The sequence below is a fragment of the Corvus moneduloides genome, chromosome 7 (assembly GCF_009650955.1).
Source record: "Corvus moneduloides isolate bCorMon1 chromosome 7, bCorMon1.pri, whole genome shotgun sequence".
NCBI lineage: Eukaryota > Metazoa > Chordata > Aves > Passeriformes > Corvidae > Corvus > Corvus moneduloides.
The window spans coordinates 10812431-10883695 of record NC_045482.1 but is presented as its reverse complement, the minus strand read 5'-3'; the positions used below and the strand labels follow the sequence as shown (position 1 = coordinate 10883695).

Here is a 71265-nt window from a genome sequence, read left to right as displayed (position 1 = left end):
ATTATTTGAGGGCTATGTAGAACAAAACTTAAATCTCAAATGTGGTGTTTAGGACACCATATGTGATACATGCTTATGTTGTAAAAAAAGATTCATAGAAGGCAGAGGGGTGTTCACATGGCTTAGGTGAGCCTTTGCATTAGAAACTTACTTATTCCCTGCATACTTGGAAGGGGGCAGTTCCTTCCAAGGTCACTTAGAGCACTCTCCATTGAAATAACATTTTCTTACTTATGAGTGGGAGTTCCTATAGTGTGCCTGCATGTATTTGCAGACTCTCATGTTAAAACTACTTCAGAAAGAGGGATCATGTTGTATTCAATGGATTTGACCACTGAATCACTGTGGTTTAGGGGGATTTTTTTTCATTTATGTGGCCTGTGTATATCTTTTATGAAAACCTACATCCTCTGCTGTGTTGCAGTTGTAAGTATGGCAGTGATTTTTCATACTGTAAACTGCTCTAGCATGTAATTAACAAACTAGAATTCAGATCTAGTACACCTGCTTCAGTGATCTTGACTGTAAAAGGGCAGTTGTTACATAAATCTACTAATGAGAAGTTCTAATGGCTTTCTAGAATTATTGCTGAATAATTAATGCAGTAGTTAAATGGGCCCTGAGGCTCATACTTGCTTGTTCTTCTGTCTTCATATACAGGGTTATAATTAATTTGTAGCAAGCTTCATCCAAAGTATGTCCATTAATAGTCTTATGGTAAACATTGAACTAATTAATTGAATTAATTGACTAACTATGCAAACCAACTTTTTCCTTTTCCCCCCGCCCTTCTTCGTTTACTGTACTAGACTAATGAAAATGACCTGAAGAAGTTTTTTGCTCAGTATGGCAGTGTGACAGAAGTGAAGATAATAAATGACAGAGCTGGAGTGTCAAAGGGGTTGGTATAGTAGAATAAGTGTGTTGTGGAAATCAAAAATACCAGAAAGCTGACTATAGTAAATTTGATTGATTTTTATAGTTTGTAATATTTTATCATTGATATTTCAGTTATTCCATGTATGCAAAAATCTGGTTTTGCTCTTTAATATCTCTTTATAAATGTCTCAAATTTGCATAACTAAAACTCTGTTAGTCATCTTGTTATAAGATGAAGCTGTGTGCAACTAGGACAAAATAGTTTCCAGTTTTTCAAGTTTTCTTAATGACTTATTACTTAAGTAGATTATCCTAGCAAGGTTATTTAGTTATTAAATATATTTATTACTGAAAGCTGGTATGGAAAGGAGCCTAAAGTGGAGGAAGAGCTGAGATACACCTGATTGTGCTGGAATGCATGGCAGTAACAGATTTTTGTGTGAAGGTTTTTGGAACAGCAGCATAGGGGGCAAATCTGACACTAAATCATGATTACATAAAAGGGGGACTGAGACAGGAAGTCACCAGTAGGAGAAATGCTGAAGAGCAAATATGGAGAAAGATTAAGATTGCATAGTAAAATTATTGCTGTAACCCAAAGGATGGCGATGTAAATAAGATGAGGAAGTGCACTGCCAGAGAAGGGGGGAAAGAGGGCTGAAGCCGAAAGTAAATGTGCATGAGAGTTTGCACCTCTAATGTTCTCTCCTGAGCGTTAAGGACCGTTTTAATGCTGTCAGAGCTTAGCATGTATCAGCAAGTTACGTGCTGAGCTGCAGTTCTTAGCACAGTGTGCACTTGCATGACATCAGGAACTTTGGTCCCAGATCTGTCACCAACCTCTTGCTCTTTTACTAAATTCCAAGTACTTGAGAATTGCAGCGTGTGTCCATATAACCCATAATAATTACGCAGTTGTGATTGCCAACATGTGCCTCACAGCAGATATGTTGAAAATTAATTATTTTCCATGCTGTTAGGATTTGTGTTGAAATCTAAGCACAGGCTTCATTGCTTCTCTTTGACAAGTGATTTAAAAAACTTATGAATTTGTGATTGTCTATTAGTTTATTGTCCAGACAGTCCACAGAATGAAAAGTCTGTGTAGGTATGGTCCCAAGCAGGAAGATACTTTGTTGTCTTTGAAGACAAATATTTCCAGGTTTGTTTAGAGAAGCCAATACAAGGAAAGCCCACAAATTTGAAAGTACAGCTGGTCAGAGATTTACTGAGCCTCTGTATTTAAATTAGCATGCAAATGCTCACAAAGAATGATACCTTGTATTGCAAAATCTGATCTGCTAGTAGGAATGGCAGAGGCTCATAACTTCTGTAATCTGACCCTGAGAAATGAGATATGACCCTAACAAATCATGTAGAGAAATACTCAAAGTTTTCAAAAAGGTACGAAATTTAGGAAGTCAGATTTAATGGGGGGAGGGGTGAGGGAGGGTTTTTGAGTTTTCTTATGTATGTATTGTATACATTCAGATACTTCCTTTGTACTGGTAGTGCCACCAAGATTACTCTGGGAAAGAATTGAGGGGTTTTGGAAAAGCAGGAATTGTGTAGAAAGCCTGTTTGATTTACAGGAAAATTCATAGATAATGGCTATCTCTGCATCACTGCTTTTTCAGAACTCAGTTTAAAATAGTGGATTGTGCTTGTGGAAGTGTGGAGCATTCACAGTTGTTGCTGAAGTAGGTGGGAGCTGTACAATGAATTATAGTATAATATTAACTTTAAAAAAAAATCCCAAGTGTCTCATCTTTGATCACCACAACAAGTGAAAGGTTTAGATCAAAATCTTTGATTAATAGCAATGAAAGAATTTAAGACATAGGCTGAGTAACAAGAACAGCTGGTCATTCATGGTGATATACTGCCACATACTTGAATGTAATAAGGAATATGCTAAGAATAGTTCTTTACTTTTTTTTTGCTCATTAGTTTACCTTGTGATGTCACTTCTACTGTACATGAAGTAACAATAAGCTGTTTGTAAATACAAACTTTAGAGGCTTAGCTGCTGTCATTTTTATTTAGGTATGGCTTTGTTACATTTGAAACCCAAGAAGAGGCACAGAAGATTTTACAAGATGTAAGTGATAAGTCTCCGTGGTGTCTGTCTCTTAAATGGAATAATTCATTTCATACTAGGCCTGAGTAGTCTGGTCCTCTGTTTACCAAGTTACATTTGAAGACGAGCTTGGTCTGATAGTTAATAAAATGGTTTAAAGAGATCTAAGATAAGATTTATACTGAGATATTCTGGAACTAAGGATGGAGGTTCTAGTTCATAGTACTGTTCTTGACTTCGACATTGGTCTTTATTTTCTTAGTCTATATGTGGTCTATAGTATATGTAGAGCTAGAAAATTTTTCAGATTTCACTGCTGTCAAGATTTTTGTATGGAAATTAGGAAGATAACTGCTGTCTTTTATTCTGATGTGTTTGTCAGACCTGATGTAATTCTTTTTAATAACAGTTAGGTTCCCTTGAAGTCTTCAATGATGAAGCTTGAGTCATGTAATTTTTGTTTCTCTTAGCTATGTTACTGTCTTGATGCTCCTTGTAGAGCTTCCCTTGAGATATGGTTGGGTCTTCAGTTCATTTTGTTTTGTGAAATGTGTGCTCTTGTATTTTGATTGGAAGGTATTGGAGACAGCTGTCAGTCAGGATTTAGTCATTCATGTGAGGGTATCAAGGTGCAGGGAAAAAAAACTGAGAAGATGGCACCTGAGACATGCAAATTGCCTTCTCATAATTAGAAGGCTGGTTAAAATGTTGGAAATTCCAAACCTTTGCTTGAAGTTGGTGGCGCTAAAAAGGTATATAAGCAGGAACTTCTTGAGTCAGCTGGCTTTCTTGCCCTGGCTTTTTTTTTTTAATTGCTTTATTTCTGTAAACTAAACACCAGTGCTACTGAGTACCATTTTGAATATGGCTTAGGATTTTTGTTCCTTTTGGAAGTGGAAGGCTGCTTCATGTGAAGTCTTACTGATGTCTTACTTTGCCTGCCATAAGTCCTTTAATTTAGATGTCCTACAGCTCTATCACCATTTTCATCTCAGCATATTTCTACTATTTTGTATTAATCTTAATTTTGTGTAGCATCTGGGTCTTTCTCCATCTTAAGATGAGTTTCTAGGCTTCAATTTATGTATGAAATTAATGGGTTTTTGTTTTAAACTCTTGAATTTCTTTTTATATGAAACTCTGATAATCCTGATTTTTTTTTTGTCCTACTCTTCTATTATGAGTAATGTCTCCAGAATTTCCTTTTATGTTGCAGTCTTCTAAATATGTGTTAGTATTAAAAACAGACCTTGAGGCGTTTCGCCAGGTTCCAGACACATATCCTGGGGTCTGGTTTCAGCATAACTGCTCTCATGCGCAGTGTATCTAACCTACAAAGAACCTTGTCTACTTGTGATTTTTCCCTTCTCAGATGCCTAGATTTGTGTAGAAAATAATAATGTCGTCTTTCTTTAATTCTAGGCTAAAAAACTCAGCTATAAGGATAAGAAATTGAATATTGGCCCAGCAATAAGAAAACAAGTGCGGAGTCCTAATGCTCGTATGTATTTTTACTTGCGTTTGTGTATTGTCGATGTAAGTTTTTAACCAAGATGTGCCTGGTCTTGCACCGCACTAATGCTGCATGCGGAATGTGCTCTGAATGGTTTGCAGTGGAAGTAAATGCATGCCAGTGGAAATGTTGGAATAAATAGGTTTATGGTCTCTTGGTTCTTTAACCTCTCAATATGTTGTTTCTTTTACTGTATTGGAGAGAGTTACCTATCTAGGAACAAACTGAATGAAAACTCAAGTTGCCTGGCAGAACCTTAAATCTGAACATTTAGAGTGTCCTCACAGGTTCTACAGGATAAAGCAGGAGCTGTTGGTTAGTTGCATTGTTATTCATTGATTTATTTGTTACCAAAATCCATCAGGATTGTTGCATCTTTCTTTCTTCGAGAGAAACCATAAGGAATGGGTGGTTGCAGTCCCCACTCTCTTCTTGAGCTGTTTGTTCTAAGATCTTAAAAGTGAAAGTATAGGCTATAAATACCAGCTTTTAAGATGCAATCTGTGAGTTACCCCTCAGTAAAGGCTGTGTGTCAGATGTGAAATAGATTTCCTTTTTAAGTGCAACAGGCAGTGAAGTGTACTTTGGGACTTTGCTTCAGTATTTGTTGTATGGTACCTTTTGAGATAGTTAGAAAAAACCCATCCTTTTGCTCGTCTTCATTCTGAGGCCAGAATACAGAAGAATGTTGGTTTCATTCTGAAGCTTTCTTTAGTTTCTGTCATGCTGTCTGTTAGAAGTAGCTAATGTGTACGCTAAAGCTGTTGCTGAGACACACTTCCTGAAGACAGGAGGTTTGCCTCCTCCTTCCCCCACTTATGCCTAGCTATGCCCTTTTCCCTTGTGTAAGTGCATTATTTGTCTGGGGAAAGTGAAATACTTGCTCCAACTGTGTAGTTTCTTTGCTCTAGAAATTATTTAGTGTGATCTTTGCTCATTCATCATCAAGAGATTGCATGCCATTTTCTTTCTGTGCTTTGTTTCACTTTCCATCTTTGACTTCTTCTTTCTCAATTGTGTTTGCCTGACTTGTGGGGCTTCTTTCCTCTGACTCTTGTGATGAATGTGTATATTGATAGGAAAGGGGCATACCTCTGTGTTTTAGTTGAGACATGAGGCAACAGAGGGTTAAACCAAAAATCTTAAAAAAAGCTTTTTGAAGAAAGCTGCTGCATTCTTTTGAGATCTGTGGACCTGTTCTACTACCTGTCATGCCTAGGATAGATCTGTGATATAAGATGCTGTTGGCATCCAGACACATCCTAGGGCCTGGTTTTAGTGTGTCTGCTCTCATGTTCAGTGTGCCTAACCTCAGTCACCAGGATGCTTTGTCCTACTGCAGCTCACCAGGGGTTCATGAAGCCAGAACACCTAGACTTGCAGTATCACTGTAGAACTGTGATTCCATTATATTTAACAGAATTAAAGAGCTAGACAATATACTGTTGTCCTCTATAGCCTACATGTATAGTGCTTGTCTTTCATATTAAGCAAAATGATTTTTAGCTCTTCTGTCATCATAGGACCACTTGTGGTAAGAGCTTTGAACATACTGGAAGGGCCACCTGGTTTGCTTTTCCCCAGCATCAAAATGTATTTTGTCATCCCAGTGAGTTTTGTGTTTGATGGAGAAGATTTCATTTTTCTTTCCCAGAGACTTATTCAACACTGGTGGAAAGTTTGTGCAATGGACTTGGTAGTTAGTAAAGTGGACAGGATTGTTGGCTGTGGGGTTGTGTTGATCACCTCGTTTGAGATACCAGTAAGTGCTATTCTAGATTGCTTACTGGAGCTACAACAGCCTTTAGTTTTTCTGAGGTGTGCTTAACATTCTCCTAACAAACATCTTAGCCTGTCTATGGATAGTATTTCAGCTGTATTGTATCCAAGTGTCTTAAGGCTTTTCTAGGAATTAGTCAAATTCTTACTATCAATAAAAGCTCTTCCACTGAGTATTCTGGTGATCTCTGCAGTGTTCTGTCTATTCATAAAATGGAACTTAATGGTGGCTCTTACCTTTCAAGGCAAGATGAAAAACTAAACCTAACTTAGCACAGAAAAAAATCAGGAAGAACACAATGTAAACAATATCACTATTTTGTGAATTCAGTTTGAGTTACAGAATTAATTTTCCCTTTTTTTTCCTCTAGAGAAGTCTCCCCATATTATGTGTTCTGTTCAGTAATTTATATGGATGTCATCTTCTACAGCCCTTCCCATCTAGCTCTGGAGGCATCCTGTGGCCGTCTGCTTTCATGATCGTGTTTGAGGGGGAATTGCCACACCGCTCCATGTTCTTTTCTTTGAATGTTTTCTTTCTCTAAAGATCAGAAATCATCTTCTTTTTTTTCATGATGTACACATCTAAAAAAACTTATTTGTAAATAAGTTTTAAAATATTTATTCCAGGTTCTGCTGTAACACCCCAAGCTGGTACAATGTATGCAACTACTGCTGTGTCACCAGAAGCTGGTACAATGTACTTAACCACTTCGAGTGGATATCCATATGTTTACCATAATGGAATGGCTTATTTTCATACATCTGAAGTCTCTCCTATTCAGCAGCCATGGCCAGTAAGTACTTTATTTTGGTGTATATATGCTTTTCTGTGGAGCAGGATAACTGCAGTGTTTTCAAGTCCCTCCTGCTTCCAGTTTCTTCAGCTATGCCTCATACTAGATGTTTAAATGGCTTCCTTATATTAGACTGTTTATTTTGTGAATTGTTTTTTTTAAATATCACTTCAGTTTATTTTGCTTCTTCAGGGGACTTCTGCTTTGTTATGACCTATAGAATGGGATAGTTCATAATCAATCTGGGCCTTGGCCCAAGAGTAAGCTTTACTATCTCTAGATAGTGATGGCCTAGTGCTTTCTGAAAAGCTCTAAGTGAATATGCCAGAGATTTTTGTTTGATCTAACATAGGCCCTTAGAAACACTGGGTTTGAAGGAGCTTAAATGTAGGTTAAAACTCGGTAAATCATTCACAGAAGGGAGTGGAGGTGGTTCAGCATTACAGTGCTCCAGAGCTGTGTGTAATAGGAGTGACAGTTTATGAAATTGCTGCATTAAGATTTGTAACTTCTTTTCTTTTGAAGTCTCGCTCTGTTTCCAGTTCACCTGTGATGGTTGCTCCACCTGTTTATCAGTCTCCTACGTACCATTATCAGGTATCTGTTTTAAAATGATCTTCAGGCCATCACTAGTCCTCCAGCCATGCAGTACTATTTGCCGTTTATTCTTAGGAGATAAAAGGACTGTTCATAGTAGCAGTGTGAAACATTTTAACTTCATTGAAAACTGTATTCTAGTGAAGAGTCTGTTTTGCTTATGTAGCTGCATGAAAATATAATAAATTACATTTTCTTTCGAGTTGCAAGACATCTGGCTTGGTAGCATCCTTTTATCATCTAAGCCAAACTCCTGCTCAGAGTAGGGCTGGTTGGATCAGGTTCCTTAGGTACTTGTCCAGTTGGGTTTTAAGTAGCTCCAATGATACATTCCACACAACATTTCTGGATAGCATCTTCCTATACTTGACCCTTCTCATGGTAAAAGACTTTTCCCTTAATGCTACAACATTTTTTAGTGTTCCAGCTTGGGTCCGTTGATTCTTGTGCTCTGAGCACCTCTGTTGAGAATCTGACTTAAGTATTTTTGAAGTTTGTGAAATGGCCAAGTTGGAGGCTGAGTGGAAATAAACAAAACCATGTTCCTGAATAATCTGGGGCTTAATGAAAATCGTATTTCCTCTTTTTAGTTGAGAATTAATTACATGTTTGAGAATAACAGTGTTCTAAGGCTATTCACTTGTTCTTCACCATGTTAGTGACATCTTCTTGTTTGATTTTAGGCACCAACACAGTGTCTTTCAAGTCAGTGGCAGTGGTCTGTTCCACAGGTAAATACAGTTCATTACTGCAGCATTTTACCATTATTTTTCACCTAGTTTAAAGGTATGCTGTGCCTTATGTAAGAGTGATATTTCCCACTATTCACAACTTGGTTGAAATGAGTATTAATTGCTGTATTTTAGCAATATATTTACAATGTTTACTGCTACAACAAAAGGCATAAAATAGCATCTGTTGAAACATTAAATATAAATCTGACTTAAAGAAAACATCTTCCCCTGCCTTCCATTTAGCAAAATATTTGTATTAAATTACCTAATAAATTTCTTAGAAGCAGGTAAAAACTGCTAAATTTTGCCTGATTAAAGAAATGGGTATTAACTTGCCCGTTAACTGGTATTAACTGTGATGTTTCATAGGAGTATTGTTAGCAGAAGCATGTGGACACACACAGGGTGAAATTAGACCCAGACCCTTGAACCCAGAAGAAGAAATTGTTAACTTAGTCATTGTGAGGAGAGGGTTTATCTGTTCCATGAAAGAGCAGCTTATTATGGAAATACTGACATTTGAGGAACTTGAAGAGTTTGAACCTGAAAGGAGGACCAAGTTCCTTATACTTGAACTGTTACAATGCAGCCTTATTACTTCAGTAGCAGCCAGCCTTATTCAGTCTGTTCCACTCTAATAGATCAATCTGCTGCTTTGAAATCAGGGTGCTGAATTATGGAGATACTGAAATTATTTTAAAACAAGAAAAACTTGTTTTGTCAGTGTTGGAATGGAAAATTTAACTGTAGTATGTTTCTGTGATCTTGAGATTAACTGTGAATTTTAAAAGTTTTAGTATTTCACAAAGCTTTCCAAAATGTAAATAAATCTGAAAACTACATAAAATTAAAGGACTTTTTTTTTTCTCCTACCTGACCTTTCTATCCACTTCCCTCTCACTTAATTTCTTTAGGTTACCAAAGATTTTTTGACACTTTCTTTTAAAACTTTATTTTGTTTATATGTAGCAAAGATGACTGTAAAATAAGCTTTTCTTTTCATCCTGCTTAAATCATAAAATTTATTAGAATAATGTTTTATTTCAGTCTCCTACCTCTTCACCTCCACTCCTGTATCTGCAACCATCTGAAGTCTTTTATCAGCCAATAGGAATTAACCAGGAAGGTGGATGTATATCTCCACCTCTCCTAATGGAAGCTGCAGTTCCTGAGGTATTTTTAAAAATGTGAAAAATTGTACTGAGAATTGAAGTGCTTATTTACAAGTGAAAAATAAAATCTTTTATTTTAAGTACTGGCTGTTAGAGCAGTTAGGTTCCAGTACTTATGTTGCTGTTAAATAATTTCAGGTGTCCTCAAGTTAGAATTTCTCTTCCTGTCTAGGAGAATGCTTTGATTCTGAAATATTTTAGAGCGTCACAAATGGATTACAGACAGCCATATAAGGACTTGTCAATTGGTTTTGTTTGCAAGTAATGTTTAAGTAAAATGGGAGTTCATTCTTTGGCATGTTTGGTGTAGTATCCCTGAACCACAGTAGTTTCCTGAAGTAATTCTGTGAGTAGAAGCTTGTTTCTAAATATTCTGATGATCTGAATTAATTAAGAGTGCTTTATTGTACTTTAAAAATCTCCACAGCATTAGAAATGCTACTGATATAGAAGCAAAAAAACTAAACAATGAATATTTAATCATTCAATCTCTTCATAATTGGATATTAAAATGACAGTAAATGGCTACAGAAAAACTTAATCACCACACAATTTCAGTTTGGTATTAATTGGTACTTCTCAAGTATTCATTCCTCATGAACAGGGAGGCCGAAATAGATGTTAAATGAGGGCATCTAATTATTAATACCAGTAATCAAGTATTGTTACAAAAGTAAATGGGTATTTTATTCCTACAAGAGAAGTTCCAAAACTGGTATTTCAGACATCTCAAGTGGAAAATTCTGAAATACTGAAGTAATTTAATTTCCCTACAAAGATACTGAATAATACAAGGCTTGGGTTATGGGGCTTTTTCTTCCTTTTTGAAAATGCATGAATCTTGATATTTATTTTATAGTCATAATCTTATTAACAGTACTGTTTTACCTTTAGTATTTCATGAATCAGATATAAACTTGTACAGAGATCTGAAACCTGTGAGCACTAAGAAAATAGATGAAATTATTTAAGGAATATTTAAAGGGCTCTTGGTTTACAGGTAGGCAATTTGTTCATGTTAAAGGAAGCAGTGTGTCAGATTTTGGAAAAATGATGTAAAATTCCAAGAACAGTCTGTATTACTTGTATGTAAATATTTTACTAGTGTGATAGTGCTGAGAATTACATTTCAATGTGTTAATCTACACATTTAAACACTGTTCCCAATTAGAGCTGAGTGAAATGAATTTGTAATTGAGAAGCTGCTACTTCTCTAGCTGCTACTTTGAGGAAAGTGATTTGTGACACTGGTGAAGATAAACTAAGTTTACTAGACTTTACTGATCAGTGGGGAAAACATAGATTTAAATATTGAAATTGTGGTTTTTAAAAAGTCAGTAGTTCAGATAAACATAGCCCACAGTTTGAAGCTTTAAGGAATCTAAATTTAAATGAAAAGCTTAAAAACTAACATTGTGAAACAAGCTTTTGTGCTAATTTTTTGTATTTTTTTTGTACCAGCTGTATTCTGATCATGGAGTTCAAACACTTCATCACCAGCCCTATGTCCAGAGTCACATAGCCATGCCTGCAGCTGTGAGTATCAAACTGAGATAGTTAAAGCAAGCATGGCAGTATTGCTGTCATCTTTCTCGAAGCAGTGACAGTAAGACAAGAGGGGAATGGATGAAAAGGTCTTTTATTAATGAATTGATAAATAAGGAAATGGGAAGCCTTGCGGAGAAGCTGAGATTTTTCTTCACTTGAAGTTTTGTTACGGAGGGACAAACATGTTACTTATTTTGGAACTTTTTGGGGAAACTCAGAAGTCAAAACGTGAGTAGTTATTTTAAGACAGCTACAAAGTAAACTGCAAATAAGAAACATGTTGAGAGAAAATGGTGAACCTCATTCCGATCTTTGAAATGGTGGTTACAAATCCTAGTTTTTCTCTGGGTCTTGATATCATATTCATTACTTCAGCCTTAAAAAAGTGCCTCATGTTGTGAAGAGTTGAGATTTTGAAATACGGAGAATGCAAAACCATTCCAGTCAGTCACCTCTGGGTGTTTTTCTGTGCAGTTCTGATTTAGAAAGGCCATTTAAATATTATTCTATGTCACCTGATGGAAGTCGTTGGATTCTTTTGGTTCCCAGTTTAAGGTCCACGTATCTAAATTAATAAGGCTGTTCACACCATGCATGAAAAAATGTCAAAACTGATTGGCCCTGATGAGAGAGATCTAAAATTGTCAGTATTTATACTTGATATTATAGCACTTCCTCTTCTGTGAAAGGTGCTTACTCAGCTGCAAGTGAAAAACATGAGTGGATAAAAGCCATGTTATAAGCTATCTTTTCCACATATTTTTGATTAATTTTACTTTTCTTAGCATTTTTTCTGGACTATTGTGTAACGATAAGTACCAGATATTGCCAGCAGAGGGGGCTGTAACCTAAGCGTTGTCTTGGACTAAAGTGCCCTATATTTCCTGTTTTCTCAGAAGTCTTGTTACCTAGAATTGAAACCCTGCTTTGTTCAGGTCTCGAGTAGATTCACAGATAGTTAAACCCTTCCAAAGGCTTCCTGAATTCTGATAATTTTATTTGTTACAGCTTGATGCTAAATAGCCTTTGGGCTTTAAGTTTTATTTAGTTAGCTTCATTTACTACTAATTGGTAGTTCTGAAATATAACTCTCCCTTTTAAATATTCATGTTGCATTTTCACATACCCATTTGGAGTTTGAATGTGTTTCCCAGATAATGAATATGATCAGCTTATATTGTCTGTCAGTGTGGCTGAGCTCTCAACAATGATTGAAAAAGTCAAATGTTGTCAGCACAGTGCTATGTGTTAGGCAAGTGGCTGTGTCATTACCACCTGCTCCCCAGCTGCAGAAGACGGCTGCCTGGTGGCTGTAGTCTTCTTAAAATACCTCAACAAATATATCTCTGCTTGAAAACTGCCAAGTAGTGGCTGTGTAAGAGAAGCAGGTGCCTGAAGTAATGACTGTACCTTGAAGGTAATCTGCTAATTGCTTCTCCTGCATTCTGCATTCCCAGTGCAATTCCTGTGCTTTGTGCTAGGAGCTGTAAGTCAGGTGGTGAGATTAGGATGCTACAGCCAGTATCCAGATATTTTGGCAGTTGTAGACTTCTTACAGCTTTCAAATGCAGCTCACACCAGATCATTCTCTCTGTTCTACCATCAGTAGGCCCAGTAGTAACCATTGAGTTACATCAATAAAATGCTATTTTTAGTACAAAGTTTTTAATAGTGCTAAATGAAAATTAGAGGACAACATTCTCCAACTTGGAACTGTAAATAATTTGGGATCCTAATTTGGTATTTAAGATCAGGTTTGAATCAAAAATACTAATACCCTCCCTGTGATCATGTGTTTGCTAATGATATTGAATATTATTTACTTTAGGCTGAATTTTTTTGGCAGTTAATAGAATGTTCTGTTGGTGAGCATGTGGAAGTGACTTCATATATTCACATCTATACAAATGGATAGGGTTAACATAACTTTGTTTTTAGGAAGGGAGAGGATTTCTCTTCTCTACTGGATGTTTCAGATCCTATATCATAGTCTAATATGGAGATGAATGTTTGGATGCTTCCAGAGGGTATATGTGAAATAGTGTCTGGTAGTAAAAGTTACGTGGTCTGTAGTAACAGTGGAAACTTGGAGGATTGAAATTTGTGATCTTTGCTTTCAGGCCCAAGAGAAATATCTGTGAGTTAAGTTTTGGGTTTGCTGAGCAGTTATCTTTGAGTTCTGAGGCATTGGCCTGGTAAATGGTTGTATATTTTGTGTGTATATGAGGGAGACCCCTGAGGCATGAGGAACTGAGCACACAGTTGCAGTCTACAGAGTGAGCAAAGTGTAAGATGTTCTGGCACATGGAGGGGAGTGGGTGAGTAGGGTTTGTTTTGTTTCATGCTTTTAGCTTTTTTTTTCTTATCTACCTTTTTGAGCTGCAGTGCCTCCTTTGAGGGATAGGCATGGTTCTAGTCTGTCACAGTTACTGCTTTTCCCATAGTCTGTGTCAAACAGTATTTTTGGCTGGTATCAACAGTACCAGATAGATAGTAAAGTATCATTTGTGGTATAGTTCATGGATATTTGCATTCAGATCATAATAGTGCATGATGGTCTTGGGGTTGTGAGTGTTTTGTAAATTTAACTGAATGTAGCACACTGGTTTTCTCTGAAGTTAAGAGTAATAAGGGAAGACTTGTGTTTTGTGTGTATAACACGCATAAATGTGTGCTTATAAATGTTTGTGTAGATAGACATGCAATTAGATTTATGTAAATTGTCTTTCATAAGAGTTCTGGTGTAATCATTTGGGGAAAAGTTTCGTTATTTTATACTAGTACTGCATATTATTGCCTGATATTCAGTCTGAAACAATAAAAAATATTACAGCATGTTTCCTGTATAGGTAAGTGAAATTGAAAGAGGCTAAGCCTTTTGTTTAAAGATATGTTAGTCGAAGAAATTTGAAGCTAAACTTATAGTTGTATGATTGCCAAGAGACTTGTCACCAGCTGCAGCTAGGCCTGTTGCCTCTAAAATGGCTATTTTAAACTCCACTGAAACCATACTTGCTCATTTGATATTAACATGGGAAGGTGCAGGTGGTGCATGCTTTTTCTCATGCTGTTTCATTCTGTGTTCTCCTTACAAACTTCTTTTCTGTTAGTTTGCTCTTACTTCAGTTCAGTAGGTTTTTTTCTTTTGTTTTCTCTGAACTCTGTTCTTGCTTTTCTTGATGATCCTATGGAGCATTCACTATTAAAGCATTTGTGCCACTCCAGTCTATCTATACTGATTAATTTTTTTTTTGTGTCCAGTCCTTCCTGTGTGGCTGAGATCCATCATCAACATACCAGCTAGCAGCTGCCAGTTGTGGAATTTGGGGTCAGTTGTTTCATTGCAATGTTTGCTATTTAGGAATTGGTGAATAATAAAACATGCTCAGATCTAGCACAGCCTGCAGCATTAGTTAGCTGCTTCCTGCAGTTTGACACTTGCTAATAATTCTCTTCATAAAATGAACTCTATATAATCAGTGTCATTCATTCCTTGAATGATAATGTATATGTAAATTCCATCACCATTTTCTTTTTAGTTTAACTGCCTGAAATTTATATGGGTTTGGATTGTTTTCCTTCAACAAGGATGAAATTTTCAGTACTTCCAATGTATAATTTTTGTTTCTGAAAACTATTTTAATTCCTTTATTGACAGCTTCTTCCTTTTTTCTCCCTATTTTGTGCAATTTACAGTAGCTGGTGTTTATAGGGCTATACTCTGGCAGGCGCTCAAGCATGTTTTTACTGTGAAAATGCTGCCTCATTTAGTTGCTTACACTTTTAAAAAAAATTAGGACTTTGATGAAAGGAAGCTAGGGGAAAATGCATGTTTTGCACATCTTAAAATTAGAGTCAATTTCTTGCTTGATTGCCTTTAAACAGCTCACTGATTTGTAGCATATGTTGTATGTTAAGATGCGACTTCTTGTCTGCTTTATCTTAACCTGTATGATTTATCCCCCAGTGTGGCTTTTTAAACAAGCGTTAGAAGCCTACCAGTGTAAAACTGAGCATAACTTTCTTAGTAGACAATGTGTTTGTGTCTGACCTATGCTAATAGGAGTTAAACTAAAGAAAAAGGAAAATATGTTGGGGTTGAAATCCTGTCAAGTTGACATCATGAAAACTAAAGAGCATGGAACCTTCAAGTTTTGAAAAGCAATGCACAATGTGATGGGGAGTTAGTAGATGATGGAAAGAGACTGACATCTTGAGATTATAGTGGGTTGGATATCCTGATAGAGGTGTATGAACTGGAGCTGATTGTATGAGGAAACTCTCAGATCTAGAAGGGAGGGAAAAAGTTAAGTTTAACAAAACAAAAATAGTTAGTGCTGAAAAGGCCTGGGATAAGAAGTAAGGTTAGGAAAAAAAAGGGCAGTTTGAGTCATATGACAATAGTTAAGTAAAGACGAAATGAGATGGACATCGTGCATTTGGGATATAGAGCAGCTGAGATAGGGGAACTATAAGAGAATTTGATCTTTGGAAGAAGAAACAGAGTTGTACAAGTATCCTAAAATCCGTTTGTGCCAATACCTAAAGTGGTAGCTGTGTTTTCTGTAGCTTGCCATCCTTTTGTCAGCAGCTAGTGGCATCTACTGACAAATTATGTAAGCACAGTCCATTGCCTATTTCTCAGTTTACAAATAAAACAGCTTTCAGTTCTTTAGCTCAGGTAGTTACCAAAAACTTAATGTAAACATTATAAGTACCCATAGTAAAGCATTGCTCTACTCTACATTACAGAGAATGCTGAAGAAAAAAAATAGAGTTGCTTAAATAGTTTTTCACTGTACACTTTGTAAAAACAAATTTTCCCCATCCAATTATAAAGAGGATACAATTGCTTTAATAACTTGACATACTTTAGTAAGACTGTATGATCAATGAACAAAACTGGGTTATTTTGTTAGTAAAAGAATTCTGAACACATTCTAAGATTCCATGCTTGTAAATAAAGGAAGGTATTTCCTGCCACTGGGGGCTTCACCTAGGTGCATAATGAAAATCTGTTTTTCCTTTTTGAACCAAGTCTGTCCAGCTGATGCAATAAAGTGGACTGTAACTATTCATTGAAACATTATTAATGCAGTAAATGGGACACTTTGGAATGGAAGAAACAACACTGCATTTTTCCCTCTCTTTAGGAATTGAGGTTGCATTCTGTGAGAAGAAGTGTTCTGCATCATTCGTCTGTGACTCTGAAACCTCAGTATTCATGAAGTCATCAGTTTCATCCTAGAAAAGATTACAGAATGGAAGATAAAATTTTACACTACCTTCTACAGATACTGTAAAACCCTGGGTTTTTTAGCTATGTGCTTTGCTAACGTACCTATCACAGCGAGGGTATGTTCTCCCTGACTTCTGACATTTCCCTGCAGGTTTCCCAGTTAAAATACCACTACTTTTTGTCAAATAATAACATGAAATTTGGTAGTTTTGTCAGGTAAAAACATGTGAAACAATAATTTTATTCCTGCACTTCCTTTCTTAGTAGAAACCCTGTTACAGGACAAAAGGGTGATTTCTGAAACACAGCCTACTGTATGTATTCCAGTTACTAACCCAGATTGAAAGCCAGCATACTTCTGCTAAAGGGATAATGTCACCTTTAATTTCTGGGTTGCATAAACTTTGAAGATACGTTAATTACAAAGTTGAAGCCATTTTGCCACATACTGACAGCATTTCTGTGCTGTGGATAAAATCTGGTTATTTAAGTCTATGTGAATTTCATTTCTGTTCCAAAACAATTTGTCTAGTTTAATTTTTTTTGCTATCAGTATTTTCTCCTTTTATAAGGTATTTTACTTGTGTGTCATTTTAGTGTTTGCAGTAATAACTTTTTAAAATAAAGTTTGGAACCCTAGTTTAATAATTATTTGTTCTCAACCTAATGTTTTTCTTGCATATACATTTGGTTTTATAGTATGTTTTTAGCTATAGAAAAAGGCAGAAATTGACTACTTCTATTAGAAAAACCATTGAAAACTTCTCTTTGCTTCTCTGGCATTTTCTGTTGCCTGTATGAAAATAAGGAACTCCCTGGTAGGATCACAGATTGAGATGAAATACTATTTTTTTTCCTCAATTTCAGGATGTTAATTTTCTTTTTTGTTGATGGTGAGGTTTTTTTTTTTTTTTTGGTTGGTTGGATTTTGTTTTTGTGTCTCCTCTTACTTCCCAAGTTTAAAAAATACAGTGTCTGTAGTTACAGGAGTACAAGCTATGGCTTATTGCTTCTGCAGTAATGAAGTCTTTATTTTATGTATGTATAATATCCTTGAACTGTTCAATTCTGTTTTGTAGTAATTTGGGGGTTTTCTTTTTGTGTGGATTTGTTTTGTTGGTACTTTTTTCCTTTTAATCATTTAGATCTTGCCAAATGGACACTGTAGTCAGTGAATAATCCATGTATTATATGTAAATCTCTTTAAAGATTATTCCAGTGTTCAATGGTGCTTTATGGTGTTGTCCAGGAATAGAGTTGGAGTCTGGTTCTGGTTTTATGCTCTTTTGAAATTGTTATGAAAGGAGATGCAATGTACTAGGTCTTGGTTGCAAGTTTCCTCAAGGGACTTTGCACCTTCTGCTAGGTAGAAAAATCTGCACCAATATAATTTTAATAGTTTCTCTTTTTAACAAATTATTGCTGTAGCAGCTGTGGTGGATTGTCTTACCACTAAGTATCAAAAAAAATACTATTTTTTTTGATACAAGTAGAGCTCAGCCTGTTTTTTGAAGGGGGAAGTTCTCATCTGTTGTAAGTTCTCATGGTTCTGAGTAAGTCTCTACCACTAAACACATCTGTCCAGTTCTGTTTAATTTTCACATTTTAGAACTCATCAATACAAATGTATCACAAAAATCTTGGCTCATCAAAGCCATAATTCATTTCCATGGAAGAATTTTTACATAGTAAATATTTTTTAATGAAGTTTTGTCTCGGAAGATACCAAAGAAAGATTGTGTTCTGGTAAACCTTTTGTGTGTCATGAAACGCACATTTTACCCAGGGTTCTGGAGATTTAGTCCCAAGCCTTTATTTTTTGAACCTGCACTTTGTTTACCAAATGTGACTTGCCTGTTTTTAATAATGCATCAGAGATTCAAGAAATAAATTTTGCAGTGAGTACTAACTTAAAAGAAGAGTGCTTAGAGGGAAGTCTCTTGAACTAATTGCTTGAAAGTGTACAAATACTGTGCAGTCACATGTCATCAGATTGTGGCTCTATCCCAGACACTCACAAAATGTAGTTTATTTTCTCTTAATTGGTGCAGATGTTATGTTGTTGATAATGAGTTGATCCCATGGCCTTTGCTTCAAAGATCCCTCACTTTCTTTTTACTTGCATGTGAACTTGATTTTGTGAGGATATTCAGTGTCAGGCACTTCACTATCCCTGCAGTGTTCCACTGTGGGGTGTGTAATGCCAGTCTGGAGGTCGTTTTAGTTAGGATTGTATCTTTAGGTCTTAAAGTTTTGTTTTGATGTGAGAGACTGAGAAGAAACCAAGTAGCTCTGAATATTGGTTTTCCTCCAGAAACTGGCAGTCACTGTTGAAATTGAGGCCTTTTCATTTACATTGTAGCTCATCTTTCTTCAGAATGCTTGCCGAGAGTGATGGCGTGACGTCAGACAGCAGTGACAGAACCAACCTTTCAGGAGTTGAATCTCTGTAGACACAGTTGAGGTGTAACTGACTGACCTTTGTGAATCCCTGTAGATGAATTATATATATGCTGAGGAAGAACTACATTTCCTCAGTGCCTGCAGTTGTGCTATTTTGATGTTCTAGCATCCATGACTTCTTGTTCCTTTACACTGCACAGTACTATTCTGCTAGTTTGGATTTCCAGAATGTGGAGATTCCCATGCTGTCAACAGAAGTAATTTAGTTAGCTGCAGATCTTCAGATGAGGATTTTGGGGATTGGAGAAGGGGTCACATTGTCCTTGGCCTTTTGCAGTTCCCATTGATAATTGTAAGGCTTTGCACGTGTGTAGCAAATCATCCTTATGTATTGGCTGTCACATTCACATATGAGCAAAATAAGTTAATTTTCTGGCTTCTGCCCCTTAGAATTTAAGAGAACTGGTTGGTATTTTCTGTTTTCTACTGAGCTAACTGTTACAGTATTTCTAGTGACTGCTGTCTGCTTAATATTACATTTCCATTGCAGAAGGTTAGTTCTAGCATTCTCTATTTGATTAACACTGCATAAAATCCTGTGGACAGGCAGAAAGTTCTGAAGTTACCGAAGTTCTGTTTCTCCTATATTTTTATATATTTTTTTTTAATAAAGCAGAATTCTCTAGTTCACTAGCATTTTTGGTTCCTGCTACTTCAGATCTTATGCGTCAGAAGTCTATTCATTATCCTTGAAAAACCACTTACCGTTTTCATTTTAAATTGGCAATTCTTTGTATTCTGAAACTGATTTTCCAAAATAGGTAATAAGTCATTGAATAAACTGCATTCCAGTAGTAACTGAGCAGAAACTAGCAGAACACATGGCTCTCTTGAAATGGTTTTCTCTGTTTAACATAGTTACAAAATGTGAAAAGTTGTATGGCTGCAAAATAGCTTTTTTTTTTTTTTGTAAAATAGGTTTGTGGCTTTGTAATGTTGAAGTACGACAGTAGGTTCGATTCACCTTCGATATATAACGTCTTCCGAAGTTTCCTATTGAAATAAAAAATATTCAGCTTAAATCCTTATTTTAAGGATCCAGAATACAGTGCCATGTGTGCATTCCTGCACACTAATCCTTACATAGCTGTTATATAGAAAATCCAGATCTAGACCATCCAGTTTCATTCTAGAATATGTGGGTTTAATTGGTGGCTAACATATGGCTGTAGTGTTTGATACTGTATTGGAGATGCAGATAGTACACTTACTGCTGCCTTGATAAGTGAGACACTGTGGATGCACAGAGAGAAAAGTTTAATAAATTTGCAGATCTCATTTTAGAGAACTGTTAACAATTTTAGAAATTAAAAGTTTTTCCTATTGAAACTGCTCGTAATACAGCAATCATAAACAAGCTTCTTTAGCTTTGGATTTCTAGTAAAGTTCTGAGTTGGTAGCTACAAGTTTAATTCCAACTGGTCTGTGTTTACTGTTTGGATTGTAACTTTTGTTTATTGTAGTATCAGAGTTTAAATATGGGTTTAGAAGAACATGAAAAAATGGAATTAAATTTTTATCATTAAACTATGTTTTAATGACTGCAAAAGCAAACTATTGTTGTCATCTCTGTTCATTATTTTTAGAACATTAAGTTAAAACTTACAGCAGAAAAGCTGGCTTTTCTGTTCTAGTTACCATGTTTAATAAGACTGTTCCTGTCACATTCATGAAACTCTTCCTTCAAAGGAAAAAAAAATTGGGCTGAAGAAAAAAACATAAATTTCCAATCCCAAAGCCTTCAGAATTGAACCCTGCTGCTTTGTTAGTATCTTTAAACCAAATCATTCTAGAGAAAAAAGAAAGAAATGTCAGTGTTTTAGTTAAAGTAATGGCTCTTGGGAATGGGGTTGTGGAAAAAAAATATTTGACAACTGACTTGCCAAATTCTTCTGATGGAAGCTTTTTTGCATTTTCTGTCATTATCGTTTCTCAAACAAAAACTTTACATTTGCTTTGAGTCATAAAACAAAGGAAGTAAGCCTGATAAAAAGTTCAAAGAGGAACTGAAGTTCAAAAATGTTGCTTTTTGAGGTTATTAATACTTAGGGATTTTAAATGTCTTATTTTTGAGTCCTGTAGCTGTTCAAATACCCTCAGGTTCTGAAGAAATCTGATCAATTTAGTATCTTTGTAATCTGCTGCCTTGTTTCTTATTAATGTCAGTGTCCTCTGTTTAAAAACATTGTGTCAGTGATAACTGATCTATAGCCAATAATACTGCTGGGGGGGTTTTTAAACTTTTTTTTCAATATATCCTTTATAAGCATGCAAACATTCCAACCTGGGTAGGAAATGTGCTTGGTCCAAATATTTTGCATTTTGACTTTGTTAGAGGAAGTTATCCCTTCTATTTTGCAGTGAGTCGTTTTGGTCCTAGTGAAATCATTATTAATAATGATAATAATATATTCTTTGGGTAATTGGTAGAAGTTTAAGGTATTTGCATTTCTGCTGCTCACTACATCAACCTTGAGAATAAGAGTGGATCTTTACTGGTGGTATGTTTGTGAGCAGGTTATTCACTCAAAATTTTTCACTGATGAGCTTACCTGGAATAAATTCACTGATAGAAGCTGCCCAGACTAATGGTTTTTTTTCCACTGGTGGCCTAACAGGCTGGAAGATGGGACATGTTCTCCTCTTGGAATCTTTATCCAGTTCTAAATCATGAGATTGAGCAGGAGTTGTGTCCTGGTTGTGATGGACCTTTAATTCTATAGCCCTTTCACAAAGTCCATGATTTATGTTTTCAAATTTAAAGTTATAACACTGCTGCTTTTGATTATTTTTGAAGTTAATGTAGTATTAAAGCAATATGATTCCTGTTGCTTTTAACTCACTAGCCAGTATCTTAATCAGAAAGAGACAGGGTTCTCTTTAATAAAGATAACATTTGGTGCGGATGCTGGTATAGTGACTGAACTGTAGATTCAGTAATTTAGGATCTTCCTTGAGTTTTGGTTTAGATATTGTACATACAGACAAGGAACATCTTTGGTGTACTTTCCTTATTTTCGTAATTTTCCGTGCACTTCATGATGTTAGCCAGGAGGAAACTTGGATGATGAGGTACTGTCTCCCATTCTTGATCCCCTAAGGTAATGGGGGAGAAAATCTTTAAACTGCATTATTAAATTGCTTATGCAGATCATATTGGGTTTTGGAGAAGGGAAGGTGTTCTTTTAAATAGGCTTTGTGTTCAGATGGGTTTGTCACAGATAGTCCAAACCCCAAGAAGTGTTGTCTTTACAATTCCAGCAAGGGAGATTTCATCAAAAAGAGGTGCCAGTACCACTTGTGTTTGGCACCAAGGCCATAGACAGAGAGCCTGTCCTGGCTGTCAGTCATGTTGATTGCAGCTTAGCACGGAGTCAGGAACCAGGGGGACATCTATTTCCAAACTGCAGTTTCAAGCATGGGATGGTGTCCTTTGGTTCAGTAAGCCTGGTAGTGTAACAAGGGAAACAGAAATGCCTCCCACACAAAAGTTTTCAAACCTCCCTCAGACAAGAGGGAACAAAGCAGATCATGAGCAAGAGGAGGAGCAACCCTGAGGTGTGGGTAGATAGCAAGGCTTGTTTGTCTCACAGTCTGGTCAAAGCTGCTGTGCAGAGCTGCTGCTGCTTCTCATCCTGTGTTGCCAACAGGCAGTCAGTAGTTCAGCACGGGACGCACGTTCCTGTTGGTGTGCTACTCTTGCTGTCTTTGTATCATTTTTCTGTTTAGTCGGAATAAAAACTTTTGGGGAATCCTGAAAGCCTTCTGTGGAGGCAAAGTTCCTTTGGGCTCATTGGTCCTTTGTCTGGCTATCTTTGCCTACTTTAAAGTCTAAAAATTTTACCAAGTTTCAGTGAAGGAGTCACATGCCCTTTCAGAGGGGGTGCTGTAAATACAACATGCCAGTGAATCACAGTGTAGTTTTAGGGATTTGCTCTTCTCTGATGCCAGTTCCCAGAGCCTTTGCATTTTGGGTCACTGAAGATTGTTTTGTAGTTTGTATCCACTTTGCAACAGGAAATTGCAGGTCTTGAATCTTAAGAATCTTGTGATGCTGTGTCTCTTCTGAGTCATTCAAGTGTTGTGATGCAGTTTTGAACTCCTGTGGGGTATGCTGCTTGTTCTTGCTGGTTTTGTTTTGTTTTGTTTTCTCTATTTTGGTCTGTGGGACCTTTGGTTTCATTGGCTGAGGTTAGCAGCTTGAGTCAAGTCTGCAATGACAACTGTTGACTGACTTCCAACTTGGAATCTTATAACTACTTATACTAATCTAGGATTGCACAAAATACGGACCGTTGCTTCTGTCTGTGATTCTTCATGGTGTTGTAAGAGTTTGTTTATATTATGGAAAGTCCTGTCTTGGTGAGAGGGTTGTAATATTGTGTAAGCCTTGTCATGAAGAGTTCAAAATGGCCTCACTAAAAATGTAGCTATTTTAAGTTAAAGGTAAAAAAGCAGCCTGCTGGCAACTGGAGTAGTGCTGCAAAAAGCTGGTTTAGTTGCAGCTATCTTAGTCATGCCATGGCTTTATACAAGCAGTTACAATGAATCTTAAGGGATGTGTAGAATGAAGCAGCAGGATTCTCAGTGTTGAGTGGGCAGTTTATATGTATGGCTGATACGGCAACAGTTCAGGGATAACCTTTAATGAAAAAAAAAGTAGTGTTTGGGAGCAATTTCTGTGTAAGAGGACATGCAGCAAGATGAAGAATTCTGCGTATTTGATACGTCTTCCTAGGTTTTAATCAAGAAGACAACACTTCAGGACTTCCTTTGTTTTAGCACTCAGGAGCTTGTTTTAAATAATAACAGCAATTATAATTACAGCTTCAGTTCTAGTCTCTGCACTAAGTGACTTCTAAATTTTTTTCCAGAATTTAGTGACTTCAATCTATAATACATATTTCAAAGGGTTGTAGTTTCTAGACTTATCATTCCTGGTAAGTTGCTTAAATAAAGTTTGATCAGTTTGCTTGCAGTAGAACAGAAATCCACAAATAGTTAATGCCTAACTTGGTGCTATTTATTATAGAAAATATTAGCATTTTTAATAAGGTATATTTATTTCAGTGAGAAAAAAGCAGAAAAGCCTTTTGAATTTAAATGTGCAGTTCATATAATCTAAAATGGTGTTATGAATCTTTGGTTTTCTCTGGATGACTCTTTAATTTCTTTAGATGTAGTCTCAAAAGAAAAGGCAAATTTCTAACAGTTTGTCCTGGGAGTAGCAGAGCTTTAGAAAATAACTGTGTTCCTTTTTTTTTTTGCCATGCATTATTGTGGCCTGCATCAGGTATAATACAGTTACAAGTGACTTGCAATAGTTAATAGAAGAGTATTGAGAGCTCTTAAAATTATACTGAATTTTTAGGACCTAAAGAAAAGTTTACATAGAAAGCAGTGTTGAAAGTCTGTGGCTGTACCAACTTAGGTCAGTTTAACAGAGGAGAAAAATATTTTGTTTGTTCAATATCCAGGAGTAATGGAAAACGAAGTTTTGTAACTTTATTCTTATATAGTGTTGAAAAAGTCTTTCCCATTTGAAATGAGGAATATTTCAGTGTAATTTTTTTGGTTTTTTTCCAAAACCAGTTACATAAGTTAATTTTCATGATGAAGATTCTTACTGATTTTTCTGGATGAGAAATTACTACATATTTTTATGCTATTACACTGTGTTCGTGTTGGTGGTTTTTTCCTCTGCAATAAAGTCCCTGTAGAAAGGAAATAGGAGCCAACTCTGAAATCTAAAATAAGGACCAAACAGCTTTTCATTTGCCTTTCTACCCTTTGAGATGCCAGAAGCAATTTCCTCTTGAAGCTGACTTCCTTTCTGGAAGTGATTTTTTGTCTCCAACCATGTTGAGGCTCTTTTCTCATTCTTTCATTCTGACTAACTTGCTTTTTTTCTCTCTGACTTTCTACTGCCGTTGGGAACTTCTGGAGGTAAGTAATGACAGACAAGTTTCTTGCTAACTTTCTTTTTCAGTTCTTCTTCCCCCCTTGCCCCCCCTCACCCGGTCAGTCTAGAAGGACAAACAAAGCACTATTGGTGTCCTCTGCAAGAGAGCACTGATAGGGGCTGGCTGTAAATTGACGTGGCATGGAAAATCTCTGCTAGTTTGGAGCAGCTCTAATGTTGCTGCAAAATCAAGCCTACTCTTAACCAAGTTTGTAGCTTGAAATCATCACGAGCTTACTGCTTCTACATTAAAAATGAATGGAAAGTACCTTTGCTTTTTGGTTTGGGAACTGGACTTTTTCTCTGTTTGGATTTACAGATAATAGAAAAAATCAAGGGGAATTATTTTGGTTCCTTTTTTTTCCTGTAGTAAGAGCGACAGATCTTGCTGCTCCCCCCACCTTTTCCTGCGACTTAATCATTTGCAGATCTTGCCATGGGGTGCGGACTGAGAAAGCTGGAAGACCCAGATGATAGCAGCCCTGGAAAAATCTTTTCTACACTGAAGAGACCACAAGTTGAAACAAAGACGGATTCTGCTTATGAATATGTATTGCTGGATTTTACTGTAGAAGGTATTTTTTTTATGCTGTATCTTTACTATTTTGAAATGAGAAGGAACAGGATTTAACTTAGTTTTGTCTTGTTTGACTTACAGTAAATCTTAGGCACTTTTATCAAAGCTAGCCAAAATGTAAGACTTTTATTTTGAAACACAAATCATGACGAAGGTTCTTACTTGTATAAAATTACAATGGAAACTGCTGAAGTATTTTTAACAACCAAACCCTCCAAATTATACAACTGTCCTCTTTAAGGAAGCTGGCTAAAAGCTGTTAGAGAGTTTTCCTAGTTTCCTGGGAGTCAGATACTGCCATCCGTACTCACTTTGAATAATGGTTGTCTGAATTCAGTGTGACGGTTCAGAAAATACACTGTGCCTGAGCCTTAATTGAATAACAATCTTTTAAATGCACTCAACTTCTGAAAACAGGCTGTCATTGTCCTTGTTACTTTATGCAGAAGTAAGCCTGTTCCTTAGTTGTATATCAGGAGTAACTTCCCCTCTTACGCCCACCACAGTCTCTTGGTAGATGTTTCTGTAAGAGTCTGAGTTTCGGCTTACTATTTTTTCCAAATGCTTTACTTGTAGTTGTTGAATAGTCTTTTGAAATTGTGACTGAAATGAAACAGAATCTGTATGCATAGCTAGAGGCAGACAGTGCTCTGTGGGATACTTCCTTCCCGAGGGTGTCCCATCTCTAACAGAGCAACTCCCTGTTCCACAAAGTTGAAAACATAAACAAGCCCAGATGGCTGCCCTCAGAGAACAGACAGCTCAGTTTTACAGTCACTTTATAGTAACTTGCATTTTGTAACAACCCAATCTACTGGAAATGCTTAATAACAGGGATTTGAAGTAAACGCTGTTACTAGAAGGGTTGGATAAAGGGAGACAGTGTAAGTGCAGATCTTACTGCAACTACAGGAACTTTTTCATAAACAAAACTTGGCTTCTGATTACTTTTAACTCTTATAATACTTTTATCTAAAATACAGGAGTCTTTTTTTAAAAAAACTGCAAGATACTAATAGAAGATAGATCTCCAGTACTATAATGTAGCAGAATGTAACTGTGTTCTGTTTATTTACACAAAAAGTTTCTTACTGGCTTGTTCCTTTTGAGGAAACAAAACTAACGAGTAAGTAATAGTGGTAAGACGTTGGAAATAGAGCTAGGCTGCCTAAGGCGTACGTGGATTGCCTATTAATCCACTGATAGAAAGGATAAATTTTTTGGAAGCTGAAGAGCGTTTAGTGTTCTTAAATAGCCTCTCTTCTGGATAGTTTTGCTGTGTTTTCAAGTTAGTTTCTAGAAGTGCTGTATAAATTATTTGTTGTAAAGGAGGTTGTGACTTTTTAAGTAAAAGCCCATTAAAAAAGTGCAAATAAAGGTGTATCTCTGTTTTAATAACCTAGCAGTACAGCAGTAAAGATCAATTTTCTCCTGTTTTATCTGATATTCAGAATTGCTTCACTTCAGTGGAATTATGAACGTTAAATAACAGTTCCAGATAACAGCCTAACTCTTCTTTAGGTTTCTCACTGGAAGTAAGAGGATTTGTAAACACAGGTATCTTTCTGTTGACTGGTTCTAGCTATGCCTATATATGACCTTAAAATATTTTTTCTTTGAAGTCTCTCTTTTTTAGAGCTAAGATGAATACAGAAATAAAACATGGTGTGTATATATACTGTCGTGGAGGCATTTTTAAATTCTGATTGTTTCTGAAATGTGGGAATTGGCTAAAGCAGTGTAGACAATATATTGAGCTTTTGTCTTTTTTTCTTCTATTTCAGTCAACTCGCTCATGTACTTGTTGCTATTTGAATATCCTTTGGCTAAATGAAAGTGAGACCCCTTTATCACTGCAGACCAAAGTTTTTGCTCTGCTGTCAAGTTGTGCCATATCTTTATGGCACTCATTCTGCTGTGCCACTTTCCAGAGCAAGGTCTTCCCCTACATAGATTTGTGTGCCCAAGTGATTTCTTGCCACTGGATCTTGCATCAAGTAAAACAGAAAATCTGCACTTAATAATATTTTAAGATCTTACGGTAAACTATGTCCTGCATCAAGATAAAAGTATAGCAAGCATAAATGTGTTACTTCAATTCAATATGCCTTATTCTGTGCTTTATCAGGTATATGCAATGTGAAGTTGAAATGAGCCTGCTGGGGAAACTTTCAGCAGTCTGTGATCTTCTCCCAAGCCATGATGGAGATTAGGTCAACCGTGCTGCAGTCTAAATTTGCTGGCTGCAGTCCCTGTGCATCTTAACTAGTTATTAGCTGTGCACTGAACCTTGGCTTCTCTCCTCCTGGTCCCCAAAATGCTCCCATCCCTACTGTAAAAATTAGCTTTGAGTTCCATGGAGGGTGATCTCCATCAGGAGAATCCCAAACAAGAAAATTGCAGCCAATCTTTTATTTTGGTAGAACTGAATAGTACAAAGAAAAGGGAGCAGTGGACTCTGAAGTATAGTTTTAAATGCCTGTCAGTGACTGTAAATTCCAAGGTCTCAGGCATGAGGCATATCCCAATAACAAAAAACAGCTGCTATTCTTTTAAGTCAGTTTACCCAAAAAGTAGTGATAGTTTATATATTTCTACTAAGCAGAATGCTTATGCTTTATCCATAACCCTCATATTAGGGAGAAAAATAAATACTGATGCAGCCTACTAAGGTGACATGCTGTCAAGTTCTTGTCACTCTGAGTACCAATATGAATAAGTATGAAATAGCTGTTTTGTCATCATCTTCAGTATCCTGCATCTGAGGCTTACTATGCAGCTAGAAAGTTGGCTGGAGTTGCTATTGCTACAGTATTTTGGCTACCTGTTGAGAGCACATCAGAAAGGAATTTTTTTTTAATGAAAAAGGGTTAAAGAAATTTGTAAAATCAGTGAAGTCATGATCCTATTGCATCATTCCTGCTTTTTTGGCTTGTGGGCTATGGAGCAGTTATTTCTCAATACATGTATCTCCTGGATTTTCAATGAGTGGAATCATGGGATGGAGGTATTACTAAGGGCAAGACATCTGTTTACAGAAGGGGAGCTGTGATATACTGTCTACTTAAAAAGAAAAAGTGCAACAGCCCTGTTCTTATGACTGAGAATTACTGACAGTTTAGTTTAATATGTTGAATTTTCTGGTTAACAGCAATAAACCATCAGTATGTATGTTGGTGATAATTTTTGGTAGTGTGCATTTCCTACAGTATAAATTATTCTGGTTCCTCTTGCTGGCTTTTCTTTTGAGGCTCTTACAGTGACAAGCAAAGTAGATCTCTGTTCCTTTGTCCCTTTTGTAGAAATTGGTATTAAAAAGCATTTGAGTGTTGTAAAATATTAGTTTCTGATGGTTTGTGGGGTTTTTGTGGTCTTTTTTTTAAAGCCCTCCATAAGTGTATGTATGTCAATATCCTCATTTTATAGTGGGAAAGCAGTATAGAGAGGTTTTACAGAACACCACTCATGAACCAGAGGAGTTCTAATTCAGTTTATTAGAATAAAACATCTGAGCAAACTAAAGAGTCATATCTCCAGTTGATGATCGTTTAAAACAGTAGGATAGACAAACTTTGTGACTTGCTATGTCTTAGGTCCTGAAATTCTTTGCTGATTGCCAACCTGCACTATATGTAGACAAGAGAAGGTAGGAACATGAAATTAACTCAGCAAAGTTATGAGAGATTTATGTAATTGCACTTATTATTTTTATATACTTTTTAAATTACAGAATCAAAGGAGAATTAGTGTATTTCATTATTTTCAGTTGTATGGTTGGAAAGGGAATGTTCAGGGCAGCACGTTAAGGTTGTATGTATCTTGGAAAAAGTGTCATGAGGTCACTTAAATTTGATTGAGGCATCCTTTAATGCAGATAAGCACTGGTCTTAATGCATGGGAAGTCCTGCAAAGAGGGACCCATCAGAATACAGACAAGTAGGCTGCTTGGAGCAGAGGTCACCAGTAGACCAGCAGATTTCAAGCCAAGCTGTTTTGTTATCAGAGCTCATAACTGCAAAGGATTAAAGCTTTGGCAAATCTGTGCTGGCATAATTACTCTTCTGCTACTGTTTGTGTATGAGTATTGATTTCCTGCTTTCTGAGAGCATTTACAGTTCCAGTTGTACTTGAGAGGAACAGGAATTACTGACCCATCAGACTGACTCTAGCAGAATATATCATCTCTTACCAATGCGGAATCTTCCTTTCCTCTCTGGAAAAGCTGTGGGCCATTCAAAAAAAGGTTGTCCAAGAAGTTTTCCCTTTATCTCTGTAGTTTTCCCTAACAGCAGTGTATTGTCCAGGTGCTGCCTATTGATGCAAAATGCCTGCACATGCTGAGAGAGACCCTCCTTAGAAATCGGTGACACCACAAGCTTACTTAGGTGATATATCCTTATGTCTGTTGGAAAAAGGAACTGGGACTGTCAATATGTCAACTCCACAGATCACTTCTAAGGGGGGAAAAAAATTAATGGAAACAAATAATTGTCGTATGCTTAAATCTGTTACATGGGAATTTACCTCACAACTGGGGTTGAGAGATACTGCTTCAGTATGTTGAAGGCTTTGGGTAGACAAAATAGTTGCTTTGTTAAGTTCAGCCCTATTGTGTGTTTAGATGTTAACATAGCTTTTAAATCAGCTTGGCAGACCTAGATTGAGCAGAAAATGTTGCCAAGTATGTTAAAAATAGATCACACTAAGTTGTAAAAATAGGTACTTGAAGTAGTTGAATAGTGTTGAATCATCTGTGAATCTGCTTTTTCTTGTATAAATACTACTGTAGTTTGTAAATAAATGCCTGGGGATAGGTTGTGTGGTTTACTTAAAAGGAGCTCACCCAAAATGTTTATGGATATACACAGTATCATGTGCTTCTCTTCTGCTTTCAATGCTTTTTAGCTTCCTCTAATCCAGAAGTTATCAAGATCAGTTCTGTGCTGGATATAGCATCTCGGGTGGAAGACTATTACAGCAAAGGATATGTTGTAGGAGCTGTTCATCCCATTATGCTGCCAATTGGACGGAGAAGGAGTTTCCCTGCAAGTCACATGTATCGAGTGGTACTTTCACGATTAAAACTAAGGTAACAGTGAAATAATTTGAATACACTGATTCTTTACTTAAGCCATTTGTAAGTGGATTGCTCAACCTGCATAGCTTATTATCAATTTGAAATGAGCACCTCAGATTAGCAAGTTAGTAATGTTTTTAAAGGATTCTAAGCACACAACAGGCTAATAATTTTTGCTTTGCCTTAGTAAATGTCCTAACAAAAATCCAAAATGTAATATCATCTGTCTTAGAACTTGCAGCAAATAAAAGATTAATCAAAATACTAGGAGAGTAATAAGCTGTTTTAAACTAACTCATGTCTGCTTTTTCTTGGTTTTCAAAACTTTTGTCTCTTCCCAGGGGAAAATTACATAGTTTGTGAATTAATTTGTCAGGGATAGTTTGGGGTTTTTTCTTAAGAAGGAAATAATCATTCTGGATCAGAGATCATACAAAAGCTTAGTTTTGACACTGAGGGAGAGGCAAGAGCTCATTTTTTGTTCCAGATCCATGGTCTTGTTTATTATTCCTGTTTTAATGCATTGTAATCACTGTGTGACCCTAAAGAAGATGTACAAAACAATGTTACCATTAGTTCCTTGGAATGCCAAGAAGATAACCTTTTGTTCTTATTTTGAGTAACTAGAAAAGTGGATTTCTTACTGCATTAAAAGCTGTCAGGCTTCCCCTTCTCTCCTGAGTCCTTATGTGATGCACAAAGGTTGTTGCCTTTATTTGAGGACTGGAAGGGTGTGAATTGGAAGCTGCCTCGCTGCCACTCCCATAATGCTTTCCTAAAACATTCATTTGAGAGAAATTCTTAAACCTTTTGATTGAACAAGCCTGGTCCAGAGTATTTACTGTTCATACAACTTAACCTTTGTAAGTTCATCTGCAAACAAGGTGAATGCTGTTCATATGGGCAAAAGGTTGAGTAAGAGAGCAAAATGCTTGCTCCGGATCTGAGGCTTCCAAGAGCTGACACTGCCAGCATGCAGCTCCCACAATTTGCCTTGTCCCTGTAGATGTGGCATCCTTTGGATGTTGTTGTTTGAATCTTTAGGCCCTTGAATGGGTGAAGGATGAGTCTCTGTAGCCTACATGTGAAACTGGTGTAGGTTCCAGTTTCCTTCCCAGGCACTATATGTACCAAGTTTGGTTTTGCTGTGGGGAAATATACCTTCTCCAACTACTGTTTGGAAAGTAACCTTTTCTATTTGAATGTATCTCATTGACATTCTTTTCTAAATGAAATGATTGTATGAAGGAAGCATCAAATTAAATCCTGTTATATTATTGGCATACACTAAATATTGTCTGACTAATAGCACAACTGGCTTTAGATAAAACATGAGCACAGTTCTATAACTTTGAGTTTGTCAGCTTAAATATGAGAGATTTAAACATTATTTAGCCCCCAGTGTTTTTGCATTGTATTTCTAGTATTTGCCTGTACTGTTTCATTTAACAGCTGCAGCTCTGCTTTAGTTACAAAAACTAAGCAGCAGGATGTTAACAGTGTAAAAGCACCATTTTTATTCATAGTGTGTTTTCTACAAAACTGAACCTACTTTGTGCTTACTAAATTTATAGTTTAAATTGGTGCATTTTGCATCATCAGAGATCTTTGCATTTATTTCTTACAAAGACAGAGCTGTTTGTCAGTAAAGCTCAGTTTCCAAAGTATCTCTCTGCATGGTCTTCAAATGAAACTCCAGTTAAATATTAGTATTCTTATCCTAGCATTGAAACACACAGTACCTGCCACTTTGTGGAAGTAGAACAAAACACCAAAACCCACTGAGTTCTAAAAAGTATGAAGAAGAATTGTCAGTATTTCATTCATAACTATTCCAAAAGAAAAGAATTCTATATGCAAGCATTTGCTCAAGTTTGCAGCAAACTCCTGACAAAGAGTGCTTTCTTTCTGTGTTCTAGCCAGAAGCATGCAGCACCCAGAGGACAAAGGCACCCCAGGCTGGTGATTGAAGAATGTCCTTTAACATATGAAACACTGACAAATGAAGTAGTGAAAGAACTGCTAGAGAAGGTAATGGGAGTTTTTTTCCAACTTTTCTTCAGATATTTATTTCTTTCATACATGTAAGTTACATTTAGTGGTTGTGGTTTTAATTTTGTGTTTATTTTATAGAAGCTACAGAACTGTTCTCAAAGTGAGAAAAGTTACTTTTTGTAATGTAGGACTGAGTATCCCTGTAAAGCTTTGGGAGTCTGGCTGCTTACACCACTGAAAGCAGAATCAGGCCCAAGTTCAGTCACTCTTTATAAAATGCTTGTATGATATGTGAAGTTTTATGCTTTTCTGAGTTAAGTACCTGAGAAAAATGGCTTTTTCATTCTTTAACAAAAAGTACAGCATTTATAGGAACTATACTAGATATTTATTTGGCACAGCTTTTGAAAACATTGTATACTTAAAGTAAACTTCTACTGGAATGCAAGTTATAGTTCTGGTTCTTTTTGTGTTTAACTTCCTCTGCAAAATTGAAGACTTACTGAAACAGGAAGCTATTGTTATTACAAGAGTTAGTGATGTCTTTTACATTAGTTGCCAAGGAGGGTAGTAGGAGAAAAAGCATATTGGAGATCTTTAATGATCTTTGAAATTTCAAGAGTTGTTTGTTTTCTAAATGGCTTGTTTTGACTTTGTCAGGTGTTTCAAATTTAAAATGAAATTACATTATGCATGTATAATATAGATACCTATTTCCAGGTTGGTGTAGTGTACCAGACAAGGATTAGAAGGAAAAACACACTTGAAATGAGCAGTGATGGAGTCTTGGAAGCATATCTGTTACAGAAGTAGTATGTGAGAATAATTTGATTTTAAAATGCTCTGTTTTAAAAAGACAGAGCAATTAATCCAGTTAAATCTTAGTACTTTTTTTTAAAGGTATGAAACAATAAGTCTTTGTGGTGTTTCAGCAAAAACATTATCATATTGCCTGTTTTTCTCTGTTGCTTGTTAAATTTAAAACTGTCTTGGTTGTCCTTGAAGCAGCAGCTCTGTATATATAATCACAGTGATTGGCATATTGTATCACTGCTGTACATAAATAATGGCAGTAGATAGACTGAAGTGTGACTATCATGATACTAAAAAGGGATTCAGTACCATCAGTTGTTTGATTTTTACTCACTCTGCTGATTAGTAGTTTAGGTGAGTAAACTGAATAAAGATCCTTCCCTCTCTGTCCTCACTTAATCCAGTACTTCCCAAGTGATGTCTTCTTTCTGAGCTGAGGCTTCTCTATTTACCTGGGAAGACTTTACTTCACAGGGGAGCTTGTAGCACAAGGTGTCAGTGGGGTCACCTTCCTAAATGGTAGCACTCCTTAACCCAGGAAGAAAAAATGCCTTCAAGAGCAGACACATCTCACAGGTAGCATAGATGTTACAGTTGTATGTTGAGACTTCAGTGCAGAGAAAAAGACATCACTGGCTGAAAGAGTTGAGAGGATTTTAATTTGCTTCTAGCTCCCTCCTTTCTCTGCTCATGCACTCTACTTGTCCTCAGTAATAATGAAGCTGAGTAGCCCCCAAGGGAACCAGGGGGTAATGACTCGCAGCACAAGACAGAGATATTTCTATAATTTTGGAGGTCGTTATTTTTAGTATGACTAGCATCACCTATTTAGAGAAATACTATTTATTGCTCTACTATACTGCTTACCAATACAACACAGTAAATAAAATACTTTGGGTTTGTTCTAAATGAAGGACTTTGTATACTCTGAAGTCATTCCCAGTGTTGGCCACCTTTCCTGGCCTGACTCCAAAGACATGCTGGAAAACTTCCATTTACTTTGAAGCAGGGGCAGCATCAAAGGAGAGTCACCCTTCTGTAATACAATGTTATGCCTTCTATGTTCTCAGCAGTTTAGTTAAGCAGTTCATGTATGTACAGGTTTTAAAGAAGAAAAAGGTCCATGCAATTCTGAAATGATTCTGCAGCTAAGTTTGTTGTATTGCAGGTTAATGAAGCTGCTAAAAGAGGAAAGAAGTTTGTGGGATTTGTAACACAACATTTTCCTGAGCCTAAAGCCTGTAATGGAACAAGCGCAGATGGAGGTGCAGAGCTGGAATCAACACTGGGCAGAAGAAATAGGGAACACAGAAGAGAAAACTTTGATGAAAACTATAAAAACTGGAATGAAGGGACGTTGAGTGGTCACTCATCTGAGAGTGGGGTAGAGGAGGAAATGCATGGAGAAAGCAGACTGTTAGAGGATTCAGATTTCCAGTTTGGAAAAGAAGTCAGCCCTTCTAAACCACGAAAAGGACATGGTAATAAACGCTGCTTGTTTGTTGCAGAAATAAGGTATTTTATTGAGTTGTTGAGGTGTTGGAAAAAATAGAAGAACAGCATTTTCTGTTGTATCAAATACTGCTTTTGGAAGATGCCTCTACATATGCACATGCGCACATATATCTGAAAGAGCTGTCAGTAAAAGAAGCAGAAGGAGAGCTTACCTTTTGCTTTATGTATGTGAGCTGTGGTAATATATTAAAATATTTCACTTTTCATACGGAGTATTATAGATCTACTGTCAGAATTCTAGTTTGCAATTTAAAGAAAGAGAACTACAAACAAACCCCCCCAGAATTGCCCACGGTGTAATTGTGACTTGAAACGTGGTGCAAACAGAAAGGGTTTTTGCTTGATATGTGTATAACAAACATGTGGCACTAAAAATCCTTCCTTTTAGAAGGATGCAATTGTTATAAAATATTTTCTGCAGTGCACATGTAGTTTTACTTAGTATTGTGTTATAAACATGTAATGATTTCCAAGTATGTTGTGTGATTCCAGTTGTGCCTGTTTCAGAGCTGACAACAAAGAGTCCCCTCCAGCTAGAGCCAAAATTCTGCATGCTTCCAGGCAATTCACATAATGTACAGCAAATAAATCCGTTCATAATGGATTCTTTCTGGTTAATGTGCCTTCAAGAAGTGTCCTGAAAGAGATCACTTAAATTAATGCATTGACCATGAAATCAAAGACAATAATTGTTACAAAATGAATTTATTAGAGAGAAGTAAGCATTAGAAGTATGGGAATGAAAAGCATAATTGAAAAAATGCTGGTGCTGTGATAGACAGCTTAGTTGTAGAAGAATGAGATGCTTGGTGTAGTCTGTGTAAAAAATGGCCTGAAACATTGGCTTCTGGTACTGAAACTCTAAGGCCTCCTGGCTGCTAAAAGAGGAGAAGGTAAAAAGGAAGATGTAATCTAAGTGTGAGAACTAATGCAAGACAGTATTGTGTGGAAAGCAGGCAGCATGAAACTTCCATGTCAGGCTGCATTTTGACATAATGGGCTCTTCCCTGATGAGCCAGACATGTTTTTAATTGCTCTCAAAAGCAACCTTTTCACTCTCCTGTTAAAGCAGCCTCTCCAGTTTGTAGACTGTGAGAATGACTCTAAGCACTGAGATAATCAATGTTCCTCTTATTTTTAACTCTTGATTAAAAGCAGTTCTCCTACAAGAGAGCCTTTATATCATAATCAGTTAAAGCTTAATTCTTTCCTTACAGCTTGAAATAGTGGGTTTGCTATATATAGCAGAATAGAAGTCCTGCAAGGAAGAAGTGGAAAACTCTTGTTCTGTTCAGGAGCACTGTTTGTGCAGACTGGTGTAACCAGAAAGATAAGCAGCCAGTGCATCCTCTACGTGCAGTGTTCTCAGCAAACTCTTGAAAAAGCTTTGGCAAGGATATGCCAGGCTTCTCTACACTAGTCAGATAGAAAATCACTGGAGTTCATAAGATGAAACTTAACCACCTTTCTTGGTCTATGTTTTATGTAACCATCATTTTGAAAAATCCTGATGTGAATTTTCCAAGGCAGTCTTACATACGTGTAGATATGTACTGCTATGCCAGTGTGCCACTTCCGTTTACCTCTGCTCAAAAGAGGCAAAACTGTGTCCAAGTTACAGATTGGGGTTCATGGTGTATGAATTTTGACTATTATGTTGCTTTTTGAACTATTCTCTTGAATTTTCACTATAATGCATTGCTTGCAGAGGTAAATTTCTGGTAGACATGAGGAATTGAGTAGTTGTATTGGGAAACAATTTTCTTTTTTTCTGAAGAATAAGTGATCTCACTTCAATATGTGGGAAAAGAAATTAAGTTTTGTCAGGATAAACACATCTAATATAAGCACCTGTGAAGGTGATAAAACTGTATGGAAAAGAGTCATCTCTTACTGAAAGTTCAACATTTTGTTCCTAATTTACCTTATTCTGGGCACCTGATGTTACCTGCAGTGGCTGTAGTAACACTTCTCAAAACAGAGAGGGATTCTTCCAGATACTGATTCAGACTACTTGGAGTACAAGTCCTTCTTTGGAATTAATCTCTGTTTCTAGAGCCTAGAAAGTGGGGTCATCTAAGCAAATTCCTTTGTTTTGACAGTGTGAAAACTTCCATGTTTAGAGGTTGGTTTGCATTGATTTAGGCTGCCCAGCAGTATTAGGCAATCTGAGAATATTTCTGGGCAACTGTTTTGTGTTACTTCTCCAAACCAGTGACACACAAGTGTTTGTAGAACACACATAGTAAGAATTTCATAACTTGCACCAGTGATTTCCTAAAATGCTGTGGATCTATTAACTTTTAATGAGTGCTTGTTTGTGACTGGTTTTGTTACAGTACTGTATTAATACCAAGATAAAAACAAATTGAGGATATGTTGGTTTTGTATCCTTAATTTCCACTGATCATCAGTTACTATGGGAAAATCCCAGTAGGCAACTAATTACACTGGTACTTAGCTTCAGAAAATAATGGGTAAAAATCAGTACAAGGCATTCCTTGTATTTGCAAACTTAGAAAATTGTCTTTAATTTTTATATTTGCAAATATCTGTAGCCAGCAGTTCCTTGAGTGGCAGAAATGAAGCCTGTTTCCGCTGGGTTTTCCTTAGTCCTTGTATGTTTTCTTTATGCAAACCCCAACTATCTGAAGAGTCCAGTGACAGCCCAACTGTAATACCTTCACATTTTCCTCATATCCCAAAGTGTACCTCCCCTCACACCTTGTCCTGAGTGTGTTTAGTTCTTGATCAAAGCCACATCAAGAATCAATTATTAAAACTGTTGTGTAGAATTAGAAAATTATGTTAAAATAAGAGATTAGTAATATTACTAAGTTTGGAGCACTGTCTTTGAGGTTCATTCTTCCTTTTTCTCTCCTTAGACAAGCTGTATACAGTCTTCAATGTTTTTGATGATGATTCTACCTGCTGGACCTACCATGAAGGTGTTTTGTCTATGAAAGTAACAAGAAAGGGGCCAGTTGTTAGTACATTGGAAGCAGACTGGCTAGAATTAACTACATTTTATTATAAACAAGGATTGTCCTTAGTTGATTCTTTTGTACACTGGGACACTTCTAAAGGTGAGTACTGTCCCAGGACATCATGAAGCTTTTGCTTGTTTACACAGAACTGTGTGACTTGAAAAAAATTATCATATTTTGCTTCTTGATGTGAGAGTCAATATGTAAACATGTTCAGATAGATCTGTAACTGCCCAGAAAATAAATTACTCCTGTTTTAGGTATCAGATTCTACAAATTCATAATAGACTAAGTAATTGAAATTTCTGCTTTGTTTTATCAAACTGACAATTTCCAAAGCAGCAAACTAGTGTAGCTTTATAACAAAATAAACCTTTTGTGCTGGTTCATTTGGTTTGGTTTGGTTTTTCAAGAAAACAATGGGATGAAAAGCATTTAGAACTCTCAAACTCTGTTGCTGATAAAATGTGTAATTGAGAGATTAATTTCCATTTGAACTGAATTTGTCTGAAAGCCAGAAGTTAAAAGTGTGCAAAAAATAGTAGGTAGCTACTGTTGTACAATTACTTGCAAAAAAGTGAAGAAAATGGTAGTACCTAGCATTAGGGGTATGGACCAAGACAAGCTGACATGTTTAGTAAATTCCAAAACAATTAACTATTTTAACTAATAATTAGTAATAATAACTAATAGCAAGCCTAGACTTTATACTTCACTAAGGTGATACTTTGGTTGGATTTGTACCTGTCTTGCTTGTACTAAGTTGCAAGTTGTTTGTGTTCCTTTAGAATTAATTATTTTAGTCCAGTGTAAGCAAGCAAAATACAGGGTTGCAGTGGAGAAAAGTCGTGTCAAATGTTTGTTGAAAATGTCCTGGGGACCTTAAACAGTCTTTGCAATGCTTAGGCTGATTATCAAGTGCAATAGGCAATTAATAATGTATTACAGTGGCTCTCATAAGTCATTTTTTCTGCTTCTTACATGAATTATATGAGGAGGGTAAAATTACTGTCAGTGTGAGTAGTTGTTGTATTTACTATGTCTTATGCTTTTTTCTGATAATTCTGATTTAAAACAATATGCACTCATTGTCCCCTTTACAAGGCTTGGATTATTGAAGGCCTTAAATGAAGTTTTAAAAAATGTAAAACATAAGATCTTTGCAAGTTAAATTACGATTTTTCAAAAACAAAAACCTGACACTAATGACAGCTCTTCAGTTTTCATTGTTCTCCATGGTTTTGAGTGTGAATCACTGTGTTTCTGTAGCTCTGCAGTAAATTTAGTGACTCAGAGGCACATAAGCTCATCAACATAGATTTACTTCTGATGGAATTTGGCAGCTAGTCCCTCTCAAACTGCATATTTTGTGTGCGTGAACAGTCTAATGTCACAGTTTGTGGTAGTCATCTTTTTTGCTCTGAAGCTGTTACTCCTATTTATTTAACTCAGTGGAAGAACCAAATTTCCTTTGGGGGAGGAGAGGTGAGAATTCAGACTTGTAGTTTTCAATACAGAGTTTTTTTAGAGCTGGAAGAGAACTCTCTGGAGATCTGTTACAGTTCACTGAGGGGTGGTTTTGGCAGCTGTTGAAATTAATCTTTGCAGCTGTTGTCCAACAACAGTTTTACAGTTTTCCCATTCCCCACAGAGAGAGCTGTCTGCTCTTCTGTGCATGAATAACTTCCCCGTCTTTAATATGCAGGTAATAACATACCTCATCCAGCATTCAAGGAGACTTAAAGCTGTTATTTTGAGGATTACATAATTTTACTGTACAAAATTAGTTTTAGTCAGCTGTCAAGATAAATCTCCACAAAAGGCTTCCCAGAGGCTGCTAGGAGAAGCAAAACCAGAAAATGAACCAATATTTGATGCACAGTGTTAGTTTGGGCCAAACGGATGCTACCAGGCTTTGACATGTGAGTCAGGGAGTTGTGCTCTGAAACTTCCTTCCCGTCAGGAATCCTCCTACAATTACTTGTTTCAGGCTCTTCCTGTGGCCATTTACATATGTAGTTGAGCTTTGCACTTCATGGTTCACTCATTTTTATGCTCTTTCCCACCACACCAAAAGCCACGCTTCTTGTCAGGAAGACAATATCGAAGCTGAAGAAAAAGGGTCATGCCCATCCTCTGCAATGGATGTGTTGAATACAGGAAACTGGAATTCAGATTGGAGTATGGAAGGGGTTAATGCTTTTGAGAAAATAGCTCATAGTTCAATTTGTATAGAAAAAAGGGATTTTAATAATAAGTTGATTTGCACACTCCAAGCTGTAACTAGATGGATAAAGAACCACAATTTTGAGTTTGCTGAGTCATTTATTTTAGAGGATTGTTCAGTGAGAAAGAAACATCTTGTGTATGTCTTGGTAATCTGTTAACCTAAAACTTAATGTTTATGTTCACAGGGGACTATTTGCCCAAATCTTTAGAAGGATTCTTTATCTACGAAGAAGAAGGTGCTGGGGTTCCAGGTTCTAATAGGAAAGGAAATGATGCAATAGTTGTTGAACAATGGACAGTCATTGAGGTAAATAGGTGACTACTTAGCAATGCTATTTCCTACTTGTTTTTTTCTTTGTTTTTTCCTTTAGGATGCTGGTACCCGTGTCCCATAAACATTAAGGATGGCTTCCTGAAGTCACCTGCATAGGCTTAACTAAAGCCACAAATCATAAAAATGAAATCAGATTTGTGAGCGTTGGTGAATATGCATAAAAGAAATATGCTGGAGGAATTCTGGCCTGACATTTGTAAATGTTCATACCAACAAATACAACCACCAAAGAAAATGTTGGGGGGGGGCTTTGTGTGTGTTTCAGACCAATTTAGGTGTAGTTTCAGCAAGTGCAGATCACATTGATAGTGTGAGGTATACTTTAAAAAGGAGGAGAAAGTAGAACTGGAAACAGAACAAGAGAAAATTGATAGTGAATTAATTCAGTATGGTATTCAGATATTTATTTTTATGAAAATTTTCTGCTAAATATGAAAGACTTGGGTTTCCTAATAAACTTACATGTACTGCTGTAGTAGGTTACAGCAATAAAATTACTTAAATTACTGTTTAGAAATATTCTACTCTTTTAGGGTTATTGGTATCAATGACATCTGAAAGCAGTTGTTGTTGGATTTAGGTCTTACTTTTTGAAATATCCAATGATAAATACATTTACCAATGTGAAAAAATCAACATCAAACTAAACTTTTCTATTAAAAAAAAAAAACCCGCAGAAAAACCTACCAAAACCTTAACTATGTATCTAAGTGAGATGCTTATTCTTCACATGTGGAGTAAAAAGTATAAAGATGCCAATTGACACATGTAATTATGGTGCTTAAAAAGTTTTAGACACTAATTTAGCAAAGTGACAAGTTTAATGAGTGAGATGTGCTTTGAATTGTCTTGATGAGTCAGGGCCCATACCTAATGTTAATAAATTCTGTTTTCCATGGATTTTGTAGTCTTGAACTTTTCAAGTTGTTTTCAGTTTGAAATAATGAATCTCCATCAAACAAGCTTGATGTCATCTCAGAGGATTATCTCATTTAAAGTGGGAGGGGAGGTGTTGTAATTGTGTAGAAATGCAAACAAAACCTGTACAGAGTCTCTTTACTACTTTTTATAATTATTAATGTAGGGGTGTGAAATTAAAACAGATTATGGACCTTTATTGCACACGCTGGCTGAGTTTGGATGGCTCCTGACCTGTGTCCTGCCTACACCAATTGTACGACATGACAGGTACCCAAACAATTGATTACAGCATTTTTGGTGTGTATGTCTGAGAATTGGCAAATACTTGCATACTTAAATGTAAAAGGAAGAAAAATGCTGATGTTAAATGTATGTAGAGCTTGAGATGTAAGTAGCACTTTCGTGGAGTGTTTTTACCATATCTGCTTAGGATTACTGATTTCAGTGAGTCTTATTCTAAATTTAAAATATATTGTGTAAATCTGAACATGAAAAATTTTATTTAGGAAACTTTTTATCACATACCCAGTCCACAGCAATGGGGTTACTCATGCTTCAACCGGAAACAAGTGTGGGAATGTTTCACTAGTTTAGGACCTTGGTGAATGACTGATTTAGACTATGGAAAAAGTCATGTTGTCACAAGACAGTCATGGAGTATTTATTTCAAGTTAGGGCAGAGAATGTGCTAATCCAGCAAGTTATTGGGCTGTTTCTCTTCTTTAATATAGACATTATGGTTTACCTCAAATATAGTACCAGACTACTGGATTTCAGTCTCTAGCTGTATTGCTTATTTAGATCATTGATGGGCCTCTTTTCTACATAAGAAGAAAGCTAAATTGCAGACCTGGATTTTCCATAACATTCCAGGCTTTTTTTTCTTAAATAACCCCCTGAAAAGGTACTCTGGCTTTCATCACAGTATCAAGCTAAAAAATGGCCAATGAAACACTAGACCAAGCACACTTAATGCCTCTCTTCTCTCATCGTTTTTTTTTAAGGTTCTCCACCCATAAGATTGCCAAACTTCAAAAACAAACAGATGTACTGAGGCAGGACTTAGGGCTCATTAGCAGCTGTGGGAAGAGTGGGTGACTTGAGTAATCTTTGGATCCCAGACCTCACTGTGTTAAATCAAGACAGCATGAAAAAGATGTGAATGAAAGATTAAGAAAACTGCTGCAAGAAAGTGGAGTTCTGGTCAAGTGATTTGACATAAATAAGTCAACTCACCCCGCATAAGGAGGCTTTTGTGATAAGGCAATAGGTGTTGGGTTTTTTTGGCAGTGGTTTTTCTAATAGTTGATTTCAACCAACTGGTTAAATGCAAAGACAAAAGAAGTTGTAGTAAAATATGGCATGTTCTGTTGCTTTTTTTTTTAAGGGTCTATGTTTTGTTTTCCTCTGGAAGAAGCAGTTTCCAGAATATGAAACAAATGGTTATCCTTTAATTTCTGCAATAATTTTGTAGTCTAAGTGTATTAGCTTTGAACATGGTGACTTAAGGGCTATGTGAACTACTTGGCCTGGTTTTCATAAACAGCTGAAATTTTGGCCAAATCTTAGAGCTTGAGAGTAAGTGTTCAGAATCTGGGTTTAATCTGTGAAGAATGCCAGAGAAGAATGAGAGAGAGATTTTAGTAGTCATGGTGTGTTCTGAGTCATAGGATGAGAGAATTTTTAACTGCCAACCAACCTTTTGTGTCCCCCAAGCAATGTAACTGAACCAGCCCCATAGGGTTTGGATAAGCAGGGTCAGGAATGTCCTGAGCAGCTGCTGAATGACACTCTGGGAGTGTCAGTCTGTGCTTGCAGCACATCACATGGTGTTGGTTTGTACCTCATAGATCACAGAGCAAAGGCAGGGCCAATTAAAAGAGGCAAAGTGCTGTAAGAAAAAAAGTTAGGACCCAGTGCTGTAGGAAGCATCAACGGACTGATTAGGCTGGAGCTGTTCCTTGAATTAGAGAGAACATACCAGGAAGATATTTAGGTCTCAAATAGTGCTGTATCCCAGATGTGAAGCAACCAGAGCATTAAATAGCAGTGCTCATGCTAAAGGGGGTTGTATCCTGGCCAACTCTGAAACTGGATTCATTTTGTATCCATACTAGAGTAACTCAGATTAATAAAAACCATTTATTTTCTGGTCTGAATGGTTGAGTAGGAGTCTGTATGAATTGTCTAATGCTTGTTATCCCAAGCTGAGTTACTCTTGGAAGAAGTAGGATGAATCATGTTTTGTGTGCCTGCAGTACATCTCATATACAGCAATTCAATTTTCTTAAAAAAAGTAAAAAAGCTTATGGACAAGAATTTCTAATTAGGAATTGAGAATTCATAAGAGTCAGAAAATGAATGCCTTCCTGTTCTGATAGGCTAAGTAGTGATTGATAACAACTATTTTTAGGCATTGATGTTGGTATTTAAAGAGGAGAAGAAATTCTTGGAAGGTCACTGTGTGTCTGCTGTGAAAGATGCCATTACTGTGGTGGTAGGTTATCCTAGGAATGCAAAAGTCTTAATAAAGAGGGACACACTTTATGCTGATCAACAGCTGGTTTTTTTCCCAGACTTGAAACTCTGACCTCAAAACCCAGCCTGAATATTAAGGAGCTTCAGAAACACTGAAAAAACAAAAAAAACCAACATTTTGGGATGATCTGAAAAATGATGTTTTCATAATTTTTAATATAGAATTTGTGCATAGTGTATAAAGAAAATTTTCTATTTTCCCCGTTTTTACTCACTGTAGTACTTTCCTCTATTTTGTCTTCCTTTTCTCCTAATTTATTGCAAAACTTTCCCTTGTCTCAGATCTTTTGTGATCTGTTCTTAGACATTGTGCCCACTGCTTGTCTGCAGATGAATAGTGTAACCAACAGGCCAGTACGGGTTCTAGGTGTGTGATGGAATTGTCGTGCCCTGGTGTGTTCCTTTTCAGGTTTTTGCATGGTTAGGATCTGAAACAGTTTAAAAAACACCAGGCTGTCATACATGTTCCTATGTGGGTTTGTAGTTTTTAATGTTTTTACAGATCTTAATAAAATCAGATGTCCTGATGCCTGGAGTGTTCTGAGAGCTGAATGTCATGGGTCACTGTCTCATTCATGCAGGGACGGTAGTCTGGAGATCTGTTTAGTCCTTTACCTCCTACGTCAACAGTTAAATTATGTTGGATGCGGGAAACATTTCCCTGAGAAAAGTTAACTTTCTTGAAACATGCACAGTGATGATTTTGTGCAGTGTTGTTTGAAAAATAAACACTGTGGGTCTTGGTTTTTTTTGGCCTGCACACTATAGATTGCATAGAAGCCCTCTTCTGACAGTGATTCTGTTTTTGCTAGAAATATGAGGAAATAGAACATGAAAAAAATGAATATGATGCAATGCTTGTTGTATCCATCCATGTTGGGTATTTAAACTGTGTCAGGGGTCAATAAAGAAATTTTTAGATGAAAGAAAGCAGACCATAAAAGAATACCAGACAGATCCACAAAAATGTTATTGACCTAAAGAACCCCCTGCACTATATACAAGTCTTATTTAATTGGTGAATTCCTTCAAGACAAGAATTTGATAGTAATGATGCCAAGCTCAGAAGATAAAGAGCAAGAAAAAAATTAATAGTCCTTTTAGGAGTTAAGTCTAATGAGTATCTAGAAAATACTTTCCTTGTAAATTAGTGCTGCTGCAGTTTTTAGTATGGTATTATTATGAGTTTGTGGAAGTCCATACATGTTTGTGGTTGAAAATTAGAAGTATTTCTAAGGCTTTTAAATTTTTCATTTAATAGATCCTTTAAGCCAGGACACTTGGTATCCCAGGCTGGTGTCTGTCTCAAAACTGAAAGTCTAGGTAATCCACAGTTCCAAAGGAGTGCAAAGTTTTATTTTGAGAAATGAAAAAAAAAAACTACCCCTGAATAGATGAAAATAATCTATCTTATTTCCTGTGTTCATTTTTCAGAAAATTGTCTAACATCTATTCTAAGTGCTTTGTATATCAAATGTTCATGCATAAAAAAAATGGAACTGGAAAAACCAGAACCATTGGCAGTACTACTGAGCTTGTAGCTTCATGGTTGTTTTGGACGACTTAAATATAGACGTGTAAGAGGACACAGTTTTTGCCCATACAGCATAAGCAGACAAACAAATTGCTGGTGTTTCAACAAAAGAGTCTCTGTTGCTCTTCATCACTCTTAAAAGAAGAGACAGGAAAAAGGCTTCAGCAGCCTTACTCTGCAGTGACCTTTATTTCCCTTCACTGATTACTGTAGTCCCTGAAAATGGGCAAGGCAGACTACGGGCAATGCAGTGCAAAAACACTGACTTTGTGGTTATTAATTTATCATGGCTCACTACTTAATCTATGGTTTCAAAATGCCCTGATTTATGAGGCAAAGAGGGAGTATAGAAATGTGAGGTAAACTATGGAGCTTCCCTTGCTCTAAGCACTTTTTCTCATTTAAATTCTGTGGAAATCCCACTGTCATTGAGTTCTTTGTGAATTAAGCTCATAGCAGCTTTGTCGTGTGCGGCATTTTAATAAGGTCAGACTTAGAAAATTGTTAATTTACTTCTTGTCTGCTCACCATCGTGTCCTTTTTCTGTTCTAGTAGAATTTGTACAAGCTGTAGCTTAATGTTTGGGTTTTTTTCCTCTTCTCTGAAGGAATGCAGACACTGTTACAAAATAAGCCCTAGGCTCTTCCCCATGCCAGGGACTGTGCTCAGCCCTGTTGCTTAGAAGAGACATTTTTCAATTGATCAAAAGAGACATAACTGAGGCACAGAGAAATACCTAGCCAAGTGGAATAAGGTTGTAGGATTGCAGATTTCCTTGTAATGACATAAAATCTAAACACTTTCTTTTAATGAATGCAAATAGTGAGGTAGGGACTCTTTGAACAGGAAACCTTGTAAGGCTTAAGGAAATGAATGAATTTGTTCTCCTGCATTCTTGTTTTTCCCACAAGCTGGAATTTTAGTTCTCTGTTTTCATCCAAGGAAGACATGCAAAGATATGCCATGACCTGAGTTCAGCTAGACTGAAAGGAAGATTGTGAGGGGCCAAACACAATCACAAACCCATCATCACTATTGATCTGAGTCACTGTCTATGCAGGGAATAGCACTGGTTTGTGTACTTTCTCAGACCTTATGTCCAGAAGCTTTAGTGTAGGGCAGGCTGTTAACAAGCTCTTCTGAGCTCATAGGAAGAGTTTTAATCCCTGGTTTTTCTTGGAGCAAGTCCCTGATGTTAAATACAAAATAATTTTCAGTCTTGATGCATCAGTTACTTTAACTTCATGTGTGTGGTGGTTAACCTTGTTACAAACCCATGCTGAAGTAAAAGCTTACATTATTGTAGTAGTTCTTTCTGTAATGTTATGCATAATAACAGTTTTGATTGGTAGAATAGGTAGAATCATAAATACTTCAAATGAAGTCCCATCTCTTTGGTGTTTCTATTTTGCTACTTACATTTAGTGCACTCTTAAATCTGTAGTCACCCTTTTGCCAAAGTATCTCAGTGTTTTGCCTTGGTATGCTTCAGCATCTTACTGAATACTGCCCAGAAGCAGATGGAGAAAGAAGAGCCTATAAAAATGTAGTATCTGATATTTAGAAGGACACAGGAATTTTTAAAATCTCTCATTCTAGAGTTCTCATCTTGAAATTGTTTCACTTTCAGTGACATGGAGTTGGGCTTTGTATTATATATCCTGTCAATGTGGTGACATGTATTTCTGGTGCAAAGGTGATGAAAATAGATTAAAACTTAAAGGATGTATTTATCATCACTACTAAGGCTGTAATACTTATGAAACATCGTATCAGTAATATCTGATTTGGTCTTGGGAGCAACTTCACTTGTCATGTTTATTTTTCTACAAGTATTCCCTTTTGGGGAAAAAAACCCAACACCTGTGCTTTGTCTACCACAACAGTATTAGTATCTGCAAAAGTTCCAGGACTGAAGTTGCTCTTTCTTTTTTTTTTCCCCTGTTCTTCTGAAACATTTCTCTTGTCCTGCCTATGCTGGTACCTCCCTCATACAAAACAGCCAGTGTCATTTATCTCATTCTTGATGTAGAGCTTATTAAAACTGAGTCCCTTTATCCATAGGTGGTCAGGCAGCAAGCTTATCCTCCTGTGTCAGATGACATTTTACAGCAACTTTTATTTAGCAGTAAAGAATGTTAATTCCCAAGTTTCATACCACAAAGTATTGAGAGATTTGTTGAAGCTATGGATTTGTTAAGATTGGGCCTTGTTGTTGTGATGTTAATATGTTGCTGTATATTTAACAGTGAAGATTAAGTTAAATAAAGACTTGAAGGTTTGCTTCAGACATAAATGTGCAGACTTGGATTAAAAGTATTAAAAGTAGGAGCTCTAATATTTAAACTTTCAAGAGCACATATGTTAAATAACTCCAATTGTGGTAGTACAAATTACTGGTCTGTCCATATTTCCATGTGCATCACCTTAACCCAGTTCTATGCTTCTGGTTTTTTAAAAATATCATTATAGAACTGTTGAGGAATTAATAAACTGGCTAATGCTCTGTAGTCTGTCCTCACTCATGGACTTAGACCCACTTTAAAGTTGACTTTGAATGTTAGTGACAATTATTGCCGTTAAAACATAGAAATTATTTTCTTTAAATTTTAGTGAAGGAAATCTGGCCACAAAGCAAGTAATTTTTCTTCAGAGACCTGTTATGTGGAGTTCTTCTGTCCAGACACCAGAGGTGAGTAACATATTTGTGCTATTAATATAAAAAAATTAGTACTGCACATAATGGTAAGATACAGGAACAAACTAAACTTCAGAATTAATGGGGGGGGGGGGGGAAGTGGCAGAACAGGGTTTCCTCTCAAGTTCAAGTTTGTGGATATTTTTTATAGCTGGATCACATGTTATTTTTTTTCCTTAACTTACCTCTTAAGCCATGGAGAAAAGCATAAGCATGCTAAAAACCTGTTTTATGCTAAGGAATTACTGTGTCTCAGGTGAATGAGGTTGGCTATGCTATATTTCCTTGGAAGTCTTTAGGGAGTCTTAAAAGTTCTGATCAAAATCCTGCATCTCTTGCACATGAAATGGAAAACTGTCTTGGCCTTCAAAACATCTACTTTCACATTTTTAGAAGAAAGAATTGTTAAGCTGTGCTGTGAGGGATACTGTAATCTGCAGGTTATCAGGGTGAAGGGTTGTTGTTGCATGAAAATGTGTGACAGAGATAGAGGGTTTAAAGTTCCTGCAGCTGAACCTCAAAAACTCCTTGTCCCTTTTGAGTGAAGCTCCCATAGCAGTGGTTCTATCAAGTGCTTTGAGGATTAAGTAACTCCGTCTCCACGTTCTGCTCAGAGTCAGTGTCACAGCAGTTACTGCACCTGCACAGTACTGCAGTAAATCCTGCTGTGGCCAGAGAAGGGTGAACTACTGGTGGGCTTTTCTTTACCAAGTCTTTTGACATACTGTGATGGGTTTCCATTTTTGGTTCTTTCTGGTTTTCAGTGGCTGGTTGACCTTTCTCTATTCTACATGTCTTTCCTGTGATAGTCTTAAGCAGTTAGGACAGCTATGAATGTTTTCACTCATGTCCAGCACTGGAGTAGTAACTTTACAAACTCATTCATGGCATTATATATTGTATGGCAGTGATACCTAACTGCTTCTTTCTATACCTGTATAAATACTTCCATGAGTCTCTAAATTTCTTGCATTTGTATTTGATCTTTCTCTGTGTTTTTTACTGTCTGTTCAGTGTGGTCATCATCTGTGTTTTCCTTTGTTTAGTGTTTCTAAAATATACTCTTCCTTTTTTTGTTCTTCTCCAGGCTTCTGCTTATCTCCAGACTAACTTCCTTCTCACTGTGTCCCCTGATAATTAGTACTTCCATGCCTGGAAGAACTGCCTTCAGCATACATAGTTCAAGTTCTGTTTTATTGTTTTTGTCTCTGCCACTGTCTCAATTCCCAGCTAGTTCTCTATAATATAAACGCTATAATTTATTTCTTCATTTACAGAATTGGAGCTTTTGCTTTTTTTTTCTCTTCAGTGTTCTGTGGTCTCCTTTGCCGGTGTCTTAATCTCTCTCCATTCATACCCTCTTCTAAATTCTGTCAGTGGAATTTTTTCCCTAACCGCCTTGCGTGTAGACAGCATCACCAGCTTTTATCTTTAAAACCTTCTGACTTTGTAGTCTTTACTTTCTTTCCTAATACGTTTCTGAAAGTATGTTTTGGACCACAATTTTTGATAGCAGTATTGTAAATATATAAAACAGTATCATGTCAGTCATAATGCTTTTCCTGATGCTTTCATACTTCATTAATACTCTGTATATAATAAGGGCATGAACTCCTGACACAAGTATTTTTCTCTTGCTAAGGCATAATGTTACTTCTAACTATGTGTCTCTTCAAAGGCAGCATAACTGTATGTCACAAGTTGGATTCTTGTAATAGATGTAATACAAACCAGTTCTGTAAAAACATTCAGTCTGAGGAACTGATGAATCTTTGAGACATGGCTTAAATTAAAAATAGGAAGCATTATGCTCACTGTTCAAATTCTTTTACCCTGTTGTGGGGTGATGAGCAGCCTTGGTGTATACAAATAAAATGTGTTTTGTAGTTGTTTTATTTTGTTGTAATGGGACACTAATGACTAAAGCATTAAATATACTCGAAGTAAACAAGAAATAGCTGATTTGTAGCCATTTATGTCAGGATTTCTGTGTTTAAAATCTGAACAAAATGTGCTTTTTTCAGTACCAGTGAATGTTTTACTTCTCTACCAGGAAATTTCACTATGCTGAGGTCATTTAGCATGGGATGAATAGGTAACTGGGGCTGAAGCTGAAACATTTAGCAGAGTTACATTTTCCTTCTGTTTTGGCAGTTACATTGGTTTTCCCCTGAATCTTAATCTTTTTACTTCACTGCTTTTTTTTTTTTTTTTTACCAAAATATTTGCTAGTTTTGCATTGAGTAGCTAGACTTCAGCTGTAAAACAAGCTACTGAAATTTGAAAGCATTCCCTTCTGCTCTAGGAACTTTAATGTTTAGGGAGGGTTTTGTTGAGCTTTTTATTTTGGTCGGGGTTTGTTCGTTTGGGGGTTTTTGTTGGCTTTTGGGGGGGTGTTTTGTTTTTGTGGGATTTTTTGGTATTGTGTAACCTTTATTTAAAATGTCCCCTGGACAGTGATGACACAGCTGTACAACTTCATCAAACTGTTGCAAACATTTTTGTAAAAACATTTAATTCCTGTGATTGTATATTGTTGGTCATGACATCTTCCTCTTCATTTGTGCTGTGTATCTGTTCACTGATGTTCATATGACATTAAAGCTGCTGTTAAAAAAAATTTTATGTCCACAACTTAGGATGTTTTTGGAACACAGAAATATTACAGATACCTAAAGTTTAAGTTAAAAGAAAATTGCATCACAACTTATGATTATTTAAGCATACACTTAGCATGTTTGCAACTCCAGGTACCTTAAGAAGAATGCTGCTAACAAGGCTCTTTCATTACTGAACTAAGAAAGCAGCCTCATCCAGCCTTCTCATCACTTAACTATCAAGCCCTGGTAACATCACTTCCCAGTTCCTCTCAGTGCAGCAGGGTCTGGCCATGGAAGGAGCTCTGCTCCTTAGGCATGTTCAGCTGTTGGATCTCCATGACTTCTGTTCTGGAAAATGGCAACACGGGGTATGGGGTGCTTTCTCTATTCAGATTTTTTTTTTGATTGTTGGATTGAATTAAGAATTGCCATTTCTAAAGGAAGTTTTGATTCAGTAAGAATTGAGGGGAACCCCTCTATTACCTGGTCTCTTAATCTCACAGGGTCTCTTTTCTGAGGATGGAGTATGTTATGCCTTCACAGCTCATCTCCCTGCCTTCTTGTATATTCGTGGGGGTAGTGTGTTATGGCCTGGATTATGATTTATGTAATAGTACAAAAGCTTCTTGGGTTACAAGGGCTGTACTGTTTCAATGGACTTTTTGTTTGTCACATACCATTTGCTTTTCTAAGAAAGAGTTCAGAGGATGAGATGCAAGATTGAACCATGCAGTGTTTGAGGGGATTGGGTTTTTTTCTTTATTTCCCTTAAGCAGACTTTTCTATCCTCTTACTGTGGCATCCAGGCAAAACTTATTTCCTTCTGTTTCTCCTGAGGCAATGCTATTTCCTCTTAGTCTAATTTCCCAGTGTCCCCTGTAACAGCTTTCCTAAATATGTTTCCTTTAGCCACACGGGCCATTGTTTTTACTGTTTAAAAAGGATTTGAGAAAAGACAATGTACAGACAGGGGACACAAACTTGCCAAAGCATAGTAAAAGTCTTTGGAGTGGTTTTGTTTCTGAAGTGTTTGCACTGTGTCCTTCAGGCACTGAAATGCAGCTCTGTGCTGAGGCTGGATTCCCTCTTTGCTTCATGTGTTCCTTGTGTGGGCAGGGCCGTCTCCCCTGGCAAACATCTCCTGCTGTAGTAGTGCTTGTGCTGAGAGCAGGGCTCCAGGCAGGTGGCTCAGGGCACTTCTGCCTTCCTGACCCTGCTCCTCTGTTGTGGCTCAAGGTACTGACATTGTCTCTGGAGGTGCTGCATCATCACAGATCTGAGTAACTCAGGTAGCTCCTGATGCTGAACTGAGATAAATGTTTTATTTATTTGTGGTGCCTCAGAGAACCCTTAGCATAGTCTGGTAGGTCTATTGTTTGCAGAAATCACAATCGGCTTACTTTTCTTTTTGACATTGCCAACCATCATTTCAACAAGAAAGATGTCAGGCAATCCCAATACCAATGCCAGACTGTATTTATACTGAGTTCCTCCTGTGCAAGGACTCTGTAGATCCCATTTCAAATGGCTGTATAGAACAGCCACTGACTTCTATCTGCATAATTTACCATGGGAATTGTAACTGCCTCCTCAGATAATGGCACATTTCTCACACTCAGTGTTAAAATGCAGCTCACACTAAATCTATCCACAATTCATTGCAAAGGGTTTGGTCGGATTGTTTTTCCCCTAAATAAGCTAACATTTCAACATCCTCTTGTATTTCAGAGGAAATCCTTAAGACAAGTGAGTGGGGAAGAAAAAGGCAGAGTATCCAGCAGAAGTGTTGGATCAGACACAGCTACTTCTTACCCTGTAGAAACTGGACAACCACCTGACGAGTTTCACCTATCTCCTTCTAAACAATGTTGGATCAAGGAGGGATCCTCCCATTATGGAGGCTTTCCAGGATTCAGTAGCAGTGATGGAGTATTAAGGGAACTGGATGATGGACAATTTGACCAGGAAGATGGAGTCACTCAGGTCACGTGTATGTGATAAAGTAAGTAACTGCATCAAATGGACATGTACATAAATCATACAAGCGGGTTTTTTTTAAAAAATTACACTACTTTAAATGCATTGGTATAATCCCCTATCCTTTTGTATTTTTGTCATTTTCCTTGTTGTGTTAATCCTACTGTAGTAATTTTGTAGTAATACTACTGCAAAATAACTTGGTTTTCTGTCTTTAATAGTAGAACTACATGACTTGGGTGCTCTGCTAACTTGTTAATGCTTTTGACAAGCAAGGAAGCAAAAGCTGCAAAACAGTGACAGTTTGAATTGTGTGAGAGAGAAAGGAATGAGGATGTTTAGAATTTTCCACAAGCTGGAGGAATGTTTTTGGGTTTGTTTGGTTGTTTTGTTGTTCAGGGTTTTTTAAGGATGTTGTAAATATTGGTGGGGAAAAATGAACTGTCTGGCTGTTGTTAACTTTTAATGTAATTTTCAATTTATTTGCCTTGCCTAAGCTCAAAAGCCTAGAGAAATGTCAAGTCTTACACTAGAGTGTTAATAATTTAAGCTATATTCAGACTTGGTATGGACAGAAAAACTCAGGAGGCTGGAGGTAGATACTTGCTCCTGGAATGCAACTTCACCTATGCAGTTTTTACTGGGTCCTTTGTACATGTAAGCCAGGAGCTTATAGCTTGTATTATAAAGATGTGTTCATAATATACTTGTGAGTGGAAATTAAGAACTGCTCATCCCCTGAAAGATAACTTGCAGTCTGTGAACAAGTAGTTTGAGAAGCTCCCTAAGAAGCATTGAGAACCGTGTGCACAGTGATGCTGCTAATGCATAGGAGGAGAATGTAGGCTAAACTTCATAGGCAATATTAGATTGATGTAGATATACAAATGTCTCAGCTAAATGTATCTCACACTGGATAAAGTGTATTGAGCTGCATTAAATACCAGGCTTGATGTTCAGAGGAAAGGATCAAGTTGCTGTGCTTCCATCCTTACTATGGGGAGGAGCTGCTTGTGTTAGGGAGGTTAATGCTGGCAAGGTTCTGCGGGGAGAGGAACAAACACCAATTGCTTTTGTGCTGATGTCTGGAAACTGTATTTTACAGAGAAGGAGCTGAACAAAAATGCATCTTCAGAAGGCAAATGTGATTGTAACTAAAATATGCATTTTTCATTTAGTTTTAGAAGCAAAAACCTTATAAATGCTTATCATCTTTAAGCTACTGCAAAATAATTTGGTCAAAATGAGAAGTCAGAACAGAACTGAGCAAATGTATTTGTAACTCTGCTCTCAGTGTTTGCAGTACAGCACAGTACACACATCACCCAGGGATTTTGATACCTGTCTTTGTTGTGCTGCAAACATAGATGTCATGAATCATTTACCTACAACACCCTGTTCCCCATGGATGGCATCCCAGAGCTGCTGTGGGACTCTGCCTGATCACAGTGGTAGATGCTGGCACTAAATGCAGCAGGCAGATTAATGCAGTGACAGAAACACCAACAATTAACTCCAAATAAGCACCCCAGGAGATGACCAGGATAGTGGAGGTTCAATTGCAGTCTCAGAGCTGTGCAGAAGGAGCATGGGCAGTAGCTGCTTATTTCAGTAAGCAAAACTAACTCATGCAGGAAAATAGTTTATAGGTCAGGGGGTTGGGGGAAGGCCCATTCTACTGACATAATTATGATGGGGGGAGAGCTTGAAATAATACTGCTTTGGAGCTGCTTCCTGATTTGCTTATGAAATTCTTACAGGCAGGCTTGTTTCTTTCTTTCTTTGGAAGAGCAACTCTTAACAAGTGTTTGTAGCAGGTTTGGGGGTTTTCTTCCAAAAAATCTACAGCTCTGGAAACTGGCTTCAACTTCTTTTTCCCATTGCATGCAGTAGGGAGTGATGGGAGCACCTCAAATAGCGGGCACTGTAAGAAACCCCTTCTTGCAAAGGCTCTTCTCCCAGCTTTCCCACAAGCATCTCGAGGTCAGGGATGTGGGTGTGAGCCTGGTGTTCATTCCCTGTCTGGGGGCACTGTGGGGAGGAAGAACCCCCTGCTGAGAGGGAGAGTGCTGGGCTGGGTGTCCCTGCAGAGCCTGCCCCAAGTGCTGCTTTCTCTTGTGGCCAATACTCGGGGAGCACTGGTCATGGTCACAGGCAGCAGGGATCTCCTCCATGGGATACAGATGGGGAAGAGAGATGAAAATGTAAGTTATACCCATCTTTGCCAGAAAGCCAGGTAACTCTAGCATATTAAAAAAGGAGTAACAGCTGGTTTCATGCAACTTGGAATATGTTGCTCTACTTCTAGAAGTTTTTTAATGAGTTATCCAAAACTTGCAGGTGTAATTTTAACTATTGGTCGTTCTCCATACAAGTCCAACCTGTAAAATGGGCAAAAATTCGTTAAAAACTCCAATTCTGAATATTTTTGTTAGAGCTTTTAAAGTATATCAAAGAAATTGCCTTTTATAAAGCAAGATCCTTGCTTAAGATAAGTAAACGTTAGTGAGTCCTAAACCAAAACTGAACTATAAGTATTTAAGCAAGTTACAAAGCAGTAAATTTAATGCAGTTTCTCTTTCTAGAATGCATCCATTGGATAAAAAGAATTATTTAACTTTTAACTGAGATCTTTCTGTATCACCTGTTGAAAGTGTAGAAAATTCAAATAAAACAGTACCTTTCTAAAAGAAATACTCTGCTTACAATTAATGAAATGTAAACAAGAGAGACTCTTGTTTTGGAACTAGGGTGGAAATTGAGTATGCCCTGGATGTCCACAGGTATACTAGAATATCATCACTTTTAGAAAGAAAGGTGCTTTTCAAAATGAAATAAAGCCATATTCTTTTTCAGCAGCCCTCAGTTTTAACTGTGCTTTAGTCCTTGCTCATGAGTCTCACAGGTGTTGACAGTGCTGCAAACCTCTGAATTTCTTTCAGTATAACTATGCTGAATTGTTTTGTCTGAACCCACTCAGCAATTCCTGGATTGTTAAGGACAGCTTGGTTTTTTAATGTCATTTGTCTTGTAGTATTGAAGTTGCCTGTGCTGTAGAAATACTCATCTGAATTGTTTGCTTTTGAAAGTCAGGGCAAGTAAGTTGCTTGCTCAGCCTGTGTGAAGACAGTGCAAGAATTATCTGACTTCATGCACTTGATCACTTGTCTTCCTAAGGCATGGATGTTGAAACTGAAGACATTGAAAATGCTTCTAAAACAAATTATGAAAAATCTTCTGTTTTGTTCTTTGTAGTAAAAAATTCTGAAAGACTACTCTATCTTGGACAAGTAAAAAAGGGAGGGGGCATTTTGGATATAGGAGATTTGATTTCAGATCCTTATCTGTCTGACATAAACCAGACCATTAATTAAGGTTTGCCTTTACTAGTGTGGTGACCAGCACTGTCCATTAAGCAAAGTAGGTTTGTAAATCAGAGGACATGTCAGAGTAACTAGCAAAACTTTTTTGGTCTGCTTGTATTGTACACACTGCTCAGCTTTCATTTTACCAGAATGTATTTAACTTTTTGTTGAAAGAATTGCAACTTAAAGCATGGATGCGTCCTCTGACAAAAACTAGTAAGTACACTTTTTGCAGTCAATAACAAGACTTCAGCCAGGAGCCTGTGTGTTTGAAATGTAGTAGGGAAGCCCCTTTCCTGATTTTGACAACAGAAATGCTCTGCAACTATTAGAACAGAATGCAGCCAATAGTGTTCATGAACCTCTGCAAAAGACTGTTTATACTCTCTGATGCTTAAATTGTTTGGAGAGGAAATAGTTTTCTAATGTTTACAAACAGGAAGAAACTGTCCACAGTTAAATATTTTGTACCCTGCTCATAACTGTCAGAACAGTTTATTTACATACCTGGTCAACTCAATAAATGGCTGCTTCACTTGTTTCTGGTCTGTAAAATATTTTCTTTTTGTACAGGTTCAGATTTTTTCTATAGTTTATATAGGAAGGTTACCATTAGAAGTAATTACCAAATCAGTTACCAGTTTATGATGTTTGTGTCACACTGACATTAACTGGGTTAGATCAATGTATACTTTGCCTCAAGCTAAAATTACCTTTTTCCAGTCTTGTCTGTACAGCAAAGCCTGATAGAGTTAATGCCATCTGGTAAAAGCTCATTAGGTTTTCCCTGTTCTTAGTATATTTATCTTTTGAAGGCAAAAAATAGAGGTTGCTGTCTTGACAGTTCCCTGTGGCTTAACACCATGGCTGATGTGTTGGAACATAATGCTAAGCCAAAGGTGAGGAAAAACCCCAGTGACAAAAGGAAGAAGTCATTTGACAGTGAGTCTTTGCTTACAGCCTTTGTGTCTGTGACATGCAGTCATAATGTGCTTATTTTGTATCTGGAGGGCCCACTTCTAGATCTCCCATATTTTAACTGTAGAACCAGCATGTTCTGATTTGTGGGATGTATAAATTTGAGGTGTGACTTGCAAGTTCCTAATGAGTATTGTATTTCTCTACTTCTGAAAGACAACTTGACTCAAGCACACCTTGTAGCAGAGATGGGGGGGAGCATCCAAAGGTCTGTTGGAAACAGTTGCTGTGTTCTCTGACAACATGAAACATGAGAATAAATTGTCAAAATATAGTGGTATGGATAAAGAAACAGTTTAATTTTATCCTTTTTTTACAATATAATTCAAAGACAGTTTCAGTTTCCCTATGATGTAAAGTCTAAATTAAATCTGTTAATATTTATTAGACAAATCAATGGTTTGCTTAGGCTAACTGAAGTTTTATGGTACCATCCAGGCACATGTGTGTACACAGTACTCATGTAAACAATAGCAAGGGAAAATACAAGCAGTGTCTCACTTAAGCCTTATATAAAATCAGCTTAGTATAGCAAGTCAACTTTACAGTGCAAATCTGAATGAGAATAAACAGGATTAGAACTTCCAGAGTTTTGTTTTGAAGTGAAACTCTTAAAGCATGAGAGGTTTAAAATTTTAATGCAGTCCTGAGCACCACATCATTTTCTTCAATTTTGTAGAGGAAATGTAATTAGCAACACCAGTCCAATGTTTTTGCCTATCCCAGTCACCACGGCCAATACACACATGCAGAGTGACTGTACAAAGGAGCCACACCACGGATGGTCCTAGAGCAGACAGCAACGAGCCAAATACATTTGACTATCTCCAGAAAACAGTCCTCCTACCTGCAGTACAAACTTCAAGGTATCTATCAAAATCAGGTAACCTGGTGTATACAAGGCAAGTTACAGCTAAGTGTATAGACAGTAACTAAAGCTACTTCACTCTGACAACATCTCATGCAATTACCCTGCTGACAATTAAATAAAATGATAAACATGAGACAAGAAGCTGCTGAAGAATACAGCTGTTGAAGTACTTAAGCTTAGTCTCTCTATTTTCTCATTGTTTAAATTCCCTTTACATCCAGGTGATAACAGTTGCTTGAGGTGTGCTTGATTCATATAAAGAAAAATAGAATTTAAGGCATGTTTAGTATATTATGAAAAAAGACTTAGTAAAAATATGTGGACTCCCTTCTTTCCATGTAAATATAATGTAGAAAACAAAGTGTAAATTACTGAAACTAGCTGAGCTAGCCCATTAAACCTGCTGGAAGAAATAAAAAGAGGGCTCCTGTCAACCTCAAAGAGAAACAACAAGCTAACTTCTTAAACAGCAAAGCAAAATTCATTCATGAACACTGCTACTGCTCTTAGACCCTGCATTCATGTACACTTAGCAGTATTTCTCTTATATGCATCTCTAAAACATGTAATTCTATCATTCTAGACAAAACACAATTAAGCAGCACTCATGGAAATTGTCAGTTATTGCAAATCTGCAAACACAACTTGAAATAAACACCTGATAGGGAACCAGAAGCATGAATCCAAATCTTTTTGTCAATATGGTTAAGGTAAATGAAGAGAAACAAAAGTATATTGAAAATGTAATTAACTCTTGCAAAGAAAGATTGATGTTTCAGGTACTTAGCATGTCTTGACTAGGAATACAAGCAGAGACTGTGCCAGTGTGTTATGTAGTGTAACATGAACAGCTGAGGTATAATCTGTAAGCAGTTGCCATAAATATGCACAGGTATTCTTTAGAGAGGTTGTGGACTGGAGAACAGCAGCAGTCTGCCTTAACAGGACAGTACCTATCTCCTGCTGTACACAAACCTCGCCTCCAGCCAAAAACAAGTGCACAAAGTGTGTTAGATACACGTCAAGAATATATATGTTCAATACCATAGTGAAATTGTCCTTTTGGTTAATACACAGATCCTGTTAGTATTTGGATATACACATACAGCAATATGCACATCCAGAAGTAAATCTTCAAAGCAATTTAAAAAAAAATAAAAGGTAAATTAGGAATAAGTGACATTGTAGGAAGCTTCCTGCAGAATTACATATTTAAGGTGATAATCTTTGAACTAACACTTAATATAGCTACTGCATTACAAAATGGCTTGCTGTGAAATCATAATCTCACTTTTTCCCCACCCAATCAGACACATCTTCAGGATTGTGATTCAATGATTGTTTAGCAGCAATTTTAGAGAACTGTAAATTCTTTTATTAACAGGCATTATAAACAGATACTACTACTTTTATTTAAAGACCATGAGTGCCACATTGATGAATATACAGCTCATGAATAATTTAAAAGTATTTCCCCTAGTAAAAGGCAATGCACACAGCATACAAAAAGTATACTAAACAAAGCTATGAGGATACGTGATTGAAGTGTCTAAAGTGATATATACAGTACATAATTAATGTTTTGTTTATATTCAGTACAGGCTTCTGTACTGCTATTCCCATTATGCCTCACTCTCCCCTGACACTGAATTTTGCACTTCTTCTTCCAAAATTGGTACAATCAGGTTATCCTTGGACATCAGATTATACTTCATCACAAACTTAGTGAACCGGTGACACAAGAAAGTTTCATTCTGGAAGTGAAAAAAGGGGAAAAAAACAGTATGTACAGAAAGATTACTTTAAACCATTAGGGAGAAAAAGCTTGCTTCTATGTAATTGTCTTATTAGATTTACAGGTCTTAGTCATGCTTAAATAGTAAATTTATATTGCTTCTTTTATGTCTTTACCGTTTGCTTATAGCTGCTACAATTACTAAGAAACCTGCTGAAATTGAGGCTTCAGTCACAGCTCAATTTAACAGCACTTAGACAAGAATATATTTAAATATTTAAAAGCATGGTTCTGAAATTCCTCCTACATGCATTATGTCCAACACAACAGGGCCTAATTATTTCATAGCTGTTCCAGAAACCTTAAGTGGGATTTGGCAAAGGTTTCCTTTTATATTTAGCTATACCCCTTATCTACTTTTTATATATTAATTTTTACTTTCCCACTTAAAAAAAAAGGCTACTGCTGGTGCACAAGTTGCCCTCAATTACTCTGATCCTTTACAGTTACACAATTGTAATTCCTTAATTGTTGTGCAACATACACAAACAGGAAATACATATATGTAAGCTGTACCAACTACACTGCTTGAATATATTCAGGATTCTTAAATACAAGATGAATTTGAGTTGTCTGTAAAAAAAACCCTCAGATTCTGGCTTTTTATCCAAATGAAGGGAAACCATAACTGAGTATGCTAATCACATAAATGAATGTCTACGTGTATTTTAAGTATAACAGCTTCTTCAGTTGTAAACTGGAATCTACTGTAATCAATCTTTCACTTGAATATAGATCTTCTAGTAGGACTAAAATGTTTTATACAACTCCATCACAGCTGTAACTTCAGTAAATGCCCTGCTTTCAAGATGTAATTTGAAAGTACTTACTTCATATTCATCAAATATCTGCCGGTGATGAAAATAAGCGTGTGAAAATATTCTGTAAATCCTTCGGCACACTGATCCTAATTTGGCTACAGAGGATTCCTTTATGCTAACCCTGCAAGCAGCAGGAGAAAGGTTACACAACTGCTCTAATGCAATTACTACTGAGACACATTATTGACACAAATTTTGATTGTTAAAACTATTCTCTAGAATTGCATATGAAATTTAGACTTGTTGGTGCAAGCTCCACATTTACAAATTGTACTCTGAGTACAAAAAAATTCTACCTGTAGTTAATAATCATCAGTAATTCTGGTAAAGGCTGGAGTTCTGGTTTCTAGGATTTATAGGCAAAAAAAAAAAAAAAAAAAAAAAAGGACTCCCAGTTGTACCTCCTTGTCTATAGTGAATTCCCTAAAGGTGTACAGTTCTGACTTCTGCACGGCCTTTTCTCTGATGTGACCTGCCCATTCAGTACCCTCGGTCTCTCTCTTCTGTGGCTGCCACGTCCCACAGTCGATTGGCGTTGGCTTCTGGAGGCTTTTGGTGCCATCCTGTTTAAGACCTTTGAGGTGCAGCATCTGTCCAAAGGCCATCCTGTCATTTAGGTGGGCACTACAGCAGTGGAAGCCCCGTAACACTAACAGATATCACTAAAACAGTTCTTACCTAAAAAGCATCCCTTAGCTCCAGTAAATGGCAAACTATTTGAATAAACAAGAATTCTTCCTTTGCTTAGAAGTGGCAATAGGCCTCCCAACTCCTAAGAGCTGCAGGATTTCTGATAGTTCCAATAGTAGTCCATGAAAAATGCATTACACCTCTCCCAGTGCTTTGTCAGCATCTTAAGTTCCAACCTCCTCCCTCCTTCTCTCCCTCCTCCCAAGAGAAAGTGCTTTTACCTGCTGGGGAAATATTTATTGCTATTCAGAAGACATGCAGCTCCATCAAGTGTGTGCCTGGTGTAGTCTATAGCAGGACACTACAGAAACAGACAGTGAGCACAAGTATAAGCACATACATGACGTTGTCAGAACTTGTTTAAAAAGAAACATTTTTATTATGTTTCCTGAAGCTTTTAACTTCACTGGTCATTTTTATTCCCAGAAGTTTCACATAGCGTGTCTGAAGGTGTAACTACTTTTTCTCCTTAAGTGAGTCATTTCTTTTCTGTGCTTCACAACCCATGTAAATTATTTAAAGAAAAAAAGTTACTATGGCAATGTCATTATGCACGTAAGTAGTGAATTTTATGCCTCTCCTTAAACAAAGCTGTATAATAAAAATACATGCTAGGAGTACACTGAAAAGAAACGTGATTGTTACCTCACAGCTCATTTGTTTCCCACATAGTCAAGTTGCCAGACTCGCTCTTCTACAGGCTCTGAAGCCAAACCTGCACCTAAATCTATCAGTGCTTTTTGCTTTGACAAAGAAAACCAAAATCTTAAATGTAACTAAGTGTGTAACAAGCCATCTCTGGCTCTGCAATCAGGTACACCTAAAGGAAGAAAGTAAAGCTGAACTGAGATGGACTGAGAGAAGGAATGTCTGTCCGTTGTGCCATTCATCAATTTCAGGAAAAAGATTTGTCAGTTGTACATTTCTGTCAGCAGTTCAAGGTTCTGTCACCCCCTGTGTGACCATGAGTTGGCAGCTACTGACATGGAAAACAGGAGATGAATGCTGCATGTTCAGAGATAAAAAGCAGCCTGAAGTTCTCCAGTCTAGCTGAGGACAACACTGCCAGACATGCCAAGATGCTGAGTAGAGACATGGGTTCAAGGAGTGGGAAAGGAAGTTGGCTAAATCAAAATATTTCAAGAAAGTAAAAGCAGAACAAAACAAGAAAAAAAATCTTACAGGACAGGAAAGATAAGGTTAAAAAGAACCAATACCTTATTCTGGAAGGTGAAATACAAAGATAAATATGACAAACTTCACTACCATCATAACCAAAAGCAACAAAGACTTTCTGAAGGCAAAAAAAAAATGTATCAAGTGGCTCAATAGAAGATCCAAACAAAGTTTAAACTAATTGGACACTGAGGGAGGGAGACAAGCTACTGCCATGCTGATACACCCACTTGACTTTGAAGCATTTTTGACTCCACCAACTTTTTGGAGTAACTGCTCTAAGAATGAGCACATGCAGTCACGTTTGGAGTGTCAGGTTTACACTGTGGATCAAAGCTAAAGTCTGAAGATGAGAGCCTATTCTCAGCATGTACTCCTCTGTCAATTAAACAAAGAGCTTTTTCCATTGAGTTTCAGGCAGGCTCAACACAAACCCAGAGAGAAAAGAGGGGAATGTGCAAAGCTGCTAATACTGAGGTGTAAAAAAGCAGTTCCTTTTACCTCCTCCTGTTCCTCTGTAAAACACTACAGAATGGCAAAGAAGAGTAGCTCAAGTGATATTCTTAACCCACATAAGCTCTCAGTTTGAGTAAGAAGCCAGCTCTAAAGAGTCTCCCCATGAACTAACTGTGAAAGAAAGTTTTTGCATCACTAGAGCCCGTTTTCCACAATACATCCATACCTCTTTGGGAGTTTTATGAGCTGCACAGAGAAAAATCCATTGTTCAGTTGCTGTCATCTGAGTACATGTGTCAGGGTGACATTCACTCTGTTAAAACAATTGTTCAGTTAAGAACAAAACCCAACAGCATAAAGGAGCTGATCTTTTCAAATCAATTCCTTGCCCTGTCTACTCTACAAAGAGGTTATTTGCCATAAGCCCTTAAAATCTTACAAAACCTTCAACCACTGCTTAGCTCTGTGTGTATATATTTAGAATAAAGCTCTGCAATCTACACAAAACAGTCTCCTCCCTGACAAAATATAAAAGTCTCAAGAATTACCTGAAGCTTGACAGCTAGTCCATTGAGCTCAAGGCAGAATTGTCTAAAAGAAATTGAACACAGCAGCATCAAAATCAACTGTTTGTTTCCTCACTGCAAGTGTCTCATAAAAAAACCAGGTTAGACACTCTGATTTTCATACCAGCAGATTGTTTTTTTACTCAGCTAAGCAATTATATTTTAATTCTTCACTGACAGCAGAGGCTGAGTTTAACATATCATTTAGTGGAAGTGTTTAAGATACCAACTTTGTTATGAAAAAAAGTGCTATTTCACAAATAAAGATTAAAAAAAAATAAAAGAACACTTCAAGAAAATTAATTTAGGAGTGTAAGTTAAACTCATATAGCTGGATCATTCCATCCTTCTAAGATGTACTTCCAAGCAATTAAGGGGCTAAAGAAGTCCCACCTCAGATCATTAACAGAGTGGGACCTCTGGAATACTGCTTTCACTGGAATGTATCTGAAAGTGCATTCTCCAACTTTAGAGAACTCAGCCCTCCATCCTACAGGAAAATCTGAGAAATTTTCCAAAACTTGCGAGTCATAGTGACAAGCCACTTTTATGAATCTAAAAATATTTGCAGGTATATGAAAGGACAGGGGGAATTCTTAAAATGTGACTTTGCAACTGTATGTAGATACTTTTTCCTTCCTTGAGGATTCCCTGTTGCCTACTGGAACTACTGCAGACCAGAGGAGAGAAAAAGAAAATGTGAGGCAAAACATCAAGGCATCTGAATCTAGGAGGAGTTAGAATTGTTTTTATTCCTGAGTGTATACTCAATAAAGTGAGAAGAGATGCTTACAAGAAAAATAAAAATCAGGACAAAAGGATTACTAGACATGTATTAATAACTACACTACAACTGAAAAATACTTTAAGGCACAAACTTCTGAGGCTGAATGTATTTATTGTACTGCAATTAAAAAAAAAACAGAGGTGGACAAAAATGTTTGTTTCCTTACAAGCAGAAAAAGAACTATAAGACACAGGTACTCCTGCTTTCCCAGCCTATTTGCCTGCAAGTTTCAGAAAAAGCACTGGGAGCATCTGGAAATCACACTACCTGTTAGTGGAGGTGAAGAACTGACAATACTATGAGAAAGTGCTATGGAAATTCATGACTATACCTTCATATTCAAGACGTGCTAGTACAACTTTTGAAGTGAGGTACAAATATTTTCTTAAAAAAAACCATTAAGATCAGAGCACATTATAAATCTTTAGAAAGAACAGGGAATTCAGAAAATAATACCAATATTTAACAGTGGAAAAATCAAGTTTCATTAAGGTTACTTTTGATCTGTCACATTCAAATAGATTCACTACCACCATCAATGAACAAAACTTAGAACCAAGATAGAATATTGACAAAAGATGGGTTTTTACCTTAAATGTTCATACTTCCATACACCTTCATCCTGGCCTTCAGGAGGTTCAAGGATCTTATCAATGTTGGAACAGTCTGCCCTGATGTTTTGTTGAATATACTGGGGGGGAGGGAGAAATAAAACTAGATCTTGTTGTAATTACAGTAAGTATATTTAGGACATTACATCTTGGAGGGGTTTAGTTCTTACTTAAGATACTATTCACAGACTAAAAAGTTCAAGAGTAGATGGGCAGGGTAAGGAAACTGGTATTAAAAATGCCAGCTCTGAAAAATACCTTTATTCAATTAAAAAATGTACAAGAATGGGTAAATTCCAACATTCATCTCAAAACAAACAAACAAAAAAAAACCTCAGAGAAACCCCCACCATTTTCTTATACCTGATTTGTTTAAACCAGACATGGGAATTCCAGTTATTTCTGCGAACAAAATTAACAATAGTTTTTTAATACACACAGGTGCTTATGAAATTCACTGCTGTGCAGCAACATCCTAAGCAGATAAATAGCAAGCCCTGTATTATTATATATCAGAACACAAAACTTGAGAAACTGCACTCATTAACAGCATATCATGTAAATAAGAATACCTGCTGGACAGCTAATGTACTATCCATTTCTTCAAAGGATTCATCAGGCCAGTTGTAGAAATCCTGTTTTAAAAAAGACAGTTTAAAGCAATGTAACAAAACCAGAGGGGGAGGAAGAAAAGCACGCAGCCTACAGTAAGGCTGAACATGCAGGAAAATAGATGTCATTTATACAATTCCAGGAAGCTGCATCTGAACAGAAGCAGCACACAGTCCTGGCAGGAAGAGGGTGAGATGGGATTTACGATCCCAACACTGCAACAGTAGCACACCTTGAAATGGAAAGCTGTGTGTGACTCAGCATGTGAACACCACTGCTGCCCCACACCCTGCTCTAACACCCAGAGCCTGTATTTTTTACATTAAATGCTGCACACAGCACCCATTTCAGATGTCAGACCAGATAGGAATGGGGAAGAAAAGGTCTGTAGAGAGAAGCAGCATACACTGGTTATGAAACTAAAACTCCTAGTGGTGACACAGCAAGAAAATCGTCTTCTCTGAGCTAAGATCACGTAACGCCATGCTGGCCTAACCTGGTACCACATTCCCTTGGTAAGGTCAGTATGCCTTAATTAATTTACTTGGATGCTTATCAGCCTTGTAATGATAAAACCTTCCAGAAGTTTCACCTCAGATCCAGCTGCACCTCAGTGTTCTGCAGCCGTCCACATGTCCTGGACCTATGATCATCCCAAAACCATAGGCATTTTCTTACTCTGCATTTTTCACATCTAAAATTGGGTGCTACTCCCTCATATCATGCAGAGATGCTGCACATCAGCTTGCTGTAGTCATCCCAGTAGGTGCTATGACTCAATGAAAATGGCCCGACTGCAAAGCTCAGCAATCTGTTCCTGAGAGAGTAAGTCAGCTCTGGAAAAAATACCTCAAGTAAACATCCAGTGTTGAAATACCATTAACTAATTCTATTCGTGCACTGAATAGCTATACCAGTGTCATCTGAAATAAAACATTAAATACAGCCACACACACACACACAAATCATGTCTACAGAGAGAAATAATCGTCACTATATACAAAAATCTTCAACCTACATGAACTTCATAATATTTGACAAAACCTAGGTCTATGTCCAGCTTACTGTTTCTCAGAATACCCCAAATTTATCAAAGGCAGACAACATTCCGTCTCCTTCACAGATTAAGCATGCATAGGATGACCTGATTTACAGGATTGTGTAATAATTTTACCTGTATGCTATGACAAAAACAGGAGGAGACACATGTCATACACTGCTCCTTTCTCCCCACGAGCTCTCCTCACAAAAGCAGAGGGGAAAGTCTCACATGAAGTCTGACAGATCACCTCTCTGAAATAATTCTAAAAAATGCAGTTTCCGTGTTTGAGGTGTGCCTTTTCCAGTTGACCTTGAAACCCCAGAAACAAATGAATTCAATTTTGATTAAGAGAAGCGATGTGACACCAGCATTTCCCTGTGTGCAGTTACGTAAGGGAAGGATGACTTCCCTCTGGGACGGGCAGGCAGGTACGGTCGCTCTGCCGGTGCCGAGCTCCCACCCGGAGCTGTGTGCAGGGTCATGAGCTCGCTCCCGGAGCGTGCTCTCGATATTTTCCCAGCGGTAACAACAGCGATGCCTGACAGTACGGGGGAGCCGCCCTGCCCGCACCAACCTGCGGCCCGGGAGCAGCGCTCGGCCCGCGCTCACGCCCGGCTGTCACAGGTGTTCTCCGGCCCGCTGCGGGACGCGGCCCCTCCCTCGGCCACCCGGGCCCGACGCGACCTCAGCTCCCGGCCCGCAGCCTGGAAGCCGCGGCGGCGCTCGGCGCTCCCCCCGCCGCGGGGCCGCTGTCGCGGCGGCCTTTCCGCCGAGCCCGTGGGGAAGGAGCCGCCGCCGTCCCCGGCCCGCTCCCCTACGGGCACCGAGTCTCGCCCGCTGCCCCGCGCCCGGCCGCAGGAACAAAGCGATCCCCGCAGCGGGGCCGCCGCCGCCGCCCGCCCCAGCCCCGGTAGGCCCGGCGCGGCCCTCGGCGCCGCCCCGCCGGCTGCCGGGCCCCGGCGGCGGCGCTGCCCGTGCCCACCCGCCTGCCCGGCGGCCGCGGGAGAAGCGGCGGCGGCAGCGCCTCACCTGGGCCTTGGTGCCCGGGCGGTTCCGCCGGAGCACGGCCGTGCCCTCCGCCATGACCATAGCGACCGCGGGGCCCGGATGTGCCGCGGGGCCGCGCGGGGCGGGGCGGGGCGGGGCGGGAGCGGCCGCGGAGGGAGGCGCGTAACCGCCGGAACAGCCGCCGCGCGCAGCGGGGGCGAGAACAGCTTCTCGCGAGAGAAGGCGGGAGGCGCTGCGCGGGGCGACCGTGAGGGGCGGGGGGGCGAGGTGTCCCTGGCCGCCTCCGCTCGGCCCTCGGGCAGCGCGGACGGGCTGTCCTCAGCGCGGCGCTGGAGGCCCTGGGCGCTTCCCTGCGGGCAGTGCCCTGCGGGCAGTGCCCTGTGGGCGCCTGCGGGTCCCTCTACCAGAGAAAGGCTTTGTATTCCTGAGGGACGACACCGGCATTCCCCACTCCCCCCCACCCCCAGAGCTGGGGCGGCCGCTCGGTGCTGCGCGGCGGGGCCGTGTCGCAGCGAGTGACCCGCTTTGTGAGGCGAAGCCTCGCACGGAGATTGACGGGCTGAGTGGTTGAGGAAATCCATCCTTCGGATTTCATCAGCATCCCCCCGCCAGCCCCTGGCTGTACGTGCGCTCCCGCAAGGTCAGTCCTCGCTTGTCTCTGTACAACCGAGTACCTGAAGTTCTGTACAATACAAACTATAAGGGCGTGAATTTGAAAAATATTCAGAGTTTTATATTCAAGATTTATAGTTGTTAACGCTAAAAATAATGAATTAAAAAACCCACCCCAGCAAAGGTGGTTTGGGGCAAAATAATTTCAAAGTAGGTAGGAAGCCTTCTAGGTCTCCAAAGGCAGGATTGAGACACTTGTGAGCTTGGTGTGCAGAGGGCACCAACTGCTGTGCTAATGGCAAACAGAGTTAGACTAGATTTCAAGATTTGCTGAGTCAGGTGTTGACTGTATTTGGAAAGAAAACAGAAAAAAGACACTGTTAGCTCATAGTTGGCTGACAAATACGTCCCCCTTACAAGCAAGTAAACATTCTGGAAGACTAGAGTGACTCATACTATTTCTGTAGGATAAGTGAGAAGAAAATGATTTGAAAGCTGTTCTGTTTCTTGAAAATATATGGTAGAAATGAGTACAGAATAAGAAAGCGTGAATTGCTTCTGTGTGCAAGAACGATGAAGCAGCAAGGTTCTGATGTGACACCCCCCTCACACAATCAAAGAATAAATGGTTACAGTTGTGTGGTGTTTCCTGCAAAGTGGAGAAGGCTGGTACCTGGTGCTGTCCCTACTTCCACCGTATTTCAGGGTGAATGCTGGGTGTAGCTTCACCCTTCACTCAATTATTTTGCTGTAAATAACACGTTAAAACCCCTTTCTTTTACCCAGTGAAAGTTACACTTTGTGAAACATTTCTAGATTGAAAACCTTGAAAAATCTCTAATTAGGCTTTCCCACCCGAAAGAGAAGTGCACTTTGAATCCTGATTTTGCTTGGGCAACGCGGTGAGCAGGACCCTGCCTTGTTCCGGAGGCCAGGTTAGAGCTGAGAGCTGGACACTGTGTGAGGGAGCAGAAATGGGTGACGGGGCCAGCGCCTGCCCAGCTAACCCACAGTTTCTACTGCCCGCAGAGGCAACTCCTCTCGAGTTACACTGTAAACACGGGGCCGGCATTCCTGGCCTCAGGCACCTGAGTTCAGTTTGCAGTAGTTACTCTTTTACTCCTGGCCAGCATTCCTGCCCCAGGAATGTCAGCTCTTCGGTGTGGCGAAACTCAGCTTGTGTAAGAAACCATCAAAAGGTTTAAAATGCTGAGAGAAAACGGTGTGTTAGAATGAGGAGTAGAAATGTCCTATTATCTCTTTAGATCAGCTGTATTCCAACATTAATTTTTTTATGAGATTGATATTATTATTAGCCAGTCTCAAAACACAAGCAGTTCTAGCTGTTTGAGTCCTTCATAATTCAGCAGCCTGTTTGTGGGATTTTTTTTGTGGGTTTTTTTTTTTGTTGTTTTTTGTTTTTTCTTTTTCCATCACCATATTCAAGGTTTAACTTTAAAGCACAGAAAAGTTGGGTACTTGACATTTCCATTTGTCCCTGACTTTTATTTCATGGCCATCTTGCTTTTAACATGGAAACAAATCTGACTGTGAAGAAATACCTCTCAGAGAAAAATATGTCTGTTAGTTCATTCTGCAACTGGCTCATGGGTTTGCAGAAAATGGAAAGAAATCTGCCTTGTTGATGTTGAATTCTCTAAGGTATCTTGTGTTGCCCCTTGATAATTAACCCTGTATTCCTGGAAGATGCTTATTATTTTTATTTCATTAATTTCAAGCTGGTGTTGAACAAAACCTGTACAACAGTAATTTCAGTTTTCAAGTTTTAGCTGGTCCTCATTTTCTTATGGCCTTCAAGAATGAAAAAATTGAATATTTGGCCAAAATTTTATCAACTACTCGTGCTGTTAGGGACCTGGCTATCCTTTCTTCTCTGTTGGCATATAAACGATTTGTCCTTTTCTTACCATGGCAGGATAACATAACCAGGGTGATAAAAGCTTTCTGAAAACACTACAGCTGCTGATAATGGAAGCTATTCTGAAATGTTAAGAAAGGAAAGACACAAAAGTAGATGGGAGTCCACCTGGTTTCCTTGTGATTCAGACAGACTGAAGCAAGGCTGAGGACTGTATCCCCTCAAAAACCAGGTGGGGCAATATGCAACATTTACACCAAAACTGAAGTTTTAAAACAAACTAGAAAACAGTGGAAAGAAGCCTAATTTCCTACAGGAAGAACACAGCAAAGAAAGAACATTTGTGATGGATTGTCTGTCCTTCTCTGTCGAACCCGAGGGATACAGAATTTGGCATACAGTCATGGACTGAGAGGCAGCAACAGCAGATGGATCACCTTGGCCATGTGGCAGTTGCCTTGTCCTTGCTTGCAGTGAGAGCCTCGTGGTGCAAGAATAGAATGTTCCTGTCAATCCAGCAGATGTGCTAGCGTGTCCTCCATTTGATTAGGCTTAGGAATGCTATTTTCCCCCCACATCCATAAATTACTTATTTCCATGAAATGTGATTTCTGTTTTTAATCACTTACATAAACAGCAGTAGATACAGCCATGCTAAATATTTTAATACATAGGCATTGTATCAAGTGGCTGAAAATCTGCTGGGCTGAAAGCATGGGCTGGAGATGGAGCTGGGGCAGCCAGGTTGTGTGGTAAGAGCTCAGAGTGATCCTAGGTAATTCATGCCTTTTAAAGACATTATGGAAAGAAATGCTGAAATTTTAGGCCTAAACACTTCTCTGTCGGCAGTTAATTCCTAGTGCATCTTTTTGTCATTGAGATGGGGTATAGTTTCCCTAAGCAGTCTGTAAATATTTAAAATACCTTTCCCTCTTTGGTATGTGACTGCAGCAGACTGCCTGCCTTGTCCTGGGAAATAAAGGCATGCTGGCTCCAGGGGCAGATAATGCTTCCCAGGGAGTTTGTGTTTCATTGCACCATCGATTGTCTTGCAAGGTCCTTGGAGTGTGATTATCTTAAATTTCAGCTTGAAAATGCAGTGCTGTAACTACCAAAGTAAAACAGCAATAGGGCAGTCTTCAAGAAGTAGGGCTTTTATACTAAAATGTGTATTTTTATTAATTTAGCACCTTCCCTGTCTATCCATAGTTCAGTGCAAGTTTAACCCCCAGAGCAGTGCCTGGTTTGTCTTCAGCTCCAGAGCAAGCAGGGGTAACCAGCCAAGAGCAGCCACCTCACAGCTATGGGGAGCAAAAGACTGCCAAGCCTGGCAAATGCAGCTCCTGCTGGAATAGCTGGCTGACCCATGGCATCCAGGGAAAAACGTGGCTCCAGCTCACTGCTGTGCTGTGCAACTGATGGGAGGAGCTTTCTGCTG

The 71265-nt window shown here is 37.9% G+C and overlaps 3 protein-coding genes and 1 long non-coding RNA gene across 6 annotated transcripts in view; 3 read left to right on the top strand and 1 right to left on the bottom strand.

The window, feature by feature from the left end:
• The window catches only part of BOLL (boule homolog, RNA binding protein), a 24381-nt gene extending 4635 nt beyond the window's left edge, over positions 1–19746 (top strand). For both annotated transcript variants that reach the window (XM_032114064.1, XM_032114065.1), the window contains exons 3-12: positions 810–901; positions 2926–2980; positions 4382–4460; positions 6882–7048; positions 7574–7645; positions 8329–8376; positions 9427–9552; positions 11013–11087; positions 14361–14427; positions 16253–19746. In XM_032114064.1, coding sequence (XP_031969955.1) covers positions 810–901; positions 2926–2980; positions 4382–4460; positions 6882–7048; positions 7574–7645; positions 8329–8376; positions 9427–9552; positions 11013–11087; positions 14361–14378 — 732 coding nt within the window. In that variant the 3' untranslated portion in view covers positions 14379–14427; positions 16253–19746. The remainder of the gene's footprint in view (positions 1–809; positions 902–2925; positions 2981–4381; positions 4461–6881; positions 7049–7573; positions 7646–8328; positions 8377–9426; positions 9553–11012; positions 11088–14360; positions 14428–16252) is intronic.
• A 4800-nt stretch (positions 19747–24546) lies between these two features.
• On the top strand, positions 24547–56464 carry RFTN2 (raftlin family member 2). 2 transcript variants are annotated; one of them, XM_032114063.1, is made up of 10 exons: positions 24547–24747; positions 25192–25338; positions 30246–30429; positions 32337–32448; positions 34394–34706; positions 37626–37826; positions 40142–40263; positions 41375–41478; positions 47897–47975; positions 52310–56464. In XM_032114063.1, the coding sequence occupies exons 2-10, from the start codon at positions 25200–25202 to the stop codon at positions 52577–52579; spliced, it is 1524 nt and encodes a 507-aa protein (XP_031969954.1). In that variant the 5' UTR covers positions 24547–24747; positions 25192–25199; the 3' UTR covers positions 52580–56464. The 2 variants fall into 2 exon arrangements, with proteins under 2 accessions (XP_031969954.1, XP_031969953.1); XM_032114062.1 differs by having other exon boundaries at positions 24549–24747; positions 25134–25338.
• A 709-nt stretch (positions 56465–57173) lies between these two features.
• Positions 57174–67475, bottom strand: LOC116446356 (MOB-like protein phocein). The gene is made up of 8 exons (XM_032114068.1): positions 67358–67475; positions 65247–65309; positions 64654–64754; positions 63259–63301; positions 62937–63023; positions 61300–61379; positions 60398–60509; positions 57174–59526 (listed from the first exon to the last, which is right to left on the bottom strand). Exons 1-8 carry the CDS (start codon positions 67415–67417, stop codon positions 59395–59397), a joined length of 678 nt encoding a protein of 225 aa, XP_031969959.1. The 5' UTR covers positions 67418–67475; the 3' UTR covers positions 57174–59394.
• Positions 67476–67488: 13 nt separating this feature from the next.
• Positions 67489–70430, top strand: LOC116446359. Its single transcript, XR_004241151.1, has 2 exons — positions 67489–67976; positions 69885–70430. It is a non-coding gene; the product is annotated as an uncharacterized LOC116446359 (long non-coding RNA).
• The last annotated feature ends 835 nt before the right edge of the window (positions 70431–71265 follow it).

Coding starts and splice junctions, on each gene's coding strand:
- RFTN2 (XM_032114063.1), top strand. CDS start 25,200: ATGGGGTGCGGACTGAGAAAGCTGGAAGACCCAGATGATAGCAGCCCT. Junction 40,264..41,374: donor AACAATGGACAGTCATTGAG/GTAAATAGGTGA, acceptor TTATTAATGTAG/GGGTGTGAAATTAAAACAGA. Junction 41,479..47,896: donor CCAATTGTACGACATGACAG/GTACCCAAACAA, acceptor TTTAAATTTTAG/TGAAGGAAATCTGGCCACAA.
- LOC116446356 (XM_032114068.1), bottom strand. CDS start 67,417: ATGGTCATGGCGGAGGGCACGGCCGTGCTCCGGCGGAACCGCCCGGGC. Junction 63,302..64,653: donor TGGAAGTATGAACATTTAAG/GTAAAAACCCAT, acceptor AATTTCTTTTAG/ACAATTCTGCCTTGAGCTCA. Junction 61,380..62,936: donor CTCATAAAACTCCCAAAGAG/GTATGGATGTAT, acceptor CTGTTTCTGTAG/TGTCCTGCTATAGACTACAC.